The 72,089-nt window shown below is 46.3% G+C and overlaps 2 long non-coding RNA genes across 2 annotated transcripts; both read left to right on the top strand.

Moving 5' to 3' along the window:
- The first annotated feature begins 41,696 nt into the window (after positions 1-41,696).
- LOC125942180 (uncharacterized) lies at positions 41,697-49,577 on the top strand. The gene is made up of 5 exons (XR_007464879.1): positions 41,697-41,833; positions 42,916-42,963; positions 43,599-43,792; positions 46,071-46,230; positions 49,297-49,577. It is a non-coding gene; the product is annotated as an uncharacterized LOC125942180 (long non-coding RNA).
- An 18,696-nt stretch (positions 49,578-68,273) lies between these two features.
- Positions 68,274-68,827, top strand: LOC125942179 (uncharacterized). Its single transcript, XR_007464878.1, has 2 exons — positions 68,274-68,648; positions 68,736-68,827. It is a non-coding gene; the product is annotated as an uncharacterized LOC125942179 (long non-coding RNA).
- Positions 68,828-72,089: the final 3,262 nt, after the last annotated feature.

Genomic DNA, 72,089 nt, shown 5'->3' with positions numbered 1-72,089 from the left:
ATAAGCGCGGGAGGGTCCGACCCTCGTGTGCTCGGGTCCGTGGTGTCGCAACACACCAAACGCCTGCTGACGCAGACGCCCCTGCGGGGTAGTGGGGGGAATGAACTTGCCATAAGTATATAAGGATTTTTCGGCAGCAACGCCAGCCACCCACCATGGAGCCCAACAAGGGGGAGGCTGCAGGGCCTGGTAACACAAGACCTGCAGACGCCAGCCGTACGTCACCACTATAACCAAATATGGAATATCCAAGGTTGGCTACCCACACAAGGTTAACCCTAGCTGCCTGGGAAATGGGAAGTAAAAGGAAGTGAAAAGAGAAAGGATAGATTAAAAGTGCGAGTGAAAGACGAAGGTTTAAGAGGAGGACAGGAAAAGGCAACTGCCGATAGAATCTGGCAGTACACTCGTTGCAAAGGTGATTATCAAGTGCTTTGTTGGGATTTCTTTGTTTTCACGCTTGATGGTTATTCGCTGCACTTTGATTGCATTCTTCACTCAAGCTTAAGAGATCCTCGTCTGAAAGAGACTCCTGTGGATGTATTCATTGATCGATGTGCTGTCACTGTATGTCACAAAATGTCACGAGCTTTGAGGTGTTTCCATACTGAAGCTTGTGGTGAACCTCTAGCAAGAGAGGTCACCGATAGCCATTTTTGTGACTTTGTTGTCGGGGCCTAGTGAGTAAGTGACACACCTAGCAACGACAAATGGGGAAACGGTTCGGACAGTCTATTCGGGGTTTTCGCTATGTATTACATGGTAGCGGGGAAAGATTTATTTACTTTGGAGAAAAAAGTTCATTGTTTCCTCGGTGCGTCTTCTTTTCAAAAGAGGACGATCAGGTAGTTTGGGGAATGCAGCTAATGCCATAAATCCTTAATTTCGGCCGCGATGCCAGCCGCCCACCACCGAGCCGAACAAGGGGACGTGACAGGAGCTTCTGGAAGGTAAGTCCTGTCGACGCCAGCTGTACACCGCTGCTATAACCAAATATGACATAACCAAGACAGGTTAGCCACACAAGGTTAACCCTTGCCACCGAGAAAGATATGAAGTAAATAGAAGATAAGATAGGACAGTAATGAAAGAGAGGTATAAAGAAAGTGTGTGCAGATGAAGACAGGAAAAGGTGACTGCCGATTTCCTCCAGGAGGGTCAGTCTAGAGGTGCCGTCTATGTGAAGCAGAGGCCAAAGAGGTGTGTTGCCTCCGCCGGGGGGCCTTAAAGGTCCGAACACCCGGCATCAGCTCAACTCCCAGGATCCCCCTTTCTCCAGACACGGCTAAGCTGCGCACGGTACACGCGGGAGGTTCCAAGCCTGATGTGCTCGGGTCTGTGGTGTCGCAAAGCACCAAACGTCTGCTGACGCAAACTTCTTTGTGAACTTAGCTACTGACAAGAACTGCATTACTATGTACAAATTCACATCTCTTGATGCTTCACTGTACTGAGTGAACTGATTTGCTGGCAAACTGACTCCCATCCTTGACAAAGTGCATGTTGATTAATGTTCCATAATTCTGGCACATTTCCTGAATGAGAAGGGAGCTAGTGAATGTAGTATCAAGAAGGAAAGGCTTGTTTGTGTTGGTCATTTTTATGGCTGTGGGGTGTTTGTTTTTCTGAAGAGGGGATGCAGCATGACGAAGCTCACTGCAGTTTGAACATATAGGTTATGAATGTCTGAAACTTATTTTGAAAAAACTGGCGACATTAAGTTTGTTGTGGATGCTAAAATGCATGTAGAAAAAAGCCACGGATTGTAATTCTACAACTTCCAAGCTACCACAATGTGAACAGTCAACTTGTTGTGATGGCTTTGTCTAATGATCATTGTTGTGCATTGGTGAGCACATCATGGGTAAATTATCATGCACTGTCATCTCCACTTGCAAAGGTTTTTCGTGAGAATGCCATTCAACGTGTGAAGCAAGCTGCATTAAAACTGATCCGATCAAGTACATGTAAAAATGTACAATTTTAGCAATTTTCCTAATTTCATGCTTTATTGCATTTTACATTTTCTCTGCACTAATTGTAAGAAAATTTCAAGGGCTGAGCTTGGGAAAAAATTGCTTATTGAACTTGCCAAGTAACGGTTCAAAGTCCTGGTTAGGTAGTCCTCTCAGCTGTCTATACACAACTACCATCGTTTCTGGAGGCTATGGAAATATGGACAGGAAAAGCTTTACTCGGCACATTTCTCAGCATATTTGTGACAGCCATTTGGAGTTCAGCAATATCCCATTCGGGAGTTGTGTGCAAAATTGTGTACACAAAAACACTGCATCAACAGTACAGTACTGATGATAATATTGATATTCAATACAGCTAGGTCACATACATCTTAAAGCAATGCTGATTCGACCGTGTGCTGTCAGCTTAGATATATGTAAAGTACTTTACTAAAACGAGTTGGAAGGTAGACACTATGTGTGCACATGATGTCAGTATGTCATGTAATGGGTTCTGTGTTTGTGATGTTTTACACTGTAGCGGCAGCAGCATCGGCGTCGCATGAGAATTACGTTGACGCTCGCGTCTGCACAAGGCACAACGCCATGTCAGAAGCGGACGGCGGAACACTGCCCTGGTTCCGCAGCAGAGGCGAGTGAGCAGAACCTGACAAAAATTATGGTGAGACATTAAAAAGAAAATAAAAGAAAAGCAGAACCTGACAGTCGTCATCATCGCTTCACGGAGACGTTTGCTGCCAAGCCAATCAAGGTCCAGATGCCCGCATAATGCTCGAGGCCACAGTCATCGCCGCTATGGACTGTGCTCGCGGCTTTCGAACGACCGCCCCGCTCCCAGTACTGATGTCCTCCCCTGCGGCAGGCGGAATTAACCTCAGAAGCCAGAAAAAAGCCTAGCCTGGGAAGGGAAGCATAGATCTGGCGGACGTGGGGCCTCCATACACGAACGTAATTCTTAGCGAATTGCTCAACACATTCGGCAGACCTGGTGAGTGCAGCGCAGACAGCGAAGTCGCTGCCGACAACGATGCTTCTTCGTTTCTCCCGCTCTTGAATGAAGTTTTGGAACGGCGCGAGAACTACCTCTCTCGGGACCCGCCTGAGGCGCCTCGACTTTCCACTTCGGTCAATATCGGGCAAGACGCGCGACCTAAACGCTGTCGTTCGATTTATGGCCTCTACCTAGAGGGTGACGAAGAAATAAGCCTCGCTTATTTCGGTCATAACTTCCGAAGTGGCTACGATTCAGAGTCGAGCAGCGTCGAGCCTACGGACGACCCTCAGGAGGAGAGCCAAGCTGAACGGAGCATCTAGCAGGACGGCGAAGAAGTGTACGTACAGACACGTCACCTTGAACACGGCCCAGAGAATGACCAAACGACTGAGACTAATCCGTTCCCCGAAAATGTAGAGATCTACAGTAGGCCGAGCACTACAGTAAGGAATGAAGAGAGCAGCGACGGCGCGCCGTCACGTGTTCTTCACGCTTCGCTTGTCGCAGGCGCCCGTGAGCACATTACTGTTCAAGAGAAATGTGCAGACGCGTGCTCACAGTTTTATTCTTGAGGTAAACGGGCAAGCTTGACGTTCCACGGGTGCGCAGCGCAATCGCCTCTTTATTTCCGAAAGCTCGCAACACTTCAGCCGAGGCCACAGGCGCAGAGTAACCGAAAGTATTGGTATACGAATTGGAGAACAAGGTAGTGAGTGCGGATGAACGTGAGGCCGCTTCCGCTACGGAAAAGAAATCACAGGACGACGAAACACGACACAGCAAGCTTGGACACGAGAAATTCATCGATGGATCGCTAACACACGCTCGTGAATACGTGCTTATGGCAGGCTGCCGTGCGTATTACAACGGTGAAGAGTACAGGGACGCATGTTCGACCGAGGCGCTCTTTCCACCATCTGCAAAGGCTGTCCATCGTTCGACTGGCGCTGTAGACAACGAAAATAGCTATCTCGACGGTAGTGCTTCCCGGGTGCCCCATCGCCAGAAGTCTGACAGTTCCCCTGAATCCTCTCGGAGCTATTTCGACGATGAGTGCATCACGACTGCCTCGTCACCAGACGTCCGCGACAGTTCCCCTGAGCTCCCTCGAGAAGCTGATTTGAACTTTTCGGCCTATGAACTTGAAAAATGAACAACTGGTTGAGAACGCAACCGAATGCATTCAGATTCTGGATAACAAACCCGAAGAAGGCGAAACCCTAAACATTGTCATTGCAGCTGAAGACTGCAGTCAGGCATCGTTATCACGTACTTCTTAACTTATAATCGCAAGAGACCATATGGAAGAAGGGCACACAGGCACGTAATGTTCCCAACACCAGTAAGTGATAGCCATTGTTCGGTAGAATTGTTCGGTAGAACGGGGAAGCTATGCTAAGATCAATAGAAGAAAAGGTTCTATTTGCGATACAGTAAAATGTAGGTTTCTTCTTATTCAGGAGACACGCACCAGAGGAAAAAAGAAATTGTTCAACAAGACGGCCTCGCGCATCGATACGAGAGTCGCCCCACAGACTGCTGTGTGCATTGAAATCGCCAAGAACAAGATAAGGTTCTGGCAATTCGTCTATAAAGGACTGAAATTCATGTTTGTGTAAGTGGTAATGTGGGGGAATGTAAAGCGAGCAAATGGTGATGAGTTTGTTCAGAAGAACAAGTCGAACTGCCACTGCTTCGAGGGGCGTTTGTAGCTGCAAATGTTGACATGCTATGCTTTTGTGAATTATAATGGCAACACCGCCTGATGATGCGATAGCATCGTCACGGTCTTTACGAAACGTAACATAGTGTCGGAGAAAGTTTGTATGTGTTGATTTTAAGTGCGTTTCCTGTACACACAGCACTTTTGGATTGTGTTGGTAAAGAAGTTCTTGGATATCATCGAGGTTCCTAAGAAGGCCTCTGACGTTCCATTGTATAATTTGTGTATCCATAATGAAATTAAATTGGTGCTGTGTGTACTAAAAACGGAAGTATTGCCTTAGATTACAGAGCCCTTTCCAGGCCCTGTAACGCGGGATTTGTCCTTTCTGAAGCGGTCGAGGGAGCCTCGCCGCTCCTTAGGCGCTTGGTGCGCCGTCGGGATGGGTGTAGTGTCCATTGCCTCTTGAGAGGCGCCGGACACGCGCTCTTGCGAGCGAGAAGTTTCGCGAGAGAGTCTCGCCGCGAAGGACGAGACATTTGTGCCCACCAGCCCGGAGGTCGATGGGGCTGCCTTTGGGCCTGAGCTGCGCCGGGTGTTACCACAGCCAGCAATGGCCGGAGAGGGTGAGGCAGCCTTGACTGCACCCACCGTGGGAGCTGCTGGTGGCCCTGCGGGTTCGCTTCGCGTAGCGCAGGCTGCCACCGAGGGCTGTTGTGGTGCCGGCAACCCTAGGGTAACCGGGCCTGTTTGCTGGTTAGGTGGAGTAGACTTAGCTACTTCCACCCTGGGGGCAGGAGCCACAAGCGACAGCTCGCTGCGCGCGGGCTGGGCTGGTGGCAGTAGCCGCTGCGACGCTGCCCCTTGACGCGCCGCATCAGCGTAAGTGGTCGTGTGGAATGGTGAGCACCTTTTGCGTGCTTCCCTGAACGATATGTTTTCACGGACTTTCAGTGTTAGAATTTCTTTCTCTTTTTTCCAGCTTGGGCAAGACCGGGAGTACGCTGGATGGTCACCATCGCAATTTACGCAGTGAGGTGTAGCCTCGCAATTGTCTGAGGCATGGCCTTGTACTCCACACTTGGCACAGGTGAGTCGACCACGGCAGCTCTGCGAGCCATGGCCGAATCTTTGGCATTGGTAGCATCGTCTAGGATTTGGGATATATGGTCTTACTGCTATTTTTGTGTAGCCTGTTTCGATGCTTTCTGGCAAGACGCTTAATTCAAAGGTAAGTATCAGGTGTTTCGTGGGAATTTCTTTGTTGTCCCGTCTCATAACGATGCGCTGCACATTTATGACGTGTTGCTCCTTCCAACCTTCCAACAACTCGGTTTCAGATAGGTCGATGAGGTCTGCTTCGGATACTACCCCGCGTACTGTGTTCATGGAGCGATGCGGTGAAACAGTAACTGGGACATCACCAAAAGTCACAAGCTTGCCGAGTCTGTTGTGTTGTTCCTTATCACGTAGCTCAAGCAGAAGGTCCCCACTTGGCATTTTGGTGACTTTATAGCCAGGGCCTAGCGTGTTCGTCAAGGTTTTCGCAACTACAAATGGGGATATGGTTCTTGCTAGTCTTTCCGTTCTCTCACTATGTACTACTTGATATCGGGGAAGATGTCTTTAGGCCGGGTGAACAAATTGAGAAACTCATCGGTGCGTCCCCTCTTCTGAGGGAGACGATCAAGAAGTCGAGGAAAAGCGGGCGTTCCCATAACAATTTTGTGTTGTTCGGCAGCAATGGCAGCCACCCACCACGGAGTCCAACAAGGGGACGCTACAGCACTTCACGTGTAAGGCTGCAGGCGCCAGCCGTACATTGCTGCTATAACCTTATATAAAAACCCAAGAGAGGGCACCTACACAAGGTTAACCCAAGCCGCCTATGAAAAATGTGGAAGTAACAGAAGAGAAGAGGTGACAGGACAGGGAGGACAGAAAAATAGAGAAGAAAAAGATCGGAGAGGGGGACAGGAAAAGGCGACCACCGATTTCCCCCGGGTGGGTCAGTCCGGGGGTGCCGTCTATGTGAAGCAGAGGCCAAAGAGGTGTGTTGCCTCAGCCGGGGGGCCTTAAAGGTCCGAACACCCGGCATCGGCTCAACCCCCAGGATCCCCTTTTCCCCAGACACGGCTAAGCCGCGCACGGCTACACGCGGGAGGGTCCAACCCCCATGTGCTCGGGTACGTGGTGTCGCAACTCACCAAACGCCTGTTCACGCAGACGCCCCTGCGGGGCTGAAGCCCTCTAGGAGTTCAGCTTCGCTCAGCTGCAACAGGTCATCATCTGATACAACGCCACGGGTGGTATTCATGGTACGGTGCGGGGTTACTGTTACTTGAGCTTCTCCAAATGCCACTAGGTTGGGTAGTTTCTCATATTGTTTCAGATCACGGAGCTCCAAGAGGAGATCCCCGCTTGCCATCCTGGATGCTTTATAGCCTGGTCCAAAATATCAATCAGAGTCTTTGCCACAAGGAAAGGTGAGATTGTTCGTACTGATTTGTCTGTTTTTTCTGAGTGGATCACGTGAAATCGGGGGAAATTCTGTGTTTGGCGTCCAAAAAACTGGAAAACATCTTCGGTGCGCCCTCGTTTCAGACGGCGATCAGTGAGTGGGGGGAAAGAACTTTCCATAAGTATAGGTGAGTGTTCGGCAGCCGCGCCAGCCACCCACCATGGAGCCCAACTAGGGGACGCTGCAATACCTGGAAGAGATAGGCACTGCAAACGCCAGCTGTACGCCACTACTATAACCAAATATGGAATACCCAAGGTTGGCTACCCACACAAGGTTAACCCTTGCCGCCCAGAAAATCAGAAGTAAAGGAAGCGAGTAGGAGACAGGAAAGATTGAAAGTCAGAGAGAAAGACGAAGATAGAGGAGGAGGACAGGAAAGGGCGACTGCCGATTTCCCCCAGGTGGGTCAGTCCGAGGGAGCCGTCTATGTGAAGCAGAGGCCGAAGAGGTGTGTTGCCTCCGCCAGGGGGCCTTAAAGGTCCGAACACCCAGCATCGGCTCAACCCCCAGGATCCCCCTTTCCCCAGACACGGCTAAGCCGCGCACGGCTACACGCGGGAGGGTCCAACCCCCATGTGCTCGGGTCCGTGGTGTCGCAACACACCAAACGTGTCTGATGTGTTACACTGTCAAATGCTTTCTTTAAGTATAAGCCGAGGATGGCTCTAGTGGATCTGCCTGGGTTGCCTATGATTTGGTGTTTAAGCTTGGGCATCGCATCCTGCGTGGAAAGATTCCTTCTGAAAGCCAGCATCGTGGAGGGAAACAGGTCCCTGTCCTCGAGATGGTTGGTCTCTCTAGGACTGCATGCTCCATGAGCTTTCCAACGCAAGATGTGAGAGATAGGGGTCTCAGATTCTCCAGCTGTAAGCGCCTGCCTGGCTTAGGTATTAAGATGACGGGTGCCGTCTTCCATTGTTGTGGTATTTTGCCGGTTTTCCAGCATTCATTGGTATATTCTGTGAATTTTGTTATAGACTCATCATCTAGGTTCCTGAGTATCTTATTTGTGATTACGTCTGGTCCGGGTGCTGATTTAGTATTAAGTTTTTGCGAGGCCGCCCTTACTTCTACTTCACTAATTTCCCTGTCAAGTTCGTTGTTGACTACTCCTGTGTAGTCTGGGTGTATAATCGGTCTAGCCTGGGAGGTATATTTCTCTGTAACCTCCCGTAGAAAGTCTCGTTCTGAACCTTCATAGGCATGCCAAGTTGTGTTGCTCCCTATAAATAATCTGTATGATATTTCAGGTATATTGGACAGCAAAGCACAAAGATTTACTTTGGTTCAGACTCCTGGAAGTTATATATATATATATATATATATATATTATAAATATATTTTAAAAATCTTGCTGGAAGTAGCATTAAACAGCGTGAGAAAAAACACAAGTGAAGAGACTGACTATTTAGAAAACACATTCAATATTTTACAAAGATGTGTGAAAATAGTTGTGCACAGCTTTTCAATGGTATGTGTAATGATGATTCAGCAACAACCTGTTCTGAAAGTATTCATGTCATATGTATGTCATTTGCTTGCATATCTTCTGCTACTACTTTTTGCCTCAGGATAACTGGTCAGCCAAGTGTAAGCTCACGTTACAATTTTTATTTTTATACACTTCTTGTAGTGCGAAAGATCAGGTAGTAAACAGTTTCACTTTTTTGTTTTTGTTTTTTTTAATACACACTTTCTTTTGCTTAAATGCAACGTGCCCAGAGTCCACACCACCACGCAGGAGCCGGCCACCATCAGGTACTAAAGAATTTTTCAAACTTCTCGGTCACGTGTTCCCAATCTCGGTAACTAATACATCATGTACAGCAAAGGTGTATAAGTGAGCTCTCACACCCTTAGGAAGCACTAGAGGTCTATTTCTGGCCTATTTCTTCAGGGCTGCTTCAGGGCTCTTACAAACTGTGTTGCTAGCTGCTCTTTACTACCGCAGCTGTACAAACTCCCAGTTGACCTCCAGCATAGAACTGGTGAAGCACAATGCGGCAAAAGAAAATTACAGATTGCTGGTTCAAAAAAATGTGCAATGGGTTATCTACTGTCTGATGCAAACTGAAAATAAATTTCATGTCATAATCTTTGATAATTATGTTTCAAGGGATAAGTTTGAGACAATAGCGCAGATTGTGTTGCTGATTGATATTGGACATGCTGCCGAATGCCGGTCTTTGCTTTCTTCAACAGCTTTGCTGTTAAAGATGCAGTAGTTTTTGAAAGCTATCTCCACGCTCTTTTCCTTTTGCAACAGCAACACATCTTTGCTTGGGCACATGAAAAACTGTTTATGCAGGCTAATTTTGGTGGCTGCACAATGATGCATGCATTATATTTTTCATGCCAAACTGCAGTGCGGCCAGAGTCAACACCATCACGCAGGAGTAGGGAAGCTACTTCATTTCTGGTACCAGGTAAATTATTGTTTGTATCATCTTGAGTTTCTCTCCACGAAACTTCAGAATGCAATTGAAAAACTTTTACATTGTAGCATAAACAAACCACAGTAAGACAAGTATTATGTTAGTTTTGTTGATGCAAAGCTTTTGTGTCAAATGCTCATTTATCACTTGTAAGAGTAGGAGCATGTTCTAATACCCACTATTTTTGTTTTCCGCCAATGCCCTGCACGCAGAATCCCCACCATGCAGCATTCGGCAGGTAGCTTCGTTGCCTAACCCAGGTAAATAAATCGTCTGCAATGATTCTCTTTACAACAGCACAAGCTATTGCAGTATCTCAGGGGAACCTACATCAAATATACTGATTCTGTGATATCGGGTAAACAACTGGGTGGAGTACATTTTAAATGGGGAATATACACAATGTATCGTGAACACAAGAGGGAAAAGCTCTTGCATTATTGCATAAAATAAAGCCTGGATGGAATGATAGAAATAGTTCTGCAAACATCAGGAAAAAACGTGCATGACATCTTTATTTATTTATAATATATTTATTTATTTTGCTAAAATGCTGCGCATTCAGTGTCAGCTCCATTGCCTAAGCATCGGGCAGTTGCTTGATTAAAAGTGTCTGCTAAATAACTGGCTTGAGTACTTTTCACAGTTAATGTCCACAATGTTTCTGAATACAAGTAACAAGGTTCTTACATTGCACATAAGAAAGCCTGAATGGCAGGAAAACAGGAGTTCTGCTAACGCAAAGCTTCTGAATTTACTTCTTAGTTAGTTAGTTAGTTAGTGGTAGATTTTTATGGCGCAAGGGCAACTGAGGCCAAAGAGCGCCAAACACAAGGTTGATGGTCGACACAGGTTAGTAAGCAGTAAAAGAGAAGGATAAAAAACAGTGGTGTATAGGGCCTAAAATAATTGAGTAATGATTGCATTTGATGATTATGGGCAAAGCGCATGACATTTACAAGGTCAGGCAGCCTCAGCAACAGTCCTTGTCAGGGCAAGGAGTGCAGAGCGCCTGACATGTAAGATAAGAAATCTCAGCCATTTCCTCGGGAATGAGACAAGGCTGAGTTTAATGGTAATATGAAATGGCGCGTAGGAAGCCTACACTCGCTAAAAACTTAAAAACTCTTTTTAGTGAAAACATTTGGTAGTCGCCGAGAAAGAAGGACGGGTGCGGAGGTATCTGATTTCTGTATAGTTCTGGGAAGTAACGTCTCCTGTCTGGTTCTAGCCTCTTGCACATGATTAGAACATGAATGACGGACAGTCGATCACCACATTTTGGACAGTGCGGAGCTGGAGAATTGTTTAACAGGTGTGAATGTGTTGCATATGTGTGTCCTATTCTAAGCCTGCATAGTGCAACCTCTTTATATCTGTCGCATTTCTCGGTAGCATATCTTCCTATTATGGGCTTTATTCTGTGTAGTTTGTTTTCGATTGCTGCATCCCATTCTTCTTGCCATTGCCTACGAATTCTGTTTCTAATGTGTGGCCTAAGGTCCTCGTAGGGTACATTGTCTATGTCAATAGAAATACGGAGGGCAGCTGACTGCGCAAGTCTGTCAGCTACCTCATTGCCAGCTATGTTGCAGTGCCCCGGTACCCAGCATAGTGTGATTTTAAGTTTGGATTTATGAGCCGACATGAGACATTTTATAAGGAAATTAGTCACTGGATTTTTATGCTTTTTACCGGATGACAACGCAGTCACCGCACTGAGGGAGTCAGTGTATATGATGGAGGCTGGTTGTTTCTTCTGTAGGATGTGCCTTACGGCAAGGAGGATGCCACAGCATTCTGCAGTAATTATGCTTGTATTTTCGTTCATTGTTTTTGATTCGGAGAATTGAGGGCCATGTGCGGCACATGCGACAGCTGAGGACTTGGATGCATCAGTGTAATACTCGGCACACCTGTATTTTGCCTGCAAGTACATAAAGTGCTGATTTATTGCGAGCGGGTGCCCATGTTTGCCCACCTCAAGAAATGAGATATCACAGTTAACAGCGTGTATTTCCCACGGCGCAATGGCGTCTTTATGGGACACCACCTGGAGGTTGGAGACCGGTATGTGCAGGCTTTCAATGTGTGACGCGACCCTAATGGGATATGGTGGCGTTGCTGATGATCGCCTCAAGAACAGCTGGGTGTTATTTGTGTCCCGCAGGAGTTCACCAGATGGATGTTCTGCGTGAGAGAGCACCTTAGTGGCATACACTAAGCTTGTGCACTGCCTTCGCCGTTCCAGTGACCATCTGTTAGCCTCAACATACAGGCTGACTATTGGGCTAGTTCTGAAAGCACCAGTGGCCAGACGGAGCCCAAGGTGGTACACTGGGTCAAGCATCTTTAGCACAGACTTTGACGCTGATTCGTACACTACCGAGCCATAGTCAATACGTGACAGTACAACGCTATTCAGAAGGTTCAGTAAACAGTCACGGTCTGTGCCCCATGACTGATGGGAAAGGATCTTTAGTAAGTTCATTGCTTTCAAGCATTTCAATCGCAACTGCTTGATATGTGCAACAAAGGTGAGCTTTTTATCGACCACAACACCTAGGAATTTGTGATCTTGTTTAACGGCTATGGTCTGCCCGTTCAGTGTGATGTTGGGGTCAGGCCTAATGCCACGCTGTTGAGAAAAAGGTAAACAGACGGTTTTCCCACAGTTGAATTTAAACCCATTTTTATCTGCCCAGCTTGAGAGTTTATTTACCCCCAACTGAATTTGCCGTTCACAGATGGCCAAGTTGCAGGATTTGAAACTGATCTGGACATCGTCTACGTAAACAGAGTAAGAGATTGTTTTGGGCAACACACTGCTTAGGGAGTTCATTTTAACTATGAAAAGCGTGCAGCTGAGTACGCCACCTTGAGGAACGCCATTCTCCTGTATGAACCGCTTCGATAGAGCATTTCCAAGACGAACCACGAAGGTGCGTTCGGAGAGGTAGCTTTCTATAGTATTAAGCATGTTTCCCGAGACTCCAAGAGAATCCAGATCACGGAGAATGCCATAACGCCAGGTCGTGTCATAAGCTTTTTCCAGGTCAAAGAATACAGAAAGACAGTGTTGTTTGTGGATAAAGGCATCCCTGACATAAGATTCAAATGCTACAAGCTGGTCAGTTGTCGACCGGCCGGACCTGAATCCAGCTTGACGTTGGTCAAGAAGGCCGTTGTATTCAAGGAAATACACAAGGCGGCGATTTATCATTTTCTCAAACACCTTGCACAAGCAACTAGTCAAGGCAATGGGCCTGTAGCTAGCTGCAAGTGTGGCTTCCTTTCCTTGTTTAAGAATGGGTATGATAACAGCCTCTTTCCAGGCTTTGGGTAGGCGCCCAAAGGACCATATCTTGTTAAACAGAAAGAGGATGGTTATAAGGGTGTGTTCATGTATGTGCTTAAGCATGCCATATGTAATCCTGTCTGGGCCTGCTGCTGAGTTGCCACATGTTCCCAGAGCCGCCTTCAGTTCCTCCATAGTGAAAGGGCTATTGTACCCTCCTGTGGATGGCCTTTTATCACGGATAGGTTTCCGTTCCTCCGCTAGCTTGTGTCGCATGAAGGAGTCTGTATAATGTGCTGAGCTGAAGATATATTCAAAATGTGCTCCTATTGCATCTGCTTGGTGTTCCAGTGTATCACCAGCAGTGCTGACCAGAGGCACTGGGTGAGCACTGCGCCCTTGAAGTGCTCTAAGTCTGTTGTACACTTTATGTGTATCTGTGTAGGAGTTTACAGAGGAAAGAAATGAGCGCCAGCTTTCCCGTTTGGATGCACGTCGGATACGCCTGCCATTTGCTTTAGCACGCTTGAAGTCTATTAAATTGTTAACTGTAGGATTGATTGATGTATGGTGTTTAATGGCGCAAGGGCCAGGTATGGCCAAAGAGCGCCAGGCCTCTGTTAATAAGTTGACAATGGAGCAATGAATTGCGAAAGGTAGATGTGTCGTGGCTGTAAAAGGGCCTAAAAACAATCGCTGTAAAATGCGTAAAATATATATGTAATAAAATTATGGCAATGGCTAATGAGGTGCACTATGAAACGAAAGAGCAAATTGCAAGATAATGATGATAAATGAGAATTTATCACTTATAAGTCTTTCAAAAAGCACTACTGCCTTGACAGGCCCTTTGAAATGCAAGGGCCTGGAGACGCGTGCTATACAAAACTACTATCGCAGCGGCATCCTCTGGAGAGAGGATGTGCTATGAAACAATTGGGCAAATAACATGCAATGTAACATCGCTAAGAAAACCCAGGACAGCTTTGGTGTTAAAGAGGGGTTTGTCACCCAGAAACATAGCGGGATGGAGAGGGAGACAGTACCGGTACGCTAGAGGAAAGTGCCTTTTTCTCTCTGTTTCGGCTTCCCTGCACTCCACGAGGGCGTGGAGCACGGTAAGCCTCTCTCCACATCTACCACAGGTTGGTGGGTCATTTCCAGTTAAAAGAAAATTGTGGGTGCCGTATGTATGTCCTATTCTCAAACGAGAAAATAGGACATTAGTTCTTCGTATTTTCGTAACGGGATGCCAGGGACCTATCTGTGGCTTAACTAAATGGAGCTTATTGTTCGTTTCGGCATCCCACAAGCGCTGCCAGTGGCTTCGAAGATTATTTCTTAAGTAGGGCTTCAGGTCTGCGGCAGGGATAGAAGCTGTAGGGTTAAGGGCTCGCGATGTAGTTGATGAGGCCATTTGATCAGCCAGAACATTGCCCTCGATGCCTCTATGGCCAGGCACCCAGCACAAAATAATATGCTGGTTAGACATATATGCTTTGCACAGAGCAGAATACAGTTCAATGAGTACAGGGTTTTTGTGTCTGTGTAGAGTCATGATAGCTTTTACAACGCTAAGGGAGTCTGTAAATATTATTGATCGTTTGAGTTTTGACTTACCTATATTCTTCACGGCTGATAAAAGTGCATAGGCTTCAGCCGTAAAAATGCTTGTTTCCGGGTGCAGTACATCGGACTCGGAGAACGATGGGCCGACTACTGCATAAGAAACCCCTGCATGTGACTTGGAAGCGTCAGTGTAAAACTGAGTGCAGGACGAGTACTTGAACTGGATTTCTAGAAAATACATCTGGATTTGTGCCTCTGGAGCGTCTTTTGTGACCTCTACAAACGAAGTATCACACTCTATGAGTTGCCACTGCCACGGTGGCACTGGATTTGCTGGGGCCATCAAATTGTTTTCAAGTAGTGGGATATCCATTTCTGCGCTTATTTTTCTTATACGTAGTGAGAAAGGTTCTCTTACTGTCGGCCGGTTATTAAAGAGTGTGGCACTGGTCATATCATTTATGATTGAGCAGGACGGATGTTCCGAGTTCGAATTTACTTTCAGGAAATAGGTAAGGCTTAAGTATGAACGTTGCATGTCAAGCGACCACACGTCCGCTTCTACATACAAGCTTGACACAGGACTTGTCCTGAAGGCACCAGTGGCTAGGCGGATGCCTAGATGGTGTACAGGATCCAGCATCTTTAGGGCGCTTGGCGTAGCGGAATGGTACACTATGGCGCCGTAATCTAGTCGTGTGAGTACGAGGCTCTTATACAGATTTAAAAGGCACTTTGTGTCACTACCCCAAACGGTGCGTGACAACACTTTTAGAATATTCATTGTTTTCATACACTTGTTCCTTATATACTGTATGTGTGCCACAAATGTAAGTTTCGTATCTAGAATCACACCTAAAAATTTGTGTTCTGTTTTTACGGCCACACGTTGTCCCTGCAACTCAATGTCAGGATCGGGGTGCAGACCCCTCTTCCTGGAGAACAGGACGCAGGTGGTCTTTTGTGGGTTAAGGCTAAATCCATTCTCGTCTGCCCACTTAGACACCTTGTTCAGACCAAGCTGAATCTGCCGCTCACACACTGCAAGATTGCACGAGGCGAAACCTAACTGTACATCATCGACGTATGCAGAGTAAAACATGTTTCTTGGGATATACAGACGCAAAGAACTCATTTTTACGATAAAGAGAGTGCAACTCAGCACCCCGCCCTGTGGCACTCCAGTTTCCTGCACAAATGGTCTTGATACAGCATTTCCCACACGAACACGGAATGTGCGATTAGATAAATAACTTTCTATGACATTTAACATGTTACCACGTATACCAACGTGTGAGAGGTCTCTAAGTATTCCAAACCGCCACGTGGTGTCGTAGGCTTTTTCCATATCAAGGAATACAGACAGAAAGAACTGCTTATGGACAAAAGCTTCACGAATTTGCGTTTCAATACGTATCAAATGGTCGGCGGTGGATCGACCCTCTCGAAACCCGCATTGGTACGGGTCAAGCAGTTTGTTTGATTCGAGGAAATGTATTAGTCGGCGGTTCATCAATTTTTCGAACAGTTTGCAGAGACAGCTTGTTAGTGCTATAGGCCGGTAACTCGAAACAGACGATGGGTCCTTGCCCTGCTTCAGTATAGGGACGACAATGGCCTCTTTCCAGGCGGCGGGGATCTTGCCGGAGGACCATATAGCATTGTAAAGACAGAGGAGAGTTTTCTTTGTTTCATGGGGAAGGTGTTTTAGCATTTGATAAACTATGCGGTCAGAGCCTGGGGCAGACTTGTTGCAACAACTAAGCGACGCATAGAGCTCAGCGATGCAAAATGGCTGGTTGTATGCCTCGTCTCCGGTGCATTTTCTTTCTATTTTCTGTTTTTCTATGGTAGCCTTGTGTCTTTTAAATGTTGGCGAATAATGGGATGAGCTTGCCACATGTTCAAAATGTGCTCCCAGGCAGTTAGCTTGGTCTTCCAGACTGTCGCCTTGTGTGTTTACCAACGGGAGTGAATAAGTTTGTAGCCCTTTTATCTTATTAACTTTCTTCCAGACTCTGCCCTCGTCTGTATACGAGTTGATGCCTGATAAAAACTTCTCCCAACTCTCTCTCCTGGCCTGTCGACGTGTTCTTCTCCCCTGCGATTTTATCTTCTTAAAATTGACAAGATTCTCCGCAGTTGGGGAGTCGCGTAGCAACCCCCACGCTTTGTTCTGTTTCCTACGAGCCTTCCGACATTCCTCGTTCCACCATGGGACACGGCGTTTGCAGGTCGCACCACTTATTTCAGGTGTACATTCAGAAGCGGCATCAATTATAAAACATGTAAAATACTCGACAGCAGCATCAATTCCCAGCGAAGATATTTCAGACCACGAGATACTACTTGTAAGACTTTGGAATTTCTCCCAATCTGCCATATCCAACTTCCAGCGGGGTGCCTGTGGTGGAGGTTCGTTTTGTAGTGGTGATCTCAGCAGTATCGGGAAGTGGTCACTCCCGTAAGGATTTTTTATAACTTCCCATTTAAGTTCAGCAAATATAGACGGGGAAGCTACACTGAGATCAATGGAAGAAAACGTTTTGTTTGCGAGATTGTAGTAGGTGGGTTCCTTCTTATTCAGGAGACACGCACCAGAGGAGAAAAGAAATTGTTCGACTAGGCGTCCTCGCGCATCGATACGCGTGTCGCCCCACAAGCTGCTGTGTGCATTGAAATCACCAAGAAGGAGGTAAGGTTCTGGTAATTCATCTATAAGTGACTGAAATTCATGCTTGTGTAAAGGATAATGTGGGGGTATGTAGAGCGAGCAAATGGTAACGAGTTTACCCAGAAGTACAGCACGAACGGCTACCGCCTCAAGTGCCGTATTAAGTGGAAGTTGCTGACAGGCTACACTTCTGTCGAGTATGATGGCCACACCACCAAATGATGCGGCAGAATCCTCGCGATCTTTTCGGAAAACAATATTCTGACGTAGGAAGTTGGTGTTTCTGGAATTTAGATGTGTTTCTTGAACACACAGCACCTTTGGATTAAATTTACTGAGAAGTTCTTGGATATCGTCTAGGTTGTGGATTAGTCCCCTAACATTCCACTGCATTATTTTATTCATGTTGGAGGAAAATAAAAGGTGCTGTGTGTTTCAAGGGGTGTGTACAGCCTATTTTACAGAGCCTTTTACAGGCGGTGTAACTGGTGTCTTGTCTTTTTTGGAGCGTTCTTGGGAGAGTCGCCTCTCCCTAGGCATTCCGTGTGCCGTCTGAGAAGTTGTGTCCATTGCCTCTTGCGAGGCGTTGGACACTCGCTCTAACGAGCGATGTGTACGTCGGTTTGGCTTCGCCTCGGAAGACGAAGCCTTTGTCCCCACCAGTGCGGAGGTTGACGGTACCTCCTTAGCCTCCGTGCTATCCTGGCTGCTGCCAGAGCTAGCAGGGGCCACTGGAGTGGCCAAGTTCGGTGATGGCAAGGCAGCCTTGGCTGCTCCCACCATAGGGGCGGCTGCCACAGCCGGCGGCTCGCTGCGCGCGGGCCGGGCAGGTGGCGGAAGCCGGTGCGACATTGCCCCCTGACGCGTCGCCTCGGCATATGTTGTGCTGTGGAATGGCAAGCACCTTTTACGTGCTTCCTTGAAGGAGATGTTCTCACGAACTTTGAGAGTGATAATTTCTTTTTCTTTTTTCCAGTTCGGACAAGACCGGGAGTAAGCTGGATGCTCACCATCACAGTTTACACAGTGAGGTGTCGCTTCACAGTTGTCTGAGGAATGACCTTGCGTTCCACATTTCGCACATGTGAGTCTACCACGGCAGCTCTGCGAGCCGTGGCCAAATCTTTGACATTGGAAGCATCTTCTGGGATTGGGGATGTATGGCCTGACAGCTAACTTTGTGTATCCGGTTTCTATGGTTTCTGGCAGATCGCAAGTGGCAAAAGTCAGGCTCAGGTGATGATGATGATGATGATATATGTTGTTTTGTGGCCCAAGGGCCAGCTATGGCCAAAGAGCGCCAAGACGTGGTGTACTGAGTGAGCAATGGTATGATCAGTGACAGTGGATAGGTGTAGGGTGGCTGTAAAGGGGCCTAAAATCCTGCGCACTAAAGGTGCGTAAAAGACAAAATACTAAGATCATGACAATGACGTGATAGAGGCGCAATGAATATAATATAGTATAAAAAAGTTGCAAGGGATACAAGGCACTACTGCCTCACAGGGACCCTTAGAAGCAAGGGCCTGGAGGAGAGTGCATTTCAAATATGCTGTCGCAGCGGCGTCCTCTGAAAGAGGATGCCACTACGAATCTCTCGGGCGAAAAACTTGCAAAATGTCGAGGTCGTTTAAAAAGGCTAAAACTGAATCGTGCGGAAATATCGGGTCATTATGTAAAAACATAGCTGGGTGAAGGGGTATATTCTCTTTATAGGCTTGAACAAAGTGCTTTTTTCTTTCAGGTTCTATTAATGGACACTGTACTAGGATGTGAAGTACAGTAAGTGCTTCCCCGCATCTAGTACAGGTTGGTGGTTCTCCTCCAGACAGCAGGTAATTATGCGTGCTGTAAGTGTGCCCTATTCTGAGCCTACAGAATAGGACATCATTTCTTCTAGATTTGATTGATTATTGTGGTTTATTGGCGCAAGGGCCAGATGTGGCCAAAGAGCGCCAAGACGATGGTAATGGCTTGTTAGTGGTAGATGAATAGGGAATTATATGATCATTAGATGTGGCATGGCTGTAAAGAGGCCTAAAATCAGTCGCTGTAAAGTGCGTAAAATCTATAAGTAATAAAATTATGGCAATGACTGATTATGTGTACTATGGACATGAACAATGCATTGCGAAGAAATGATAAGACTTACAAAATATTAAAGATACAAGAATTGACCAGAAGCACAAGTGCCTAAACAGAGCCCTTGAAACACAAGGGCCTGGAGGCATGTGCTATAAAAACTATCACGGCAACATCCTCTGGAGAGAGGATGCATTATGAACTTATTGGGCTAATAACATGTAGCACAACATCTTTCAAGAATGCAAGGACTGCGTTGGTGTTAAAAAGTGGTTCTTTGCCAAGAAACATAGCGGGATGCAGAGGGACACAATAACGATATGCGAGAGGAAAATGTTTCTTTCTTTCTCTTTCGGCTTCCCGACACTCCAGGAGGACGTGGAGGACGGTGAGCCTGTTGCCACATCTACCGCATGTTGGAGGATCATTTCCATTCAATAGAAAATTGTGAGTACCATATGTGTGTCCTATTCTGAGACGACAGAATAGGACATCAGTTCGTCGTGTTTTAGTTGTACAGGGCCAGAACCCTAACTGTGGCTTAATCAAGTGGAGCTTATTATTTGTTTCAGCGTCCCACAGGCGCTGCCAGTGGCCTCGCAATTTCCTTCGCAAAAAAGGCTTCAGATCTGTGGAGGGAATAGCAGCGGCAGGATTATTAGCTTGCGATGTAGTTGATGTGGCCAACTGGTCTGCTAGCACATTGCCCTCAATGCCTCTGTGGCCAGGCACCCAGCATATTATTACTCGTCTATGAGCTTGGTAAATGTTACACAAGAGTGAGTAGAGCTCAATAAAAACAGGATTTTTATGCTTTTGTAAAGATGTTAGCGCTTTTACAAGACTCAACGAGTCTGTGAATATTATTGCCTTTTGTAATTTTAATTTCTCTATATATTTCACCGCAGACAGTACTGCGTAGGCTTCTGCGGTGAAGATGCTTGTTAGGGGGTTCAATACGTCAGATTTAGAAAAGGAGGGGCCAACAGCGGCGTAAGATACGCCAGCATGGGACTTGGATGCGTCGGTATAGAATTCCGAGCACGAGTACTTCGATTGAAGTTCGCGGAAATGCATTGCAATTTCGAGCTCGGGAGCGTGCTTTGTGACCTCTACAAAGGATAGATCACATTCTATCACCTGCCACTCCCAGGGCGGTGAAAGCTTAGCTGGAGGCATTAGGCGATGTTCTAGAAGTGGGATATCCATCTCTTCGCTAAGTTCTCTTACACGCAATGAGAAAGGCCGCCTCATAGAGGGTCGATTATAGAAAAGCGTTGCACACTTCAAATCATTAAGGGTTGTAGAACAAGGATGTTCACGGTCAGAGTGTACTTTGAGAAAATAGGTGAAGCTGATGTATGTTCTCTGGAAATGGAGTGACCACTCATTGGATTCTGCGTATAAACTTTCGACGGGGCTTGTTCGGAATGCGCCAGTGGCCAGGCGGATACCTAGATGGTGGACAGGGTCTAACATTTTTAGCGCGCTCGGGGCGGCAGAGTGATATACTACGGCACCATAGTCCAAACGTGACCGAATGAGGCTCTTGTGAAGGTTCATTAAACACTTCCTGTCGGTGCCCCAGGATGTGTGAGATAAAATTTTCAGTAAGTTCATTGTTTTTAGGCATTTCGCCTTTAGATGTTTTATGTGGTTAATGAAAGTAAGCTTAGAGTCAAGTATGATGCCTAAAAATTTGTGTTCTTTGTTCATAGGTATTTGTTGTCCATACATTTCGATAGTTGCATCTGCAACAAGACCTTTCTTCCTGGTGAAAAGAACACAAGAACTTTTGTGGAGGTTTACTTTGAACCCGTTTTCCTCTGCCCACTTAGACACTTTGTTGAGCCCCTGCTGTACTTGCCTCTCGCACACTGTGAGGTTACAGGACTTGAAGCCTATCTGTACGTCGTCCACGTAGATGGAATAAAATATAGCTGGTGGTAAAGAAGCACGAAGCGTGTTCATTTTAACGATAAAGAGTGTGCAACTGAGCACGCCTCCTTGGGGTACACCAGTTTCCTGCACAAAAGGTCGTGATAAAACATTGCCAACTCGAACACGGAATATGCGATTCAGCAGATAACTCTCAATCACATTTAACATATTACCACGTATACCAAAGTGGGAGAGGTCTCTCAGTATGCCAAACCGCCATGTGGTGTCGTAGGCCTTTTCTATGTCTAAAAATACAGACAAAAAGAACTGTTTGTGAACAAAAGCTTCGCGTATCTGCGCCTCAATACGTATCAAGTGGTCAGTGGTGGATCGACGCTCGCGAAAACCACACTGGTATGGATCAAGCAGTCTGTTTGATTCTAGGAAATGTAATAGGCGACGGTTTATAATTTTTTCGAAGACTTTGCAGAGACAGCTTGTTAGCGCTATGGGCCGATAACTCGATACAGAGGATGGATCCTTCCCCTGCTTCAGGATAGGGATCACTATGGCCTCTTTCCAGGCAGAGGGGATCTCGCCGGAGGTCCATATAGAGTTATACAGACAGACAAGGGTTTTCTTCGTTTGAGAGGGTAGGTTCTTCAACATTTCATATAATATGCGGTCAGAGCCTGGGGCAGATTGGTTACAACAGGCGAGTGATGCATGAAGCTCTGCCAAAGAGAAAGGTAAGTTATATGGCTCGTTCCCGGTGCTCTTTCGGTCTAGTTTTTGTTTTTCTATTGCTGCTTTGTATTTTGTGAATTCTGGAGAATAGTGCGATGAACTCGACACATGTTCAAAATGTGCACCCAGGTGGTTTGCTTGGTCTTCCAAGCTGTCGCCCTGTGTATTTACCAAAGGGAGTGAATATGTTTGTCGTCCTCTCACCTTGTTAACCCTGTTCCATACTTTGGCCTCATCTGTATACGAGTGTATACCTGATAAAAACTTCTGCCAACTCTCTCTTCTGGCCTGTCGGCGCGTTCTCCTTCCTTGTGACTTTATCTTCTTAAAGTTGATAAGATTCTCCGCAGTAGGTGAATCACGTAGCAAACCCCACGCTTTGTTCTGTTTCCTACGAGCGTTTCTGCATTCGTCGTTCCACCATGGGACACGGCGTTTGCATGCCACACCACTTATTTCGGATATGGATTTAGAAGCGGCATCAATTATGAAGGCAGTGAAATACTCTACAGCAGCATCAATTCCTAACGAAGACATGTCAGCCCAGGAGATATTGCTAGTAAGAGTTCGAAATTTCTCCCAATCTGCTGTATCAACCTTCCATCGAGGGGCTTGTGGTGGAGACTTATTTTCTGTGGTTGTCCTCAGTAGTATGGGGAAGTGATCGCTCCCGTAAGGATTTTTGGTAACTTCCCATTCAAGTTCAGGAAATAGACACGGGGAAGCTATGCTAAGGTCAATAGAAGAAAAGGTTCTGTTTGCAATACAGTAAAATGTAGGTTCCTTCTTATTCAGGAGGCACGCACCAGACGAGAAAAGAAATTCTTCAACAAGACGACCTCGCGCATCGATACGAGAGTCGCCCCACAGACTGCTGTGCGCATTGAAATCGCCAAGAACAAGATAAGGTTCTGGCAATTCGTCTATAAAGGACTGAAATTCATGTTTGTGTAAGTGGTAATGTGGGGGTATGTAAAGCGAGCAAATGGTGATGAGTTTGTTTAGAAGAACAAGTCGAACTGCCACTGCTTCAAGGGGCGTTTGTAGCTGCAAACGTTGGCATGCTATGCTTTTGTGTATTATGATGGCAACACCGCCTGATGATGCGAGAGCATCATCGCGATCTTTACGAAACGTAACATACTGTCGGAGAAAGTTTGTATGTTTTGATTTTAAGTGTGTTTCCTGTACACACAGCACTTTTGGATTGTGTTGGTAAAGGAGTTCTTGGATATCGTCGAGGTTCCTAAGAAGGCCTCTGACGTTCCACTGCATAATTTGCGTGTCCATAGTGAAGGTAAGTTGGTGCTGTGTGTACGAAGAAGAACGTGTTTTAGCCTACAGAGCCGTTTGCGGCCCTGTAATTTTGGTTCTGTCTTTTCTAGAGCGGTCCAAAGAATTTGGCCGCTCTTTAGGTGCTGACTGCACCACCTTGCTTGGAGTAGTGTCCATAGCCTCTTCCGAAGCGCTGGACACTCGCTCTAACGAGCGATGTGTACGTCGTGTAGCCTTCGCCTCGAGGGACGAAGGCTGTGGCCTCACCAGCCCGGAGGCCGATGGGTCCTCCTTAGCCTCTGAGCTGCGATGGCTGCTGCCAGCGCTAGTGGAGGCCTCTGGTGTGGCCGATTTCGAGAAGGGCAGGGCAGCCTTAGCTGCTCCCACCATGGGGGCGGGTGGCAGTCGCTTCAGTACGCTGCGCGTACCTTGGGCGACCGCCGGGGTCCGTCGTGATGCTGCCCCCTGTTGCACCACTTCGGCAAAAGAAGTTTTCATAGAAAATGAAGGCGAAAGACGCTGTCGTGCTTCCCGGAAAGTGATATTCTCTTTGACTTTGATCGTAATTATCTCTTTTTCTTTCTTCCAGGCTGCGCAAGATCTGGAATATGCAGGGTGGCTGCCATCGCAGTTTGCGCAATGGGCCTCAGCAGTACATTCATCAGCAGAGTGATCTTTTGCAGCGCATTTCGCACAAGTTAGTTGTCCTCGGCAGCGTTGAGAGGCATGGCCAAACCTCTGACACTTGTAGCAACGTCGTGGATTTGGAATGTAAGGTCTTACACGCAGTTTAAGGTAGCCTGTTTCTATTGCATCTGGGAGTGTGCTAGAGCCAAAAGTAAGTACTATGTGTTTGGTTGGTAGTTCTTTGTTGTCGCGCCTGATTTTTATGCGTTGTACATTTATAACGTTCTCTTCTTTCCATCCATTCAGGAGTTCTTCGTCAGTCAAATCCATGAGGTCGCTGTCTGAAACCACACCCTTGACGGTGTTCATTGTTCGGTGTGCGCTGACAGATATGGTTTTATCGCCAAATGCCACCAGGTTTGTGAGTTTCTCGTACTGCATTTTGTCTTTTACCTCAATCAGAAGGTCACCACTTGCCATCTTGGTGGCTTTGTAGCCACTTCCAATGACCTCCGTGAGACATTTTGACACTAAGAAGGGTGAAATGTTTGTCGCTTTTTTGTCGGCGTTTTCACAGTGAATCACGTGGAAACGTGGAAAAATTTCGGTGGCCTTTGTGAAGAAGTTGAATGATTCATCGGTGCGCCCTCTTTTTATGAGAGGGCGATCAGGGAGTTTGGGGTATGAGGAAGCCATACAAATTAGTGACTTCGGCAGCGGTGCCAGCCGCCCACCGCGGAGCCCAACAAGGGGACGCGACAGGGTTGTTATGAACAAGACCTGCCAACGCCAGCTGTACACAACCACTATAACCAAATATGATATAACCAAGGTTGGCTATCTCACACAAGGTTAACCCTAGCTGCCTGGAAAATCAGAATATAAGAAGTAAGAAGGAGACAGGAAAGATTGAAAGTGAGCGAAAAAGACGAAGATTGAAGAGGAGGATAGGAAAAGGCAACTGCCGATTTCCCCCGGGTGGGTCAGTCCGGGGGTGCCGTCTATGTGAAGCCGAGGCCGAAGAGGTGTGTTGCCTCCGCCAGGGGGCCTTAAAGGTCCGAACACCCGGCATCGGCTCAACCTCCAGGATCCCCCTTTCCCCAGACACGGCTAAGCCACGCACGGCTACACGTGGGAGGGTCCAACCCCCGTGTGCTCGGGTCCGTGGTGTCGCAACCCACCAAACGCCTGCTTGCGCAGACGCCCCTGCGGGGGTCTTCTAGATTTCGTGGTTGATGGCCAGTTTCCTAAATGGGGCTTAATTAAATGGAGCTTGTTATGAGTCTGGCCGTCCCACAAACTCTGCCAATGGACCCGAAGTCTCTTGCGTAGATATGGCTTCATATCATGAACAGTGACGGGCATAGATGTGTTGCCAGCTTTTGCCTCGATGGATGTGGCAAGCTGGTCTGCCAGTACATTTCCCTCGATGTCTCGGTGTCCTGGCACCCAGCACACCACAACATGCTGCCCAGACGCATAAATACTACATATGAATGAGTAAAGCGATACTATTACGGGATTTTTGTGCCTTTTAAGAGATTTTAAAGCTTTTACTACGCTCAGCGAGTCTGTGTAAATGATTGCTTTGGGTATTTTAGAGTCCTTGATATGTTTAAGAGCCGACAGTATTGCATAAGCCTCTGCTGTAAAAATGCTCGTTTGTGGGTGCAGGGCGTCGGCATCTGAAAATGATGGGCCAACCGCTGCATAAGAGACGCCAGCATGAGACTTTGATGCATCGGTGTAAAATTCCGGACAGGAGTATTTATGCTGCAGTTCGAGGAAATGCATTCGAATGTGTGCAACCGGGGCGTGCTTCGTAACATGTAAAAATGACAAATCACAGTCGACAATCTGCCACTGCCACGGTGAGACCTGTATAGTGGGTGTCATTAGACGATGTTCAAAGAGTGGGACATCCATTTCCTCAGCCAGACTTCTCACACGCAACGAGAAGGGCTTTCTTACTGCAGGTCGGTTATGAAAGAGGTGGGAGCTGGACAAATCATTTACGGTGGAATATGAGGGATGTTCACTGTTTGCATTCACTCTAAGAAAATACATGAAAGCTGTGTAGGTCCTCTGCAAGTGGAGGGACCACTCATTGGATTCCACGTAAAGGCTTTCCACAGGGCTTGTCCTAAAGGCACCTGTAGACAATCGAATACCTAGATGGTGGATGGGGTCCAGCATCTTCAACGCGGTTGGGGTGGCTGACTGATAAATTATGGCCCCGTAGTCTAGGCGTGTTCGTATGAGGCTTTTATACAAATTTAACAGACACTTTCTGTCACTACCCCAAGTAGTGCGTGACAACACTTTTAAAATATTCATTGTTTTCATGCATTTGTTTTTTAGATGTTTTAGGTGTGGTATGAATGTTAGCTTTGTGTCAAGAATTATGCCTAAGAATTTGTGTTCCGTTTTTACAGGTAGACTCTGTCCTTGCAGGTCAATGTCGGGGTCAGGGTACAGTCCTCTCTTTCGAGAAAAAAGGACGCAGGTGCTCTTTTGTGGATTTAGGCAGAACCCATTCTCGTCTGCCCATTTAGCCACCCTGTTGAGACCAAGCTGAACCTGCCGCTCACAGATTGCAAGGTTGCATGATTTAAATCCAATCTGTACATCATCGACGTACGTTGAATAAAACATGTTGCGTGGGATGTATAGGCGCAAGGAATTCATTTTTATAATGAAGAGAGTGCAACTGAGCACCCCACCCTGTGGGACTCCAGTTTCCTGCACAAAAGGTCGTGATAAAGCGCTGCCAACCCGAACACGGAATGTGCGATTCAGCAGGTAACTTTCAATGACATTTAACATATTACCACGTATACCAAAGTGGGAAAGGTCTCTCAATATACCAAACCGCCATGTGGTGTCGTAGGCCTTTTCCATGTCTAGGAACACAGATAAAAAGAATTGTTTGTGAACAAAAGCTTCACGTATCTGTGCCTCAATACGTATCAGATGGTCAGTGGTGGATCGACCTTCGCGAAAACCGCACTGGTATGGGTCAAGGAGCTTGTTTGATTCTAGGAAATGTATCAGACGGCGGTTTATCATCTTCTCGAAGACCTTGCAGAGGCAGCTTGTTAGAGCTATGGGCCTGTAACTCGATACGGACGATGGATCCTTGCCCTGCTTCAGGATGGGGATCACTATGGCCTCTTTCCAGGCAGAGGGGATCTCGCCGGAGGTCCATATAGAATTATAGAGACAGAGAAGGGTTTTCTTCGTTTCAGAGGGTAGGTTTTTCAACATGTCATATAGTATACGGTCAGGGCCTGGGGCAGATTGCTTGCAACAGGTGAGTGATGCATGCAGCTCTGCTAGGGAGAAAGGTAGGTTATATGGCTCGTTCCCAGTGCTCTTTCGGTCTATTTTTTGTTTTTCTATAGCTGTTTTATATTTTATAAATGCTGGTGAATAGTGTGAGGAACTGGACACATGTTGAAAATGTGCACCCAGATGGTTCGCTTGGTCCTCAAGGCTGTCTCCCTGCGTGTGTACCAGGGGAGGTGGATGTGTTTGTCGTCCTCTTACTCTATTGACCCTGCTCCAAACCTTGGCCTCATCCGTGTACGAGTTGATACTTGATAAAAATGTTTTCCAGCTGTCTCTCCTGGCTTGTCTGCGTGTTCTCCTACCTTGGGACTTGATTTTCTTGAAATTTACAAGGTTTTCAGCAGTAGGATAATCGCGAAGCTGCCTCCATGCTTTGTTCTGCTGCCTACTTGCATTCCGGCATTGTTCATTCCACCACGGAACACGACGTTTGCTAGAAAGTCCACTTGTTTGGGGAATACACTTAGAGGCTGCATCAATTATGAATTTAGTAAAATACTCGACGGCACCATCAATTCCGAGCGATGAAATGTCAGCCCACGAGAGTTTACTGGTAAGAGTTTGGAATTTATCCCAGACCGCTGCATCAACCTTCCACCGGGGGGCATGTGGTGGTGACTCATATTGTCTTGTTGCTCTCAGCAGTACTGGGAAATGGTCGCTCCCGTAAGGGTTTTTTATAACTTCCCATTCAAGTTCTGAAAATAGAGACGGGGAAGCTATGCTAAGATCAATAGAAGAAAAGGTTCTATTTGCGATACAGTAAAATGTAGGTTCCTTCTTATTCAGGGGACACGCACCAGAAAAAAGAAATTGTTCAACAAGACGGCCTCGCGCATCGATACGAGAGTCGCCCCACAGACTGCTGTGTGCATTGAAATCGCCAAGAACAAGATAAGGTTCTGGCAATTCGTCTATAAAGGACTGAAATTCATGTTTGTGTAAGTGGTAATGTGGGGGTATGTAAAGCGAGCCAATGGTGATGAGTTTGTTCAGAAGGACAAGTCGAACTGCCACTGCTTCAAGGGGCGTTTGTAGCTGCAAACGTTGACATGCTATGCTTTTGTGAATTACAATGGCAACACCGCCTGATGATGCGAGAGCATCATCGCGATCTTTACGAAACGTAACATACTGTCGGAGAAAATTTGTATGTTTCGATTTTAAGTGCGTTTCCTGTACACACAGCACTTTTGGATTGTGTTGGTAAAGAAGTTCTTGGACATCGTCGAGGTTCCTAATAAGGCCTCTGACGTTCCATTGAATGATTTGTGTATCCATAATGAAAGTAAATTGGTGCTGTGTGGACAAAAAGGAAGTGTTGCCTTAGATTACAGAGCCGTTTGCGGCCCTGTAATTTTGGTTTTGTCTTTTCTAGAGCGGTCCAAAGAATTTGGCCGCTCTTTAGGTGCTGGTTGCACCACCTTGCTTGGGGTAGTGTCCATAGCCTCTTGTGAAGCGCTGGACACTCGCTCTAACGAGCGATGTGTACGTCGTGTAGCCTTCGCCTCGAGGGACGAAGGCTGTGGCCTCACCAGCCCGGAGGCCGATGGAACCTCCTTAGCCTCTGAGCTGCGATGGCTGCTGCCAGCGCTAGTAGAGGCCTCTGGTGTGGCCGATTTCGAGGGAGGCAGGGCAGCCTCAGCTGCTCCCACCATGGGGGCGGGTGGAAGTCGCCTCAATACGCTGCGCGTGCCTTGGGCGACCGCCGGGGTCCGTCGTGGTGCTGCCCCCTGTTGCACCACTTCGGCAAAAGAAGTTTTCATCGAAAATGCAGGTGAAAGACGCTGTCGTGCTTCCCGGAAACTGATATTTTCTTTGACTTTGATAGTAATGATCTCCTTTTCTTTCTTCCAGGCTACGCAAGATCTGGAATATGCAGGGTGGCTGCCATCGCAGTTCGCGCAATGGGCCTCAGCAGTACAGTCATCAGCAGAGTGATCTTTTGTAGCACATTTCGCACAAGTTAGTCGTCCTCGGCAGCTTTGAGAGGCATGACCAAACCTCTGACACTTGTAGCAGCGTCGTGGATTTGGGATGTAGGGTCTAACACGCAGTTTGAGGTAGCCTGTTTCGATTGCATCCGGGAGTGTGCTAGAGCCAAAAGTAAGTACTATGTGTTTGGTTGGTAGTTCTTTGTTATCGCGCCTGATTTTTATGCGTTGTACATTTATAACATTTTCTTCTTTCCATCCATTCAGGAGTTCTTCATCAGTCAAATCCATGAGGTCGTCGTCTGAAACCACACCCTTGACGGTGTTCATTGTTCGGTGTGGACTAACAGATATGGTTTTATCGCCAAATGCCACCAGGTTTGTTAGTTTCTCGCACTGCATCTTGTCTTTTACTTCAATGAGAAGGTCCCCAGTTGCCATCTTGGTGGCTTTGTAGCCACTTCCAATTACCTCCGTGAGACATTTTGACACCAAGAAGGGTGAAATGTTTGTTGCTTTTTTATCAGTGCTTTCACAGTGAATCACATGATACTTTGGGAATGTGTCTCGTTTCTTCAAAAAGAATTCAAAGGTTGCATCGGTGCGCCCCCTTTTTGGGGGACGATCAGGTGAGAAGGGTTTCGAGGGTCCCATGGAATGAGTTGTTTGTTCGGTATCAATGCCAGTCACCCACCACCGAGCCCAACGAGGGGACACGGCAGAGATTGTTATGAAGCAAGCACTGCCATGCCAACTGTACATTGTTACTATAACCGCATATGTTATAGTCAAGGTAGATCATAACACACAAGGTTAACCCTTGCTGCCAGGAATGTTGGAAGTAAATGGAAGAGAGAAGAAGACAGGAAAGATTGAAGGTGAGAGGGATAGGCGAAGATTGGAGAGAGAGAGACAGGAAAAGGCAACTACCGTTTTCCCCCGGGTGGGTCAGTCCGGGGGTGCCGTCTACGTGAAGCGGAGGCCAAAGAGGTGTGTTGCCTCCACCGAGGGGCCATAAAGGTCCAAGCACTCAGCATTGGCTCAACCCCCAGGATCCCCTTTTCCCCGGACACGGCTAAGCCACGCACGGTTAAGCGTGGGAGGGTCCGACCCCCATGTGCTCGGGTCCGTGGTGTCGCAACCCACCAAACGCCTGCTTACGCAGGCGCCCCTGCGGGGTCAGGCTCAGGTGTTTAGTGGGAATTTCCTTATTTTCTCTTCTGATAATGATGCGCTGTACGTTTGTTACGTTTTGTTCTTTCCAGCCTTCCAATAGTTCGGTTTCAGACAAGTCGATTAGATCTGCATCAGACACTACTCCACGTGCTGTGTTCATAGACCGATGAGGTGAGACGGTAACAGGTATGTCTCCAAATGCCACAAGCTTGTTCAATTTATTGTGCTGCGCTTTGTCACGGATCTCAAGCAGGAGGTCCCCGCTCGCCATTTTGGTGACCTTGTAACCTGGGCCAAGGGCGTCAGTCAAGCCTTTCGCAACAAGAAAAGGGGATACGGTTCGAGCTGGTTTTTCAGTTTTCTCACTGTGCACAACTTGGAATCGGGGAAAAATTTCTTTCGGTCTGAATAGGTTTAATATTTCATCGGTGCGCCCCCTCTTGTGAGGGTGACGATCAAGTAGACGGGGAAATGCAGGTGTTCCCATATTAGTTCGGTTTATTTCGGCGGCAATGGCGGCCACCCACCACGGAGCCCAACTAGGGGACGCTGCAGCACTTAAGGTGTAAGGCTGCAGACGCCAGCCGTGCATTGCTGCTATAACCCAATATAAGATACCCAAGAGAGGGCACATACACAAGGTTAACCCGAGCCGCCTATGAAAACGTGGAAGTAACAGAAGAGAGTAGGAGACAGGACAGTAAAGAAAAGAGATAGGAAAGAAAAAGGGCAGAGAGGGGGATAGGAAAAGGCGACCAGCCGGTTTCCCCTGGGTGGGTCAGCCCAGGGGGGCCGTCTACGTGAAGCAGAGGCCGAAGAGGTGTGTTGCCTCTGCCGAGGGGCCGTAAAGGTCCAAACGCCCGGCTTCGGCTCAACCCCCAGGATCCCCTTTTCCCCGGACACGGCTAAGCCACGCACGGCGACACGCGGGAGGGTCCAACCCTCATGTGCTCGGGTACGTGGTGTCGCAACACACCAAACGCCTGCTCACGCAGACGCCCCTGCGGGGTGTTAACTGTAGGATACCTTCGGAATTTTGACCATGCTTTGTTTTGGTTCTCACGGGCATTCTTGCACTCCGCATTCCACCATGGCCTACGTTTGTTTTGTGTCTTATTTGATGTCTGTGGGATTGATTTCTGTGCGGCTTCTATAATATGCAGGGTGATCATGGATTGTAATTCGTCTATACCTAGGTCTACGATTGAAGAAATCGGCAGTTTAGAGAGTTCTCGGAACTTCTTCCAATCAGCAGCCTGCTCTTTAAATTTCCTGTGATAATTTAAACCCATATTTATGTTTCCTGTGTGTTTTAAGCAAACAGGAAAGTGGTCGCTTCCATACAGATTATCGATAACAGCCCACTCAGTGGTTGCCAAGAGCACTGGAGAGCCAATAGCAAGGTCTATTGCTGTGTATGAGCTGTGTGCTGTATTAGTTAGTTAGTTAGTTAGTGGTAGATTTTTATGGCGCAAGGGCAACTGAGGCCAAAGAGCGCCAAACAAAAGGTTGATGGTCGACTCAGGTTAGTAAGCAGTAAAAGATAAGGATAAAAAACAGTGGTGTATAGGGCCTAAAATAATTGAGTAATGATTACATTTGATGATTATGGGCAAAGCGCATGACATTTACAAGGTCAGGCAGCCTCAGCAACAGTCCTTGTCAGGGCAAGGAGTGCGGAGCGCCTGACATGTGAGATAAAAAATCTCAGCCATTTCCTCAGGAATGAGACAAGGCTGAGTTCAATGGAAATATGAAATCGCACGTAGGAAGCCTACACTCGCTAAAAACTTAAAAACTCTTTTTAATGAAAACATTTGGTAGTCGCCGAGAAAGAAGGACGGGTGCGGAGGTATTTGGTTTCTGTACAGTTCTGGGAAGTGACGTCTCCTATCTGGTTCTAGCCTCTTGCACATGATTAGAACATGGATGACGGACAGTCGATCACCACATTTTGGACAGTGCGGTGCTGGAGAACTGTTTAGCAGATGTGAATGTGTTGCATGTGTGTGTCCTATTCTAAGCCTGCATAGTGCAACCTCTTTATGTCTGTCGCGTTTCTCGGTAGCATATCTTCCTATTAATGGCTTTATTGTGTGCAGTTTGTTTTCAGTTGCTCCATCCCATTCTTCTTGCCATTGCCTACGGATTCTGTTTCTAATCTGTGGCCTCAGGTCCTCGTAGGGTATATTATCTATGTCAATAGAATTACGGAGAGCAGCTGACTGCGCAAGTCTGTCAGCTACCTCATTTCCAGTTATGTTGCAGTGCCCCGGTACCCAGCACAGTGTGATTTTAAGTTTAGATTTGTGAGCCGACATGAGACATTTTAGAAGGAAATTAGTTATTGGATTTTTATGCTTTTTACCGGATGACAACGCAGTCACTGCACTGAGGGAGTCTGTATATATGATGGAGGCTGGTTGTTTATTCTGTAGGATGTGCTTTAGGGCTAGGAGGATGCCACAGCATTCTGCAGTAAATATGCTTGTATGTTCGTTCATTGTTTTCGATTCGGAGAATTGTGGGCCATGTGCGGCACATGCGACAGCTGAAGACTTAGAGGCGTCAGTGTAATACTCTGCACAGCTGTATTTTGCCTGCAAGTACATAAAGTGCTGATTTATTGCGAGCGGATTCCCATGTTTGCCCACCTCAAGAAATGACATATCACAGTGAACAGCGTGTATTTCCCAGGGCGCAATGGCGTCTTTGTGGGACACCACCTGGAGGTTGGAGGCCGGTATCTGCAGGCTTTCAATGTGTGACGCGACTCTAACGGGATATGGTGGCGTTGCTGATGGTCGTCTCAAGAACAACTGGGTGTTGCTTGTGTCCTGCAAGAGTTCACCAGATGGATGCTCTGCATGAGAGAGCACCTTAGTGGCATACACTATGCTTGTGTACTGCCTTCGTCGTTCTAGTGACCATCTGTTCGCCTCAACATACAGGCTGGCTATTGGGCTAGTTCTGAAAGCACCAGTGGCCAGACGGAGCCCAAGGTGGTACACGGGGTCAAGCATCTTTAGCGCAGACTTTGATGCTGATTCGTACACTACCGAGCCATAGTCAATACGTGATAGGACAACGCTATTCAGAAGGTTTAGCAGACAGTCACGGTCTGTACCCCATGACTGATGGGAAAGGATCTTTAGTAAGTTCAATGCTTTCAAGCATTTCAATCGCAACTGCTTGATATGTGGAACAAAGGTGAGCTTTTTATCTACCACAACGCCTAGGAATTTGTGATCTTGTTTAACGGCTATGGTCTGCCCGTTCAGTGTGATGTTGGGGTCTGGCCTAATGCCACGCTGCTGAGAAAAAGGTAAACAGACGGTTTTGCCACAGTTGAATTTAAACCCATTTTCGTCTGCCCAGCTTGAGAGTTTATTTACCCCCAACTGAATTTGCCGTTCACAGATGGCCAAGTTGCAGGATTTGAAACTGATCTGGACATCGTCAACGTAAACAGAGTAAGAGATAGTTTTGGGCAACACACTTCTTAGAGAGTTCATTTTAACTATGAAAAGCGTGCAGCTGAGAACGCCACCTTGGGGAACGCCATTCTCCTGTATGAACCGCTTCGATAGAGCATTTCCAAGACGAACCACGAAGGTGCGTTCGGAGAGGTAGCTTTCTATAGTATTGAGCATGTTTCCCGAGACTCCAAGAGAATGCAGATCACGGAGAATGCCATAACGCCAGGTCGTGTCATAAGCTTTTTCCAGGTCAAAGAATACAGAAAGACAATGTTGTTTGTGGATAAAGGCATCCCTGACATAAGATTCAAATGCTACAAGCTGGTCAGTTGTCGACCGACCAGGCCTGAATCCAGCTTGACGTTGGTCAAGAAGGCCGTTATATTCAAGGAAATAAACGAGGCGGCGGTTTATCATTTTTTCAAACACCTTGCACAAGCAACTAGTCAAGGCAATGGGCCTGTAACTTGCTGCAAGCGTGGCTTCCTTTCCTTGTTTGAGGATTGGTATGATAACAGCCTCTTTCCAGGCTTTGGGTAGGCGCCCAAAGGACCATATCTTATTAAACAGAAAGAGGATGCTTATAAGGGTGTGTTCATGTATGTGCTTGAGCATGCCATAAGTAATCCTGTCTGGGCCTGCTGCTGAGTTGCCACATGTTCCCAGAGCCGCCTTCAATTCCTCCATAGTGAAAGGGCTATTGTACCCTCCTGTGGATGGCCTTTTATCACGGATAGGTTTCCGCTCCTCCGCTAGCTTGTGTCGCATGAAGGAGTCTGTATAATGTGCTGAGCTGAAAATATATTCAAAATGTTGACCTATTGCATCTGCTTGGTGTTCCGGTGTATCACCAGCAGTGCTGACCAGGGGCACTGGGTGAGCACTGCGCCCTTGAAGTGCTCTAAGTCTGTTGTACACTTTATGTGTATCTGTGTAGGAGTTTACAGATGAGAGGAATGACTGCCAGCTTTCCCGTTTGGATGCACGTCGGATACGCCTGCCATTTGCTTTAGCACGCTTGAAGTCTATTAAATTGTTAACTGTAGGATACCTGCGGAATTTCGACCATGCTTTGTTTTGGTTCTCACGGGCATTCTTGCACTCCGCATTCCACCATGGCCTACGTTTGTTTTGTGTCTTATTTGATGTCTGTGGGATTGACTTCTGTGCGGCTTCTATAATATGCAGAGTGATCATGGATTGTAATTCGTCTATCCCTAGGTCTACGATTAGAGAACTGGGCAGTTTTGAGAGTTCTCGGAACTTCTTCCAATCAGCAGCCTGTTCTTTAAATTTCCTATGATTATTTACAACCATATTTATGTTTCCTGTGTGTTTTAAGCAAACAGGAAAATGGTCGCTTCCGTACAGATTATCGATAACAGCCCACTCAGTGGTTGCCAAGAGCACCGGAGAGCCAATAGCAAGGTCTATTGCTGTGTATGAGTTGTGTGCTAAATTAAAATATGTTGGGTCTTTTTTATTAAATATACAGGAACCGGAGGACAATAGAAATTTTTCGATTAGTGCACCTCGGGAATCAACTCTTGAACATCCCCATAGTGGGTGGTGTGCATTGAAATCTCCAACCAACATGAATGGATCCGGGAGCTGGTCAATAAGTTTTTCAAATTCTTGGACGGATAGGTGATGGTCCGGAGGAATATATAGGGAGCATACAGTTATTATTCTACCAGAAGTTAGAGCCCGTATTGCCACTGCCTCTAAATCAGTAATTAGTGTGATACTCTGACAGGGAATTGTGTTCTGCACAACAATAGCGACGCCACCCGATGAGTGGGCAGTGCCTTGCCTGTCTTTCCGGTATACTGCATATTCTTTGAGAAAGTTTGTGCGTGTTGGGTTTAAGTGTGTTTCCTGGAGGCAAAGTATGTTTGGTTGGTATTGTGCAAGTATTTCATATATGTCATCCAGATTCCTGAGTAGCCCTCGGCAGTTCCAGTGTATAATGCTCTCAGCAGCCATTTTGCGAGTGATAAGGGGACGAGTTATTCAAGTGTCACCGCCTTTGTTAGGCGGCTTGACTGGTGGATGTTTTTTTCTGTTTGAGGCGGTCTAGAAAACTCCGCCTCTCTTTGGGGGACTCTCTCAGCGTCGGAGACACCGAGGATCCCGGGGTCACTTCCATTGCTTCCGGCGGAGACTCGGAAGCGGATGAAGGTTTATCAGGAGGGGTTGACTCCCTCTCTGTTGTCTGGATTGTTCCAGAGGTCTGTGCGAAGTTGACCTCTGGGACTTGAAAGGTTGGTGCAGCCGATGGCTGCTTGCTGGGGGGCCGAGAAAGGCGCGCATCAGCAAAGCTGTATTGCGTGCCCACCGTAACTAGACGCCGCCCGGCCCCCCGGCGCGCTGCGTCAACATAGGATCTTCCGGAGAGAAGCGAGAGCTTCTTCCGGGCTTCAGGGAATGTGATGTTTTCCGTTACTTTGATTTGAATGATCTTTTTCTCGTTCTGGAACATTTCACAAGTTCGCGAGTACGCAGCGTGCGGCCCATGACTGTTGGGGCATTCTGTTTGGGTGGCACTGCAGCTTTCAGTAGGATGCTCGTGAGCACCACACTTTGCACAGGTGAGTTTTCCGCGACATGTGTTTGATCCGTGTCCGTACTTTTGGCACTTAAAACATCTTCTCGGGTTTGGAACATAGGGGCGTACTTTGCAGTGAATCAACTCTGCTTTCACAGCATCTGGTAGACGGGAACGACTAAAGGTCAAGACGATATGGGGTGTCAATACATCTTCGCCGTTTCGCCTTATGGTGATGCGGCGTAGGGCAATGACACCTTGATCTCTGAAGCCATCAAGGAGGTCTGAGTCTGTTTCACGGATCAGATCACGGTCTGATATTACGCCTTGAACTGTGTTCAGACTGCAGTGGGGGGTAACGGACACCTGTAAATGAGCAAACTGCTTTTGCTTGAGTAGGATGTCAGAATGATCTTTCTGTGACACTTCAACAAGAAGATCGCCGGATGACAGTTTCTTTGCTTCATAGTTTCTTCCTATCATTTTCTGAAGGGTCCTAGCGATAACAAAAACAGACATTGCAGCGACTGAGTCGTTGTCTACAAGAGAGTGAATAATCAGGAAACGGGGAAAGTGATCGCAATCAGTTCGAGTTCTGTCAAAGCTTTCTTCGGTGCGGCCCCTTTTCAGGGACCGATCGGGTTTTTTGGAAGAAGAAATACTCATGCGATATGGGCATGCTGACGGTTCCTAGAATGTCACCTGTGTTTCACCGTCTTATTCACAGGAAGGTCCCGGAGCTCGCCGCCTGGTAAACAGACGAAGAGCCCGTCGGCCAGAGCTTGACCATGGCCCCGACCGCCACCGTTCATGGTTTCTACCCTTCACCTCAAAACCTTTCGCCACGGTGCGGATGACAGCTTCGGTATGGGGGCTAAGGGTCCGTGGTGGCGCCAAGCACCATCACCTTGATACTCAAGGCGCCCTTGCGGGGAATTTACTTCTTGCGACAGTTCAAGCGCAGTCTAGGAAAAAAAATATCTTATTGGGAATACATGTTCTGTCTTGCTGTGAAATGCTTAAGACTGTTGCACTGGAAATAATTTGTTAGGTATTTTTTTTAAATGAATGCATGGTGGCACCTTTTTGTCCCACAGAGCATGCGAAAGTTTTTATACCAACAGTCATTTTTACAATTTGTACACTTGAAAACAGTGCACAAAAAATATGGATGTTTGCTTACTTATTAGCCTACTGTGACGTTTTGAATGTGAATGACTTCGGGTAGTTCTGTGAGGCAGCGTTAATTGTATGATACATGACACCGCATACAGTTATGGCTTGTTTCAGGGAGGACATCAGACTTGTTATCTGACAAAAGAATAAGTTTGGTGGCAAAACATTTTTCCATGTGCTCTACTGTTTCTCGGCATCATTATTGATGATTAATTGATCAAAAAATGAAAATGATAGTGTTTGAAATTGTGATAGTGTGTGGCCAGCCATATTCAAAGAGCAGCAGCAGCAACAAATATCTATCAGACGAGGCAGAAGGTTTTCTTTTAGAATGTGTCAAGATCCTTTATACCATGCAAAGAAAAAAATTGGTTTAAAATAGCTATCAGACGAGGCAGAAGGTTTTCTTTTGGCATGTGTCAAGATCCTTTGTACCATGCAAAGAAAAAAATTGGTTTAAAAGTTTCATCAGTAGCTTTAAAGCATTCAGCCTAGATACTGAAGCTGACAATTGTCAATCAAGGATGAAGTCATCAAATATTTTAAGAAACTTATATTGGCAGTAGCTGCACGAAATAGCATTCGAGGGATAACATGGCCTTGTACAAAACTTTAGAACGAACCCATTTTTGTAAAACATTCTATGTTAAAGGCAAACCAAGTGTATTACAAGTTGATGCAATACATTAAACAAAACAAACCGCAGTGTATCCTCAGTGTACCCACCAATCTGCACTATAGCCTTCGACAACATAGTATGAGAACCACCAAAATAAGAACCAATTACAGAAAACAACTATTCAGTTACCAGGCACCTTCACTACTAAATCGCCCACGCAATTTTTAAGATGAAATTATGGACAGTTCGAATAAATCACACAGAACTTTTCTCGTTCTGAACAATATTAGTTTGTCTGATTAGAACCACAGTATAACTTGTCAGTCTTTTGTTTCTTTTGTTTTCTGGTTGTAGTTGGTCTGAAACAAAATGTCCTTTGGGTATTCTGATGGATTCTCATATTTCTTGTTGACATGTACTGCTTTACGAAAATGATAGATTATGGGGTTTTACGTGCCAAAACCAGTTCTGATTATGAGGCACGCCGTAGTGGGGGACTCCGGAAATTTAGACCACCTGGGGTTCTTTAACGTGCACCTAAATCTAAGTACACGGGTGTTTTCGCATTTCGCCCCCATCGAAATGCGGCCGCCGTGGCCGGGATTCGATCCCGCGACCTCGTGCTCAGCAGCCCAACACCATAGCCACTGAGCAACCACGGCGGGTTGCTTTACGGTACCTGGTAACTGACTAGTTGTTTTCTGTAATTGGTTCTTATTTTGGTGGTTCTCATATCATGTTGTCGAAGGCTGTAGTGCAGATTGGTGGGTACATTAAAGATACACTGCGGTTTGTTTTGTTTAATGTATTGCATCAACTTGTAATACACCTGCTTTACGAAAATAAGCAACACTCCAGTTGATTTCAGTATGTCTGTATGATACATGTTGCTGCGTACAGCCTGCGTGCCGAATTGTTGTAGGAGCAGAAGCATTTGTCAGGCCACATGTCCTTTAGCTTCTGCTTCCTTTCTATTGTAAACAGGAGAAATAAACTCATTTGTTCATTCAAAGTAGCACTCAAACCATTCATTTACAAGGTGCTGTGAATGAAGCTATTGTCTGATGGCTATGGGGTGGATGGAGTTGACTCCAAATGCATTGCATTTTAGAATAAAAAGTACTTAATGCACATTTACCCCTAACTGAAAAGAAATTTTGTTGTCTTGCAAAGAATATAAAGAAGCCTTTTAGTCCAGATATACCTAAACAAACGTAATTCCTGTGAGAAAATTCAAGGTTGCAACTTTTACCAGACTTTATTTTAATAATAGACTTTATTTTTAAAGCAGTTTCAAGTTTTTCTTATTGGTTATATTTCTTGCAGGTTTTCTGCTGTCAAAGTCTTTGAAACTACAGGGTGTATCATACATACAATACGTGACAACATTTGGGCTGGTAAAAGTTGCAACCTTGAATTTTCTCACAGGAATTGTGGTTGTTTAGGTATATCTGGACTAAAAGGCTTTTTTATATTCTTTGCAAGAGAACAATATTTTTTTTCAGTTAGGGGTAAATGTGCATTAAGTACTTTCTTTTTTCTAAAATGCAATGCATTTGGAGTCAACTCCATCCACCCCATAACCGTCAGACAATAGCTTCATTCACAGCACCTTGTAAATGAATGATTTGAGTACTACTTTGAATGAACGAATGAGTTTATTTCTCCTGTTTACAATAGAAAGGAAGCAGAAGCTAAAGGCCATGTGGCCTGACAAATGCTTCTGCTCCTACAACAATTCGGCACGCAGGCTGTATGCAGCAACATGTATCATACAGACATACTGAAATCAACTGGAGTGTTGCTTATTTTCGTAAAGCAGAACATGTCTACAAGAAATATGAGAATCCATCAGAATACCCAAAGGACATTTTGTTTCAGACCAACTACAACCATAAAACAAAAGAAACAAAAGACTGACAATTTATACTGTGGTTCTAATCAGACAAACTAATATTGTTCAGAATGAGAAAAGTTTTGTGTGATTTATTCGAACCTTCCATAATTTCATCTTAAATATTGCGTAGACGATTTAGTAGTGAAGGTGCCTGGTAACTGACTAGTTGTTTTCTGTAATTGGTTCTTATTTTGGTGGTTCTCATATCATGTTGTCGAAGGCTGTAGTGCAGATTGGTGGGTACATTAAAGATACACTGCGGTTTGTTTTGTTTAATGTATTGCATCAACTTGTAATACACCTGGTTTGCCTTTAACATAGAATGTTTTACAAAAATGGGTTCGTTCTAAAGTTTTGTGCAAGGCCATGCTTCCCTCGAATGCACGTAAGACTTTTTTTTACCGTATTATCAATTTATTATTTTTTTGCGATGTAGTGCCCCAAATTAATATGCAGTAGGTTAATCAAGAATAAAAGAGTGCGTAGTACAATGAGCTTTTCAACCATGGAGGAACCAGAGTACCCAGTCTGTATAAGCAACCAACAGTTCTGGTTAGTTCCATACCAAGTTTCTCAATGTGCATGTTCCACGATGTGCATGTTGATATTGTATATCCACAGTGTTTGTAAATAGAAGTGGGAAGGCTTTGGTAATGTTGCATAAAGAAGCCTAGATGCCAGGAAACCAATGGTCCTGCTAATGGCAAAGCTTCAGTACTTGTACAATACTGTTGTTTTTTTTGCAAAAATGCAGTGCATTCACAGTCAACCCCATCACGCAGACATCGGGCAGTTGCTTCATTGACAGAACCAGGTAAGTAACATAAAATGTTTTTAATAGTTTACATCCATAAAGTTTCCAAATACAGTTAAGAAAACTTTCATATTGTCACAGTAAAGCTGCATTGTAGAAAAGCAGTCGTTTTTCAAGTAAAACTTCTGCATTATATGCACATTGTGTACTCTTTGTTTGGGCTACAATGTAATTCTCCCAGAGTAGCACCACCATGCAGAACTTGGCCAGAGACATCAGTGCTGATATCAGGCACTACTTGGTGTTTTTTCTTTGAGGGCGAGTTAATCTGGGCATGCAAAACAGCCATATATTTTTAGTTGCTGCTAAATGTAAAGTTGCTTAAGCAGCTGTTTGAACAGTTTTCATGCTCTCATTTGTATGGAAGTAGCTAAATAAATCTTTACCTCTGATTTTATGCAATATGTCGGGTCTTTATATGTGCTTCTGTTTTGTGTTAGTATGCTTATTTAGCTTCTTGCTTTATAAAGTTGGTGATGTAGATTTTTTTTAATTAGATGGGGATTGCAGCACCCAGCTTTTTTAAAGGACCGTGTGTAGTGGATTTTGGAGACAATGATAGCTATATTGAAATATATATATTGATGTATTTTCATGTGTGAATTATGTACATTGTGGCATACAATTGGAGGGGTACTCTGAAATGAATTACTTTGATGCAAAAAAAAAACTTTTTGGGGTGTACTATATTTAAATTCTGGATAAGGCTTGGTCGGGATAGAAATTTTGTTGTGGATGGGAGATGTGTTGGGAAATAGGGATTCTTGGCAGGTACACTTCCAGCAAGCACTAAAAGAAGCTGTTTCACCTATTGTGTACATATTGACAGAAGTTGAGTTTTTGAGGAAGTTGTGCAGGAGCTGTATATTGTCCCAGCAATATTTTTTGGGAGGCATAGTGAGAGGCTACTTAAATCACCTTGGTTCCCCCGGTGGTAGCGGCCCAGTTTTTCTGGTTTTGCTGAATCCCGATTCATTGCAAGAAGTTTATTTAGCTTTTGTTGAATACTTTGCACTCTCTTCACCATTACCTAGATGATCTTGAATCTACGTTTCCAGGCCTCAGTCATGTGCATCCAGCTGCTGCACCGGGTGAGTATGTTGTTAACTAGTGCAATTATGATATGCTCTTTTTGTTTTTCATAAAAAGCATTTTAAGCAAATATAGAATGCCTCTGCTTGGAGGAACAATGGGACTGTAATAGTACTATATATTTAAAACAGCAAAAGTTATCTGCCGAGTTCTCACATGATCTCGCAGCGTTTGAGGTCATCACTCATAAATTTGTTGAAATTCTGGAACAGAAATCCAAACTTAGTTTTAAAGAGAAATAGGGTCTACTTGTGAATAAGTTCACTTTTTAAAGATAATTATCTGGGCTGGAAGAACTTTGAATGCTGCCAGCAAACCTGTTCAACAAAGGACCAATCACTAATTCTTTTCTTTAGCTCTGGGACCTCTGTCACAACCACTGTAAGAAGATTCATAATTGTGCAGACAAGCACAAAAATTTTCTTGAACTGTTGTTCTTGTCAGTGAAAATTAGTGAATGAAAATTGTTGTCTGCATAAAGAAAAAGTGCTTGAACTTACATTTATTTATTATTCACACAATTATTATATTCCACTCGAATGTATGAAGTATTTAAGGTATTATTTAAAACCTTGGTTTCACAGGACCCTACACAGCTTCAGAAACAAAAAGAAGCGCCTTTTTAAAACTGCTAAATGTTTGACGACGCCAACATCATGGGCAAAGCAAAATACCGTTGAAAAAGTGTATTGTAGTGCTGTTGCAAAACAAACAAAAATTATTTTCACGTGAATTAGTGGCAAATGGAATTTTTTTAGAGAATAAAAATCACAATAATTTGTTACCCTCATTCTGTGTTTTGAAGGCAAATATTTGTCATGCAAGTATGCAGATTTTAAGACTAATCAGATGTGAAACTAATCTTGCAATCAGCAGAAAACAATTGTTAGTTTGGTAGAGCCACAGTATTTACTTGGAAGTATTTTTGAAAGCCCAGAGCAAAAATGTGTCCCGCAGTTTAAAATCTGTAAGAAGTAAATTTTACAACACAAATAAAATGATTGTTCAGTTATGCCCAAGCTGATCTTACTTAAAAACATTCTGTTCAACTTTCCTACTCTTCCTTTTACAAAAAATGCAGTGGGCCTTGATCCTGCACCTGCGAGCACCACTCAAGCGTCATCTTCAGGTAGCAAAACAGTTGCAATTGCTGCTTGTAACTGTCATCTGTAAAACTTAACTATTAATACAGAGAACGTTCTTGCAATTGCAATCTGCACATGTGCAGTGCTTCAGTAAAGGATTCACTATTATAAAATTTATTTAGTTGACTGCTCCGTGTTGTTACTAAAAAGAAGTTCATATTTCATAACAGTGCTTGAACAAGAATTATCAGTGGAGTGAATGCTTCTACTATGGGACATGTCTTCGTCAAAGCAAATGATGCCCTGACGAAGACCAGTCTCCTCATCAAAACGTTCACTCCAGCGACATATGCCGTTTGACCACGGTTTCTCAGTTCAAGCCTCCATGTTCTTTTTAATGACTTGTTTACACTTCATATTTTGTTGCAATTTCAGCATGTTTGTATATAAATAATTCATTAAAAACTTGCAAAGGATTTGCTTGAATATTTGGATAGATACATGTTTAGACATAAGAAAATATTGCAACTCCTTGAAAAATTCAGCAAGCGAAAAAAAATTTTAACTATAATTCTGAACATGTCTACAATATTGAACATCTCAATTGTGGCGAAGTAATATTGATACAATGTTTTGGCAGTGCAGTAACTGTTGGTTTTCATGTGACAATGTTTTTCAGACACCTCCCTTATTCTTCGAGAATTGTGTATTATAAAACGGCAGCTCCGGACTGTCACAAGATTGATTGCACAATGCCAAAAGCCAACTTCAATTGAGGAGGAATTGAATGCGTTGCTGCCACTGAAAACTGAGGAGGATGTTGATGAACTTGAAAGAAAGCTGCGGTCAAGCCAACAATTTTACACGCAAATGGTAGGAATAAATAGGGGATATGTGAAATTCTGCTCGCGTGCTTCCTCACAAACCAAAACAGTGGACCTCATGCTAGAATCGTAAATAAAGTGTCAACACGCTTACCAGTTGCATCATTCCTGCCACCTTGCGTCCACATACCATCCAAGCCCTAAAAACATGTCTCACCTTAAACTGGGCTACTAGAGGGAATGCGTCTATCTTAATTGGCAAGGGCAACTTAGACGTGTGAAAGCCTGCTTATGCAATTTGGCATATCCCCTCTTATTTTATAATACTTTAAACAAGCAGTGCGTAACATTAAGGTTGAGTTGAGAGAGCTATGTGCCTACGTACAGAGCCTACATCACACACTAAGTGCAATTAAACTAATTTCACAACATGCACTCTAGAGATTTGTTACTAGGTGATAGCCAAATAGAGAGGCAAGCTAGTCATCCAAAGAGAGCTATGCATGTGCACTGACAAAATAAATGACTTGTCAAATCTATTGTATATTTTTGTAGGATAATTTACCTTCGTTGAACTATAGCACTGGTTTTTAGCAAATCAAGGCACACATTCATGCTGCCAGCAAAATACACTTAAATAACATATGTGATTCTCTTATTTTGTCCACGTCCTGTTCAGCCTGGTTCTTGGAATTAAGTTAGTTCATTTCACTGCGTAATATTTTAATGTAATCTAGTCTTTGCATCTTACCAGACACCTAAATAGGTTCCCGTCTAGGCTAGTTTGGGCTTCAGTACATATAAGTGTCCGATGGTGGCATTGGAACCAGCGTTCTCCATTACAGCAGCTGGTTTCTTTACCCATAAGGTCATAGCCACTTACGTAGGCCAAGTGAATAAAAGCCTAGTTACCCAACTTGTGTGAACTTGTGCCGGCTCGCACATTGAGATGGTTGGATTACGAGGCAGGTCACGTTGCATAAGTTTGCTTATAAAAGCATGAGCGTGCCATTTTCCTCGATCCTTCCCTGCGACAGCTATATAGTGCTTTGAAATGCTGTGTTACAATGCACAACCGACAGAATTGGCCCAGTTTGCTTATTACGCTGCCTTCAGGACAGGCCCAGGTTATACTGTTTCTTCACTTGAGTGCAATATATTGGTCATAGCACCATCGCATCAATTTTATAGTATCATCACCCCCCCCCTTCCCCCAAGCTGGGCCATTCATTGTCAAGTTATTTTTGTCCTTATTACCGCATGGCCACTTTGCTGTTGTCGTCGCATACAAGCTCACGTAGCACAATTTGTTACCTTACATGGACATGTTGGGCTGTCTGGTGGCACTTAGCTGAAATCTAAATGAGGCTGGATAGCCAGCTAAACTACCCGTGAAAAGCTTTGCACACAACACCGATTCCCATACTATGTGGGATGTGCATAATATTTTCTGCTCTGCAGAATCGTGTCTATTTTTCAGCCAGTGTTGGCGTTAGCGGTTCACAGCAAAGTTGTTTATGTGCTGGTGAATCAGCACAAGTCTACTTCCTAACTTCTTTTGGGTTATGGTACAGTTGGTGGTAAATCATCATAGACCTCTTAATTGCTGCCTCTATTCAGCTAAGTTTTGTTACATCAGCGCCATTCTATTTGTCTACTTTCCACCAATGACATCATGCTTTGGTTGCAGAGGAAATTCTAGTTGCAAACAATTGTTTTCAATTTTTCTCGCTCAAGAAAACGGCAGAAAGCTTATTGATCAAAGCTACGAAATTACTTTAATAGTGCTGTGGTTGCAGAGAAAATTCTAGTTGAAAACAATTTATTGCCCAAAAAATGTGGAGAAACCTCCTTCAATCCTACAATCTTGCGTGTCATGCTATGCCACTCTGCTCTCATGAACCAAAGGGCTGTACAGTGAAGGCTTCATCGGCTAAGAAATAGTTCTGCCAAAATGGTAACAAGAGCCATTATCAGTAGTTTATCTGCATAAGGGCCAGTGCCAGTTGCTAAGCTGCATTTATTTTCTAGTACAGCGCAATTATAAAACACTTCCTTGTATACCTTTTTCTGATACTGTAAAACCCCTGCATTTAAGGCATGGTGTACTTCGGATGTAAATTGCTATGACCATGCAATTGACAGGACACTCAGCAGTGCACAGCGATTGTTCTGAACTTACAAAGATATCCCAGGTTGGCTGGCTGGACACCTGGAAGACATCATACGCAGAGAATACAAAACCAGTCCTTGACATGTTGCAAACAGATGCTTATGAAATGTATAAAGACAATGTTTACCATAAGAATATTTTTTATTTTTCACAGGTCAATCTGCTCACTGGCGTTGGAGGCAGTAACGTTAATTCTGCAGCATCCCGTGTGATGGCCAGGCTGTTCGAGGATCAGCTTGGACAAAAGTACAGCCTGTACGGACAGAAGGGGAAGCTAGCGTTTTCCAACTTGCAGCTTTTCACTGTACTCCAGAGTAAGTACCCAAAGTTTTTCATTAAACTAGATGGTATATCGGGTTGAAACACCATTGTGTACGAGTACACTGACAGTGAAAACATTTTTCTCTCTGCCTCTCATGTTTAACAAAGTTTCAATGACTGAATGCTTACATTTTCTTTATTTACATTTTACATTTACATTTACTTTCTTTACATTTACGTAACACGTAAATTGCATGCAAAATCAGGTATATAGAAATAGTCAATAGGCTGAAGCCTTTCGTATCTTTATTTAAACAGCTGTAAAGCTGTCATGCCAAATGTGATCGGTAGATCAATATTCACCAGTTTCCTATGCATCACGAGTTTCAAGACTTTGACAACAAGAAATGTACACTCACAGTACAGAACTAAGAACTGAGAGTTTATTTTTGTTTTGGTAACTCTAAATGTGTTGGGCTCTTGTGTACAACAATCTGAAAGCACATGGTGCAGTCTGCAGGTGTCACTATTGCACAGTAGGATTTTGCACTCTTTACTTGCAAGAGCAAGAAAGTCACACTGATGCATTTTCCATGCAGTTTCAGAATTTCTTGTGCCTTGATGATTGCTCTAGTGTTCCTCTATCTTTTCCTTTCATGATTACAGGTGCTTGATTGAAAAAAAAATGCCAGCAACCACAATCATGATACACATATTATACAAGAGTTTCAGTTCTCCTATATTTGCATTAGATTAGCCACAGCAAAAAAAGGGCATAGCCTAGCAAGCTGGTGTCAGTGTCGCATTTTCTCCAGTTAACTAACTTTCCAGAATGTGCCATCTGGTCAACACTAGCTCGTTCCAGGCAACGGTCAATGTTTAGCATGATGACACATTCATATTGTGCGGTGAAGGCATGATTTGCAGTATACGTACCGTCATCATGCGAGAGGGATGCTCTAGGCCAAGTAGACTAAACTGGTAAATTCCTGGATGAATGTCTTTGACAACGTAGGTATAATGTGAAAAGGGTTGTTAGTGGGCATCTTTGTGTTCTTTGTCGCAATTATTACCAGCCTCCTTTCGATCAAACATGTCCCAGTTTAAAGGAAAGACTTGCTCGAATAATGATCAAAGCACAAGAAATTTTGATAAAACATGATGGCAAGCGTGTCACTGTGACTGTGGTCAAGTACAGAGTTAGAATTCCTATCATATAACAAGTGAAGTGTGCATGGGATGCTTCCGCAGATTGCATTATGTGCTTGACTTCTGTAGTCTGTATTTTATCTCTATCCGGGTGTGCACCCAGCCAAAAAAAGAAAAAACAGTTTACTCCAATTAGCTTTTCCAATAAAAATCAACTGACACCAATGGAACCAATTGGAAAATCCTTACCTCTTACCGTTTACGATTGGGTCACAGGAGAAACCAATTGGTGTTGCCAATTGAAATGAACTGGACCCAATTGGAACCGATTGGAAAATCCCTAGTTCCAACTGGTTACGATTGAGTCAAAGTGAAACCAATTGAGTCTGATTGGATTTGCCAATTGGAAGCAACTGGGCCCATTGGGAAATATTTACCTCCATTTGGTTACAATTGAATCAGGGATGCAACCAATTGAGTCCAATTGGACTTGTCGGTTTGAACCAGCTAGGCCCACCTTACATTCCCAACTGAGTCTAATTGGACTACCAATAGGAATAAACTAGCTAGAACGTAACCAACTGGGAAATCATACTTTCAGTTTATGAACCCATTCAAGGAAACTGGAATGAGTTATAGCTATGCATGCAGTAGTACTAAGGCTATAGCAAGCCTGTTTCTGACAGCTGGAATCCTATTTAGGTTTGCATTGTGGGGTATATATGTGTATTGGTATTGCCCATTGGTGTAATTGGTCATTCCAACCAATTGGTTTCAAACCAATTGGCACTCATTGGGTACAATTGGTCACTCCAACAAAAACCAATTGATCACGTTCCAGTTGATTCAATTGGTCCAGTTATGTACTAATTTACGATTGGAAATTTTCCAGTTGGTACCAGTTGGAAATTTCCCAATTGGTGTCAATTGCTTTTTTTGACAGGGAAGCATATCTATAGCTGCTCTAAGAAAAATGAACCAACTTCAATGCTAGATGCAAGCCCAGTTCCTGGGGGCGAGCTGGTACACTTTGGTAATGCACTACCAACCAGCCCAATGCTTAAATTTGTCCAATTAAACTAGTTTCAAAATAAAGTATGTATACATGTCCAGCTTATAAGGTGGCAAGAGTGTAGTTAGACTCTACATAGGTCACAGGTAAACATGGTTTCTACTACAGTGTAGACTGCTTATAACGTAAGTCGCCGGAGTTGCGAATATCTGCACTATAAGCGGTACCGCACTATAACCAAAACAACAATTTTCAAGCCCTGCACGTATGCAAAACATGTAGACCAAGCATGTATACACGCTTTGTACTATCATAGCTCACTGGCGAAAACGTAATCGCGATGTGCACGCGATAGTACAAAGCGTGTATACATGCTTGGTCTACATGTTCGACAGCTTTGCACCGAGTCAAAACGAAACAACAGTTTGCCGCAACCGCTGCGGAAAAAACCGTGACCGCTATCGACGCGATTATGAACGGCGACTTTGCGGTGCTGAAGGCACGTGCCCAACGCACGCACCAAGTCTGGCAAATTAACTACCATTCGCTGCAACAACTGGCGGTCGAAATCGTGGTCGCTATCTATGCGATCATCGATGGCGACTACGCAGTTCTTTAGGCACGCGGCCGACGTGCGTATAGAGTAAAAACGAAACTACTGTTCACCGCAACCACTGCAGAGAAAACCGCGGCCGCTATCGCCGTGATCGTGGATGACAACTACGCAGTTACTAAAGCCCGAAAGAACTTTTTGGTGTCCTGCAGTTCATTTAGCACTTGTTTTCATTTTTCTAGTTAAGTTTTGATGAAAATTCCACCGGCAGCACCATCTAATATTTTAATGTGTGCAAAACAATGCTAGTAAATTTTTTCATTGTGTTTGGTGGATTGATGTGTTTTAGAACTTGGAGCATACACTTTTGTATTTTAGTCATATGGGTTTTTTGTGTTTGGCCAGAGGCTGTCCGGCAGATGCCAGGGATGTCAATGGCCTCACTCCGAAACATTCAAGATGGTGTAAAGACATGGCTGAAGAATTGCCCGGCACGTGTCAAGACTGCTGCGAAGAAGTAAGACAGTAGCCTCTTACACACACATTACCAAAATATTTATTCCTTTCTCCATAAATGTGGTTTTGCAAGATGAGGTCCCAAGCATGATGCAAGAAATGCATTTATATTTTCGCTTGTCAGCTGAAAATTGGCACATATTTTCCTATAGTGACAACGTAACATTGCACATAAATGTTTCTTTGGTGTTAGGACAGCAGCGCCAATGAACTGTGTGCTTTGCTTAGTCAAACTTAAGCAATATTTCGAAATCATGTTACAATTTTTTGCAATTGTAAAACAGTGCGACGCAATGTTAAGCTAGGACATTTTCTATGCATAATGGTGGAAATGAAGTTATGAAGAGTTTGCTGAAGTTTTACAATAAGAATTTGTCGCTAAAATAAAAAGATTTATGCAGTGGTGTAGTGCAATTTGAACACGCATTACAGGCAGTAGCCTAGATTTGAAACTTAGTTTCAAACTGTCATGTGCACGTTTTTTCGTAAGCCCATGCTTATTTCTACAATCCTGGATTTCTACTGCATTGAAGACAACTTTAAAATAGAAGCAGTTCTTGCAGGAACGTTCACCTAAGTGTACATTTCGACCAGTTTAGATTTGAGGCTGTTCAGAGTGCAAAACAAATTTAGTGTCCAAGGTATAGTTCATATTGTTGCCAGTTTCTTCATCGTATAAGACCATCGAAATGCGCAAAGAAAACGAGACCGTGTTTGTTTTGCCACTTCACCTTTGCACATGTATTCCGCAGCTATTTCGTCACCACTTCCTTCAGTTCACTGACAAGGGATATATAAGAAAACATTTATTACACAATGTGTTGGCAGTAGCATACGAGCAAGTCGCTGGTTCTGTTATACAGGTTGGTGTGCCTACCTCTGACGTCATACACACGAAATCAGCCACACCTTAGTACCCGGATTACAATATGCAGTGCATTTCCATATCAATTGCTTTTTCCAGTTCTTTCCTGTACAATATGCAGAGAAGCCATGTAGTATAGAATCCATATTTCATGCTATAGAATTGCTGCATGCTTCTTTGTAATCTGTACCGATATGCCTGTGTTTTCAAGGGCTAGAGTAAAGTAAAAATGTATGTCAACCTAAATGGTAAAACCACCATATATAGGCATTTATTTTCAACAGTAATTATATTAACACATCTCACATTTTCTTTGTGGCAGGAACCGCTCCATGCCTGGTGCCACTGATCCAGCGCAGTGATTGCACACATGCAAATTTTTCAAGTTACAGAGATGACTCAAGATGGCGGTGCTGCCATAGACACGCTTTACTATGGACCCACCTTTTTTTTACTCAATTTTCATTGTCTGTATCTTTTTCTTGTTTGTTTTTGTTTCTTTCATGTGTTTCTATTTAATCAATAATCCATTTTTTGTGTAATGGGGCCTTAGAAAGTGAACTGGGGTGGAAAAGAAAGTGAACCGGGCCGCCTGCAAATTGTGCCATATGCCACAAGTATTTCTTGCCTTTCTGGCCTCTGCCTGTTTATTCACGTGAGCACAAATGCCGCCTAGGTTCTTCGATACAAAAAAAGTAACTTTTACACCTTGGCGACCAGCTGCGTTCTCTATACCATAGGAAAGTGCAAGTGCATATGGGACAACTGAGAGTTCATTTGTTCGTCCTTCCAGTAAAGAGGCAAGTCTGAGTTCTTGTTTCTTCTCGAATTTACGCAACACTAACCTCAGATGTCTAGTCCTATGTAGAGTACATACATTTTCACTGCCACCATCTTTCTTCTTTTTTTTTTCTTCCCAAGTTATTCTGTTGTCACAGTAAGAGCTTTGCCAGGTTCTCCACTAGAGTTATAGAAGTCAGTTTGTTGTACTTTATAGTATATTGATTGTAACCATGTTTCTTGTTTGTTTCTTTGAATTTTTTTTCCTTAAAGACTATAAGACTATATGAAACACATTCTGCATTCAGATAACCTATGTTGTGTTCAGATTTCATGTCCTCTGCATGTAAAACTACATATATTATCACTGTTACTATATTTTGTAGTCATGTTGTGTAAGGACTCTGCTGTTTTTTTTTCTTGGGCTATATGTACCATAGTCGTTAATTGTTTCTAACCTATGCAGCACATTTGTATATTTCACTAAACTCATGCTTAGGATGTTCAAGTGCCTTGTACTTTAGACTGTATTGTCACTGGCACAATCTTTTTTTTTCTTTGCTTTGCTGTACCAGTAGGGACTCTACTGTTTTTCCTTGTTTCTATTTGGTGTACTGTAATACGTCCTAGATTGTTCCTTGTTAACTTGTGTAGAACTGTTGATGTTAAACTAACCTTCCATCTTCGAAGACTCTGGAAAGGTACCGAAACAGTGATAAAACTCAATAATATAGATGATGTCATTTCGGTACTTCTTTCCTCGATATGTGCATTATGCTTTTTTTCCATTTCTTGTTTATGTAACTGCTTGTCACAATGACCTGTTGCGTCATGTTTATGTAACTGTTTGTCACAATGACCTGTGAATGTTGTGTCATGTTTACTTTTTTACTTTTTGCTTTTTTAATAACTTGTGTAGAACTGTTGATGTTAAACTAACCTTCCATTTCAAGACTCTGGAAGGCACCGAAACAGTGATAAAATTAAATAAATATAGCTGATGTCATTTTGGCACTTTTTTCCTTGATATGTGCATTATGCTTCTTTTTCATTTTCTTGTTTATGTAACTGTTTGTCACAATGACCTGCTGTGTCGTGTTTACTTTTACTTTTTGCTTGTTTTGTGCATTATACTTTTCGTAGTGTTCTTTAGTAAATTTTTGCTTGTGTAGTGGCTCACTTTATTTGTAATTTGGCTTATTAAAAATTGATGGAAGCCCTTCATTTTTGTAATTAAGCATTAAGTTAAATGTGGACCTAGAATCCATATTTTTACTTCAATGGTTTTGTAGAATCAACGCTGGAGTGAGGTGTAAAAATTGGACCATGGATGTTGGAATGGCCACATCTTATCAGAATGCAAGAACTGATAGCATTCCCATTGCTTTCTGTGTTCATTTTGCAACGTCGGCAGGCTCCCAATTATTGTGTTTCTCATCTTTGTGTGCATGCCAAAATGAAAATGGAATAGAAAAAAATACAGCAATAGTGTGGTGAACTGCTCTAATTTCATATGAAATATGGGAATCTATTAAAAAGGTAAGTAAATGGATCATGGGGGATTCCATCGTACAGAGTATGCCAGTGCCTACAGCTTGGGCTCTCCTCAACCATGAATTGACATGCCTGGGAGGTGTTTTTCCTATGGTAAGTTTTAAAAAATTCTGCAGCAGTTGAATGGGTGTCAAAACATTCAAATGAGACATTGCACTGCCGCTTTGGAGCTTTAAAGTGGCTTGTGCAAACACCACTATAAAACAATATTTAGGGCTTAACTACCTAAATAAGAGGGACTTAAAAAAAGGTCACGCCTTAGCTTACCGGAAGATCTTTAAAGCATTTAAAAACGTTTTAAGACATCCTCAAACGTCTAGCAGAACGTTTTGTAGCCGTTTTAAAAACGTTCCCAAGATGTCCCAAGACGTCTTCCAGCCGTCTTTAAGACGTCTACAAGACGTCTTGCAAGACGTCTGATATCCCAAATTTGGCGGTGCGTTAGACGGTCTTAGAGACGGCTACAAAACGTTTTAAGACGTCCGACAATATCTTGGCAAGATGTCTTGAAGAAGTTTCTAAAATCCTGCCAAGACGTCTTCAAGGACGTCTTGTAAACGTTTAAAAAGGCTTTCAAGACGTCTTGCTTGTCTGTCAAGACGTCTTGAAGACGGCTTCTAGACCAATGTGTGTTCAGTGGGGGTGATTTTGTCAGCCCCGGGAGCAGTGTTGTGCTGTGAGGCTCGTGCCGCGGCATACCCCTCTTCCTCCGTGGTCGGAGCGTCCAGTTTCTGGTCTTGGTTCCCCTTCGTATTTTAGGAGGCAGGGTCATAGGGGGTCGCTACACAGGTATCTGGTTTTTAGGGTGTCAATCAGATCCTGGTCATTTCCGGGGAATTTGTGAGCTGTACTGAAGGCACTGGGCCACGGGTGCTGGTGAAGAAAGAAGAAGACAAGCAACGCTTGCTCGCACCGCTTCGCCATAACTCCCTTTGACTTGTTTCGGTCTACCGTTACAACGCTAGATCGAGTGCCGCTAGACAAACATCCCCATTGCATCTGGTGGAGGCGCTGGGTTTCTCGTCCACATCCTGGAACTCCGCAGCGGGACGCTACCACCAGCTTCTGCGATGAATGGTCCCGGACCGTCCCAGGCTGCCTGCTCCGTAACCCCCGACCATTGTCTGCCCTGGCGTCATCCAGCAGCGCGATCCTGCTATTTTAGCGGAGCAGAGGACCTCGACGTCGAGGGACTGGCTCGCCGAATATGACTGTGTAAGCGCATATAATAAGTGGGCCGACCGCGACAAGCTCATTAATGTAGGTTTTTGTTTGACGGGCGTGGCGAACCTATGGTTCAGAAATCATGAATCCAGTTTTAACACCTGGTCCGTTTCACGAGCACTTTGACTGAGGTCTTCGGCCGTCCCGCCGTTCGCCACCTTCGTGCTGAGCAGCGATTGCGTGGTCGCGCTCAACGCAATGACGAGAGCTTTACCAGCTACATTGAAGACGTGCTCTTGCTCTGCAGGCGCGTCAACTCATCCATGGACGAAGCTGACAAGATCAAGCACGTCATGAAAGGCATCGTGACCACGCCTTCCAGATGCTTGTCGCCAAGAGTCCCCAGGCGGTTGCCGAGGTAATTCAGCTCTGTCAGCAGTACGACGAGCTGCGCAAGCAGCGTGCCTCAACACGTTGTGCTGCTCATCAGGATACTGCGGATCTCGCTCCCTTGGATTTCAGCCGCGACGCTACCGACATTTCTGCTTTAAGCCGCAAATAAAGCAGTTCATCCGCCAAGAAGTCGCGCGGCAACTGTCTCTGGCGACTAGCCCTCCTGAGCCGGTGACATCCTTGGCTCCTTCGCTTCGGCACGTGCTTCAAAGTTCAAACGCAAGTTGCTGAGGCGCTACCACCTGCCCTCATCCGCAACCCCGTTGTTGGACCACTGACGTACGCTAACGTTGTCGCCCGGCCTTATGTTCCTCCGGCTCCTGACACCTACCGGACCATCGGAACTTTCCATGTACCGCCACCACCTTCACGTACGGTTCCGGTTCCTTACTCGACCGCTGGAGCCCCTGTCGTCAACCCGTGGCGCACACCTGATAACCGGTCAATATGCTATTCCTGTGGTTTCCCGGGCCACGTAGCCACGTTTCTGCCGCCGTCGCAACTACCGTTTCCCTGATAGTGGAGCGCCTCCAGCTACATGCCTGCTCGACTTCCGCGTCATGATGTGTCCTAATCTTCCTCCGGACTCGTCTTCTAGTCGCCGCCCCTTCGATTCACGCCGGTCGCCCTCCCTACGTCGCCGAACCCTTTCCCCCATGGTTCGTCGACTGAGTCCAGCCCGCGAGGAAAACTAACAGTCGCAGTTCCCGAGGCCAGAACTGCATTTACGTCGAACATTTCAAGGCCTCATTTTTCTCCTGCGAACGAAATTGAACTGTCCGTAGATGGCGTCACCGTACACGCACTTATTAACACCGGAGCCGCCTTTTCTGTTATTAGTGAAAAGTTTTGCCGCAATTTGAACAAAGTGACCACTCCACTTACCTATCTATCGCTGCATACGCAACCTCGCATCGCATTCAGCCTTCAGCATCATGAACAGCTCGGGTCATCATTCAAGGCGTTTGTATGTTGTCGAATTTGTTGTCCTATCCCGTTCCTCGCACGACGTCATTCTTCGATGGAATTTCCTATCTGTAAATCAAGCTGTTGTCGACTGCGCTCGTGCCGAACTTACGTTGTCAGTGCCGTGCTTTGACCCTGACGACCGCCATTCTACTAAAGTTGTGCTGCCTCGGACATCGACATCGCACCTTTCTCAGCCGCTCTGGTCCCTGTGTCGTGTGACTTTGTCGCGAACTCATCTGTTTTGTTTACGCCGTCAGCCTCTTCTGCAAGCCGTCGGAACCTTCTGCTTCCTTTTGCTATCGTCACTTTTTGCGGCGGTTCTGCTGCCCTTTACGTGTGCAATCCCTCCGCGTGCACTTCATCCTACTCCGCGGCGAGTGCCTGGGGAGCTCTGAATATTTCGACTGCGTCCTCCCGGCTACCATGTTTGACGATGCGGCATCACTTCCGCTTTGCGCCGTCACTCCTCCTGGCGCGACCGATGCCCCTGTGGACGTCTTCGCTCATGCCGTTGACTCGGCACTCACACCTGTCCAGCACGTGGAAATTATCAAGCTCCTCCAGCGTTTTAGGGCCTCATTCGACATTGGCCAACCGTCCTTGGATCGAGCGTGAACAGTCGTTCACCATATCGACACCGGTCAACAAACCCCTTTGCGCCAGCGTCCGTATCGTGTGTCGGCCGCTGAACGCCAGATCATCGACCAGCAGGTTGACGACATGCTGCAGCGTGGCATCATCCAGCCCTCTAACAGTCCCTGGACATCTCCGGTGTCCTCGTTAAAAAGAAAGACGGCTATATAAGGTTCTGCGTCCACTATCGCCACCTTAACCGCATAACGCGCAAAGATGTCTATCCTCTGCCGCGCATCGACGATGCCTTGGACAGCCTACAGGGCGCGGAATTCTTTTCCTCACTGGATCTGCGCTCCGGGTACTGGCAAGTGCCGATGGCAAAGGCCGATCGCCAAAAGACAGCCTTTGTAACACCTGATGGCCTATATGAATTCACCGTCATGCCCTTCGGCCTCTGCAACGCGCCTGCCACTTTTGAACGAATGATGGACACCATTCTCCGACGCCTGAAGTGGAACACGTGCCTTTATTACTTAGATGACATTGTAGTTTTTTCTACCGACTTTGCGTCACACCTCAGCCGCCTCGAGCAGTCCTTGCGTGCCTCACCGCTGCAGGACTGCAGCTAAAGTTGAAGAAATGCCACTTCGGCGCTCTTAAGCTTACTATTCTCGGTCATGTGGTCTCAAAAGACGGTATCCTTCCGGACCCTACGAACCTTAGTGCCGTGTCTGCGTTCCCCAAACCAACTACCCTGAAAGAGCTTCCCAGCTTCTTCGGCTTATGCTCGTATTTTCGACGCTTCGTCCGCAACTTTGCCTCCATAATCGCCCCCTTGACCGCGCTTCTTACCGGCCGTTCTGAGCTAGCGGACTGGTCCCCGGCATGTGACGATGCATTTCAAGAAGTGCGCCGCCTTCTCACTTCACCGCCAGTACTGCGCCACTTCGATCCCTCTGCTCCAACTGAGATTCCCACGGACGCTAGTGGTGTCGGGCTTGGCGCTGTTCTTGCACAGCGCAAGAATGGCTTCTATGAGTACGTCGTAGCGTATGCCAGCCGCACCCTTACCAAACTGAGGCGAACTACTCAGTTACTGAAAAGGAATGTCTGGCCATTATTTGGGCTATCGCAAAATTTAGACCTTACGTGTATGGGCGCCCTTTTGACATCGTGACCGACCATCATGCCCTATGCTGGTTGTCTCACTCGTTGGGCATTACGCCTACAAGAATACGACATCCTTGTTGTTTATCGCTCACGCCGAAAGCATTCCGACGCAGACGCTCTTTCCCGGTCACCCCTGTCACCTGATCCTATCTGCTCGTCTATTTCCGCCTGCGGTGCCTTCGCCGTCAACATTTCCGACATGCCATCAGAGCAGCGCAAGGACCCATTGATCTCTTCGCTTCTAGACTTTCTGTCTAGCCGGTCACCAGCGCCGATCTCTCGGACGCTCTGTCGCCAAGCCATGCACTTTATTATTCGGGATAACCTGCTTTACCGTCGCAACTACAACTCCAGCGGCCGCAAGTGGTTGCTTGTTATTCCCCGACACCTCAGCTCCGACATCTGCGCCACTTTCCACGATGACCCACAATGCGGCCACGCTGGGGTATTGAAGACATACTCTCGCCTCCAGGTTCGGTACTACTGGCGCGGTATGTACTGTTTCGTTCACCAGTATGTACGCTCATGCCCCCTGTGCCAGCGCCGCAAGACGCCACCTGAACATGCTGCCGGCCCCTTGCAGCCTTTACCATGCCTCGCTCGAGCGTTCGACCGCGTCGGCGTTGACCTATACGGTCCGCTTCCCAGCACTACAAGCCGCAACCGATGGGTTCGACCACCTTACACAGTACGCAGAAACTTCAGCCCTGTCATCTGCCATAGCAGAAGACGTTGCTAGTTTTATCCTTCAGAACCTGATATTACGGCATGGAGCACCTCGAGAATTACTGAGCGACCGCGGTCGCGTTTTCTCTCTGACGTCATTACAGCGTTGCTAAAGGAGTGTCGCATCATTCACCGCACTACCACGGCATACCATCCCCAAACTAATGGCATGACAGAGCGTTTTAATCGCACCCTTGGCGACATGTTGGCCATGTATGTTTCAACTGACCACTCGAATTGGCATCGGATTCTGCCTTTCGTAACATACGCATACAATACTGCAACGCAAAGCACCACTGGATTTTCACCTTTCTTTCTTCTTTACGGACACGAACCTTCATGCACAATGGACACAATTCTACCCTACCGGCCGGATGCTTCGGAGTCGACGACTGTTTCCCGAGCGGCTGCATACGCCAAAGAATGTCGCCAGCTCGCTCGCTCGTTCACATCCCAGGACCAGTGGCGCCAAAAGCATCACCACGATGTGTCCACTACGGCTACATCCTTTGCTCCCGGCTCACTGGTCTGGTTGTGGCTGCCGTCTACTCCACCGGGCCTTTCCTCCAAGCTGCATTCCAAATACTATGGTCCCTATCGGGTACTGCGACAAACATCCGCAGTCAACTACCTCATCGAGCCGATGGACGCGTCTTACGACCAGCGTCGTCACGGCCAGGAAATTGCCCACGTCTCCCGCCTCAAGCAGTGCCACGACCTGCTTCTCCTGCCCCCAGGTCGCCAGGATGGCTCCTCTTTCGGTGGGGAGTGATTGTACTGAAGGAACTGGGCCACGGTGCTGGTGAAGGAAGAAGAAGACAAGCAACGCTTGCTCGCCCGCTTCGCCATAGCTCCCTTTGACTTGTTTTGATCTACCGTTACAACGCTAGATCGAGTGCTGCTAGGCAAACATCCCCATTGCAGAGCGATTTCTTGAAGCATCCGACTGGTTGTCGATTTGGCATTGTCGGGCTCGATCAGGCAACGCAGGAGAGCCCACGTCTTCGCCGTACTCAGGGCACCCTTGAGCGAGGTACAAAACTGTACCCTGTTTTTATGCGTTAGCTTGATCGCGTAATATCTAGCTTCTTCTGTTATATGCGCGATTCGTAGACGGAGTCTCCGGTTAACCGCTGTCGCTTCCACCGTTTGAGGAGGCCCTCACGGCTTCCAAGTTCCCACAGTTGTAAGAGCCGGCGGTCGACTTCGGGCGTCTCGACCGTGCGGTGGATGGCTTTGGTGGTTTGGATGTGGGCGTCTCGGAGGTGCTGCATCCATTCCGCTATGTCCGTTATACCACTTTCGGGCGGGGGGTACTGCCTGTACGCCTCCCAGACCGTGAGCCTAATTTCTCCAATTGTTCTCTTGAGTTTCGGGGTGGACACCGTGATGCTGAGGATTTAGTGATCGCTGCCCAGTGTTTCGCCCAGGTGCGTCCATGAGTATTCCCTTACGTTTTTGACAAATGACAGGTCCGGAAACGTGTCTCTACTAACACTGTTGCCTACTCGGGTTGGTTGGAGGAGGTTGGTTATCAATTCGAGGCCCGTTTGGTCAACCGCATCGATGAGCGACCTCCCCTTCTGCGTGTCTTGTTGGTAGCCCCAAGCCGTGTGTCTAGCGTTCATATCTTGTCACAGACCCCGTGAACGAGATGCAAACGCCGGACCAAATTCCAAAGCCGACTTATCAGCTTCCGAAAATAATCCCACGAAAGCAAGGACAATTAAGAATGGGCCCTCTGGTGCGCCAGCGAACGCCGGTTGTTGTCCAAAGACAGAGTCAGAGCCCAGAGTTGTCGAACACAACAAAATATATTCTTCACACAAGGCAGTTACACACACACTTGCTCACTTAGGCTAGACACAACACAATACAAATCAGATGGGTACTCACAAAACACAGGAAATAATTAACGACAAGCACTAAGGGTCCATCACGTAAAGTGCAAAATGAATAGGAACACTAAGTGTCCAATCGTATTCACCGTGCTGGCCAGACGATCTCGGCGTAGCTCGGGGCAAATCTCGACGAAGGAACTTCTTCCGGAAATGCAGACGCTCGATGAACTCGTCGACTAGCTTGTCGAGGAATCCCCTTCTTCCGCAGACGCTCAGTCTTCACGTTACATCTCTTTACCGGAGCGGTCTGGTATCAACTGACCTCTTCTGATTCTCGCACGCCGTTTTTATAGCCTCCGACGGGGTTCTCGAACCTTCCTATCGGAGTCGTGATCCCATAGCATGGCCAAAGCCTGGGAATCTTGTAGTCTTTTCTCGTACGTTCGACCGCCGCCGTCGGAGTGTCGTCGAGGGGGTGGTGAGTCATCCTGTTGGCACGCGCTCACGCTGTAGCAATCTCTTTCTCGACTCGCCGGGTGAGAAGGTGTCTCGGCGCGTGCGTGTGCTCTCTCCCTCTCTCCAGTTACCGTCGCTTCGTCATGGTTTTAGACGTCTAGACTCCGTTTGTCACGTCGGCTGTTTGAGGCATATTCGCTCTCCACCTCTGTTGAAGTTGCCGTGGGGCCGGCGTGTTCTTTCGCTGGCTTGCTTGACACGCGGCGCGCGCTTTAATTAGGCGCTCTTTTGTGACACTGTCCCCCAATTTAAGAATATTATGCAATAATATTCAAGAAAAAACAAAAGAAGCGCGCACAAGAGTCCACTACGCACGAGTCCGTAAGTCCATAAATCAGTCCACCACAATTCACACGTCACTTCACCACATCGAGTACAAAAACAAGCCACACAAGTACACTTGAACTACACATTAACACATCTATCGGGTAACAAGTACACTTGTGCTATACAATAACACATCCATCGCATAACAATTACACTTGCACTACACGATAGCACATATCTCGCGTAACAAGGCAAACATACGAAATATAACATGTGCAGCAAGTATACAAAACTATGACAGGGTAGTTTACAGAACACAAGCAAACACTATGCTCATGATGCATAAATAAACACTCGGTGCACTCAATCAAAACGCTTGGTACCACACATAATCGTCAACAGTTCTTAAATTTAAATTTCCTGTCCTTGGTTTTTCGGTGGTAGTGTTTCGCGTGGTTATGAGTCCCGGTCGGTTTATTTTCGGAATTGGGAGTGGAAAGGACCTGGAAAGGCCTTGCCTGTGCCGTCGCTCGAGTTCGGAAGACAGCTGCCGCATTGTTCTCGTCAGCAGTTGATGTTTTTCCGCGACCTTCTTCGATGGTCGAGGGTTCGATCTTCGGTGATTCCTTCAAAGGTTAGGGTCGTCTGGGCCTCGAACTCCCTCGATGTTCCCTATGATTAAGTCATACAGTGGACTCTCCATACAAAAAGCAGTGACATTCCCACTGTAGTATGGGGTCTCGACCTCAATGTTGGCTTCGGCAAGCTTCCTAGCCGTACCATCGACCAGGTAAACTAAACTTGTTTCGTCTGTGAGGTCTTCGTCTTTGACTAAGTCCCTTCGAACGATCACTGTGCTGGTGCCGGTATCTCGTAACACCGTAATTTGTTTTTCTGCCATTTTTCCGACACGCACAGGCATTTCCTTAACGGGAAATTCTGGGCGTTGTGTCATCACCGCATTAACGACTGGAATTCTTTTTCCGTCTCGGAGTTCTACAAAGTGGTCGTTTACGTCTTTTTGTTGTTTTAGCGGGGCATACACACACGATGCCTGGGAAGCTTCTTTCCCTCCGTTGCGACATGTATCGGCTTTGTGCCCAGTTCGCCCACATTTAAAACATTTGACCTCGTTGGGGCACGTAAAATTGGTCCGACGATTGTTAGCATGGTGGCCCAGTCGGTTACAGAGATAACACCTCGGAACAGGCTTCTGAGAGTTTCTCCTTTCATCGAACGTCGGTTTCTTGCGTCCCCTGGTTCCTCTTTTTTGATCTTGGAGAGATTGGTGCCTCCCTGTGCTTCCAAAAATTGGTCTGCCAATTCCGACATATCTTGAAGCGATTTAGCTTTCCGTTCTTTCAGATAGAGTGACAGGCTCGGGTGGCAACTGATGAGGAACTTCTCCTTGATCAGAAGCTCTCTAAGCGCACCATACTCCTGTGCAGTCTCTGAAAGTTCGGTCCACCTATCAAAATAGTGGCTGAGCCGCGCGGAAAATTGCGTTCCAGTCTCGCCATCACCAGGCTTTCCAGTCCTAAACTTATCTCGGAAGCCTTCTAGGGTGAACCCAAATCTCTTTAGCAGAGCAGCTTTCACCCTTCCATAATTAGAGGCATCGGTTGGCGTCAGCCTACCGTACACGCCAAGTGCTTCGCCACTCAAACACCTGCTCAACGCAGTGGCCCATTCATCCTCTGACCAATTCTGGCTTTTAGCAACTGTCTCAAATCTGTGCAAGTGAGCACCCAAGTCATCTTTTCTTTCATCGAATGCCACAAGCAGTTTGCTTGGGTTCAGACGGAAGCTAGTTTCTTCCCTTTCAGTGCTATCGACTCTTGCCTGGGCGGAAGCGTCTGCGCACTGCTGTAAACGAAGTCGTTCGAGTTCTAACTCGCGTTGTCTTTCTCTTTCTCTCTCGGCTATTTCAGCTTCTCTCTGTTGCTCCGTCGCCTCTCTTTCTTCTTGGGCCTGTTCAGCTGCTAGCTTCTCTCTTTCTACAGCTTATTTTTCCTTCTAACTAACCCACTTCCGTAGTTCAGCTCCGGAAAGACCCATCTTCTCACCAAAGCCAACTAATTACTCGAGATCCTTGATGCCCTTCAAAAACTAGCCATGTGCAAAATATATCTGCCTAGATTTCAACTATCGAACTCCTCTCTGCACACAAGCTAGCGAAACGTGGTGCAACACTCAAAATCGTTTACAATAACAATGTAAATGACCCTAGGCTCTTTCTCCCTACTATGGACACACAATTTGCACCAGAAAGGTCCTGCCGTGGACGTCAGAAATATTGTCACATAACCGTGAACGAGGCGCAAACGCCGGACCAAATTCCAAAGCCGACTTATCAGCTTCCGAAAATAATCCCACGAAAGCAAGGACAATTAAGAATGGGCCCTCTGGTGCGCCAGCGAACGCCGGTTGTTGTCCAAAGACCGAGTCAGAGCCCAGAGTTGTCGAACACAAAAATATATATTCTTCACACAAGGCAGTTACACACACACTTGCTCACTTAAGCTAGACACAGCACAATACAAATCAGAAGGGCACTCACAAAACACAGGAAATAATTAACGACAAGCACTAAGGGTCCATCACGTAAAGTGAAAAATGAATAGGAACACTAAGCGTCCAATCGTATTCACCGTGCTGGTCTTTAGAGTCAGACGATCTCGGCGTAGCTCGGGGTTAATCTCGAAGAAGGAATTTCTTCCGGAAATGCAGACGCTCGATGAACTCGTCGACTAGCTTGTCGAGGAATCCCCTTCTTCCGCAGACGCTCAGTCTTCACGTTACATCTCTTTACCGGAGCGGTCTGGTATCAACTGACCTCTTCTGATTCTCGCACGCCGTTTTTATAGCGAATGCCACAAGCAGTTTGCTTGGGTTCAGACGGAAGCTAGTTTCTTCCCTTTCAGTGCTATCGACTCTTGCCTGGGCGGAAGCGTCTGCGCACTGCTGTAAACGAAGTCGTTCGAGTTCTAACTCGCGTTGTCTTTCTCTTTCTCTCTCGGCTATTTCAGCTTCTCTCTGTTGCTCCGTCGCCTCTCTTTCTTCTTGGGCCTGTTCAGCTGCTAGCTTCTCTCTTTCTACAGCTTATTTTTCCTTCTAACTAACCCACTTCCGTAGTTCAGCTCCGGAAAGACCCATCTTCTCACTAAAGCCAACTAATTACTCGAGATCCTTGATGCCCTTCAAAAACTAGCCATGTGCAAAATATATCTGCCTAGATTTCAACTATCGAACTCCTCTCTGCACACAAGCTAGCGAAACGTGGTGCAACACTCAAAATCGTTTACAATAACAATGTAAATGACCCTAGGCTCTTTCTCCCTACTATGGACACACAATTTGCACCAGAAAGGTCCTGCCGTGGACGTCAGAAATATTGTCACATAACCGTGAACGAGGCGCAAACGCCGGACCAAATTCCAAAGCCGACTTATCAGCTTCCGAAAATAATCCCACGAAAGCAAGGACAATTAAGAATGGGCCCTCTGGTGCGCCAGCGAACGCCGGTTGTTGTCCAAAGACCGAGTCAGAGCCCAGAGTTGTCGAACACAAAAATATATATTCTTCACACAAGGCAGTTACACACACACTTGCTCACTTAAGCTAGAGACAGCACAATACAAATCAGAAGGGCACTCACAAAACACAGGAAATAATTAACGACAAGCACTAAGGGTCCATCACGTAAAGTGAAAAATGAATAGGAACACTAAGCGTCCAATCGTATTCACCGTGCTGGTCTTTAGAGTCAGACGATCTCGGCGTAGCTCGGGGTTAATCTCGAAGAAGGAATTTCTTCCGGAAATGCAGACGCTCGATGAACTCGTCGACTAGCTTGTCGAGGAATCCCCTTCTTCCGCAGACGCTCAGTCTTCACGTTACATCTCTTTACCGGAGCGGTCTGGTATCAACTGACCTCTTCTGATTCTCGCACGCCGTTTTTATAGCCTCCGACGGGGTTCTCGAACCTTCCTATCGGAGTCGTGATCCCATAGCATGGCCAAAGCCTGGGAATCTTGTAGTCTTTTCTCGTACGTTCGACCGCCGCCGTCGGAGTGTCGTCGAGGGGGTGGTGAGTCATCCTGTTGGCACGCGCTCACGCTGTAGCAATCTCTTTCTCGACTCGCCGGGTGAGAAGGTGTCTCGGCGCGTGCGTGTGCTCTCTCCCTCTCTCCAGTTACCGTCGCTTCGTCATGGTTTTAGACGTCTAGACTCCGTTTGTCACGTCGGCTGTTTGAGGCATATTCGCTCTCCACCTCTGTTGAAGTTGCCGTGGGGCCGGCGTGTTCTTTCGCTGGCTTGCTTGACACGCGGCGCGCGCTTTAATTAGGCGCTCTTTTGTGACACTGTCCCCCAATTTAAGAATATTATGCAATAATATTCAAGAAAAAACAAAAGAAGCGCGCACAAGAGTCCACTACGCACGAGTCCGTAAGTCCATAAATCAGTCCACCACAATTCACACGTCACTTCACCACATCGAGTACAAAAACAAGCCACACAAGTACACTTGAACTACACATTAACACATCTATCGGGTAACAAGTACACTTGTGCTATACAATAACACATCCATCGCATAACAATTACACTTGCACTACACGATAGCACATATCTCGCGTAACAAGGCAAACATACGAAATATAACATGTGCAGCAAGTATACAAAACTATGACAGGGTAGTTTACAGAACACAAGCAAACACTATGCCCATGATGCATAAATAAACACTCGGTGCACTCAATCAAAACGCTTGGTACCACACATAATCGTCAACAGTTCTTAAATTTAAATTTCCTGTCCTTGGTTTTTCGGTGGTAGTGTTTCGCGTGGTTATGAGTCCCGGTCGGTTTATTTTCGGAATTGGGAGTGGAAAGGACCTGGAAAGGCCTTGCCTGTGCCGTCGCTCGAGTTCGGAAGACAGCTGCCGCATTGTTCTCGTCAGCAGTTGATGTTTTTCCGCGACCTTCTTCGATGGTCGAGGGTTCGATCTTCGGTGATTCCTTCAAAGGTTTAGGGTCGTCTGGGCCTCGAACTCCCTCGATGTTCCCTATGATTAAGTCATACAGTGGACTCTCCATACAAAAAGCAGTGACATTCCCACTGTAGTATGGGGTCTCGACCTCAATGTTGGCTTCGGCAAGCTTCCTAGCCGTACCATCGACCAGGTAAACTAAACTTGTTTCGTCTGTGAGGTCTTCGTCTTTGACTAAGTCCCTTCGAACGATCACTGTGCTGGTGCCGGTATCTCGTAACACCGTAATTTGTTTTTCTGCCATTTTTCCGACACGCACAGGCATTTCCTTAACGGGAAATTCTGGGCGTTGTGTCATCACCGCATTAACGACTGGAATTCTTTTTCCGTCTCGGAGTTCTACAAAGTGGTCGTTTACGTCTTTTTGTTGTTTTAGCGGGGCATACACACACGATGCCTGGGAAGCTTCTTTCCCTCCGTTGCGACATGTATCGGCTTTGTGCCCAGTTCGCCCACATTTAAAACATTTGACCTCGTTGGGGCACGTAAAATTGGTCCGACGATTGTTAGCATGGTGGCCCAGTCGGTTACAGAGATAACACCTCGGAACAGGCTTCTGAGAGTTTCTCCTTTCATCGAACGTCGGTTTCTTTGCGTCCCCTGGTTCCTCTTTTTTGATCTTGGAGAGATTGGTGCCTCCCTGTGCTTCCAAAAATTGGTCTGCCAATTCCGACATATCTTGAAGCGATTTAGCTTTCCGTTCTTTCAGATAGAGTGACAGGCTCGGGTGGCAACTGATGAGGAACTTCTCCTTGATCAGAAGCTCTCTAAGCGCACCATACTCCTGTGCAGTCTCTGAAAGTTCGGTCCACCTATCAAAATAGTGGCTGAGCCGCGCGGAAAATTGCGTTCCAGTCTCGCCATCACCAGGCTTTCCAGTCCTAAACTTATCTCGGAAGCCTTCTAGGGTGAACCCAAATCTCTTTAGCAGAGCAGCTTTCACCCTTCCATAATTAGAGGCATCGGTTGGCGTCAGCCTACCGTACACGCCAAGTGCTTCGCCACTCAAACACCTGCTCAACGCAGTGGCCCATTCATCCTCTGACCAATTCTGGCTTTTAGCAACTGTCTCAAATCTGTGCAAGTGAGCACCCAAGTCATCTTTTCTTTCATCGAATGCCACAAGCAGTTTGCTTGGGTTCAGACGGAAGCTAGTTTCTTCCCTTTCAGTGCTATCGACTCTTGCCTGGGCGGAAGCGTCTGCGCACTGCTGTAACGAAGTCGTTCGAGTTCTAACTCGCGTTGTCTTTCTCTTTCTCTCTCGGCTATTTCAGCTTCTCTCTGTTGCTCCGTCGCCTCTCTTTCTTCTTGGGCCTGTTCAGCTGCTAGCTTCTCTCTTTCTACAGCTTATTTTTCCTTCTAACTAACCCACTTCCGTAGTTCAGCTCCGGAAAGACCCATCTTCTCACCAAAGCCAACTAATTACTCGAGATCCTTGATGCCCTTCAAAAACTAGCCATGTGCAAAATATATCTGCCTAGATTTCAACTATCGAACTCCTCTCTGCACACAAGCTAGCGAAACGTGGTGCAACACTCAAAATCGTTTACAATAACAATGTAAATGACCCTAGGCTCTTTCTCCCTACTATGGACACACAATTTGCACCAGAAAGGTCCTGCCGTGGACGTCAGAAATATTGTCACATAACCGTGAACGAGGCGCAAACGCCGGACCAAATTCCAAAGCCGACTTATCAGCTTCCGAAAATAATCCCACGAAAGCAAGGACAATTAAGAATGGGCCCTCTGGTGCGCCAGCGAACGCCGGTTGTTGTCCAAAGACCGAGTCAGAGCCCAGAGTTGTCGAACACAAAAATATATATTCTTCACACAAGGCAGTTACACACACACTTGCTCACTTAAGCTAGACACAGCACAATACAAATCAGAAGGGCACTCACAAAACACAGGAAATAATTAACGACAAGCACTAAGGGTCCATCACGTAAAGTGAAAAATGAATAGGAACACTAAGCGTCCAATCGTATTCACCGTGCTGGTCTTTAGAGTCAGACGATCTCGGCGTAGCTCGGGGTTAATCTCGAAGAAGGAATTTCTTCCGGAAATGCAGACGCTCGATGAACTTGTCGACTATAGCTTGCCGGGGAATCCCCTTCTTCCACAGACGCTCAGTATTCACGTTACATCTCTTTACAGGAGCGGTCTGGTCCCAACTGACCTCTTCTGATTCTCGCACGCCGTTTTTATAGCCTCCGACGGGGTTCTCAAACCTTCCTATCGGAGTCGTGATCCCGCAGCATGGCCTGGGAATCTTCTAGTCTTTTCTCGTACGTTCGACCGCCGCCGTAGGAGCGTCTTTGAGGGGGTGGTGAGTCATCCTGTTGGCGCGCGCTCATGCTGTAGCAATCTCTCGACTCGCCGGGTGAGAAGGTGTCTCGGCGCGCGCGTGTGCTCTCTCCCTCTCTCCAGTTACCGTCGCTTCGTCGTTGTTTTAGACGTCTAGACTCCGTTTGTCATGTCGGCTGTTTGAGGCATATGCGCTCTCCCCCTCTGTTGAAGTTGCCGTGGGGCCGGCGTGTTCTTTCGCTAGCTTGCGTGACACGCGGCGCGCGCTTTGATTACGCCCTCTTTTGTGAGATATCTCCCACCACTACGAGCGGTTACTGGCCGCCACAGCAGCCTGTGCGCCCACCTCACCAATATCTCCATCAGTCTCAGCCCGCTGCTGTCAATCCATGGCGCACCCACGACAACCGCCCTATCTGTTATTCGTGCGGCCTACCTGGGCATGTAGCACGGTTTTGCCGCCGGCGCGGATGGTATCCTTCGGATTCTCCGAGGGCGCAACGCAGCGGTTTCGACTCTCCGTTCCGTTCCGATCCTGCCGCTAGACGTCAGACTCTGGAGTTTTGCAAGACACGTAGCGCCACCTGTCGGTGCGAAGAGGTAATAATTGAGCAGTGCAAAGTCCGACTCCCTTGCTAAGTTGCCTAAGCAGCTAGCGAGTGCGAAACAACGATTTAACTTAATTTTGGTTCATATTGCGAATGTTTTGCGCATTTAACAGCCAGAATGAGAGCTATGAATTTCTCCGCTAGTCGGACGTGCCGCCGAACTGCCGTAAAGTTCTTGTTGGCTCACTCCTTCTATGGCGATGGCGAGAACGACGGCAACCGCGACAGCTCCGCGCGCTACGAAGAAACGCCGCAATCGACGTTACTGTTGCGTTGTAAATTGCCATGAACGTGAAGGACTGAATAACAACGTTCAGTTTTACCGATTTCCATCGCGGTCGTATGAAGGAGAAAGGAGAGAGCGCTGGATACGGGCCGTTCGCGTGTTGGGTAAGCGAATTACTCGCATTCTCCACAACACAGCCGCTCACATGAGAAAGTGTGATAATGTTGTTCTGCTGTAATTGTGTTGCGTAGCCCTGACGGGGGACTATGGCAACCAAGCGAAAACTGAGGAATCTGCAGCCGCCTCTTCGTTGGCAACAGAATAAACAAAGTTGTGAACCATCCTGCGTATGTGCCATCGATGTTTCTACCTGTTTACACACGTCCGCCTCCACTTTACTCAGCAAGTGGAACGGAGAGATGTGGCAGGTCAGTTTAACCAAACATTTTGGTTCATTTATGAATTCAAAATCATGTTCCAGGGCATTGTGGTATCGCAAGCTTATTTCTAGTTCCGGCTTTTTCGATACAACGAGCACGTTTCGCAATGCACTGAGTCCTCTTGACAGCGTTTCTTTTCTTTTTTTGTAATCTGAGCAATAAAGTTGCTGTGGGAGCACTGGATGAGTAATCGCGAAGTAACGCACGTGTTTAGAAAAAAAAATGTCGCGTTTATTTACATTAATTTGTGCGCGTGTGTTGTTTTAAGCGTCTGTTGGTTTGTTTTGCCTTCGGTTGTATCCCGCGAAAGCGGACACGCACGTATCTCCATTTGCAGTAAATACAAACGGAAGACAACCGTGAAGAAAACATTCGAAGATGCGCGATAACACGCTCGAACGCCCAGGAAGCGAGAGCTGAAGCGAGGACGCAACTGAAAAGGCGAAGGTCGCCAGGGCCATTCGCCCCTGATAAAGCGAGCTTTGTTCCACTGACCGTAAGCTACATAGCTAACTGACTTAATCATATATACTTCATCGCTTTCACATTATGTACGTACCCAAATTTAACACATTTAGGCGCTAGAGAACGGACGTCGGAGTGCTTGATGTCGACGTCGTACGATGCTCGCTGTACTTGCGAGTTGCAGCGCGCCGAAATAACACCTGAAACTTCTTTTACATTGTACACGTGCTTCGCTCTGCTCCCTTTCCGAAGCGTGGATGGGCGGAAGAAGCTTTCCAGGTCCTTGATATTTAAGAAACCGCGCCTCAACACAACCGAAAGCGGTGGCTCCATTGTGGCCTATGCAGCTTCGCTTGCGGACAGCTCCCTTTGCACTACTCAGTTTGCGCCAAGGCTGCGATGGGGCGCTGGTGGCGGGTTTTTCCGCAGCGCCGCCTGGGCAGAGTCTGAAGTCTCTCAGCGCTTCGAAGCCTCACTTCCTGCTTCCCGCACCTTCAATACCCGTCGGTCTCCGTCACCCCGTCGGCGTTCTCTGTCGCCGCTTGTCCGTCGCCCTGAAGCTATCCGAGAGGAAAACTAAGGAACGCAGTTCCGGAGGCAAGAACTGCGATCTCAACAAACTCCACAAGCCCTAATTTATTGCCTGCGAACGTCCATGAAGTTTATGCAGAAGACATTGCCGTTCATGCGCTTGTAGACACGGGAGCAGCAATATCAGTGATTTCGAACCAGCTTCGTCTTCAACTAAGAAAAGTCGCGACGCCATATTCTGCCGTTTCATTACGCACCGCAAGCGCTGGGCCGATTGAACCCTTAGGAAAGTGTACCGTGCGTGTTGTTATAAGTGGAACTTTATACCGTGTTGAGTTCGTTATTCTGCCTCGCTGCTCCCATGCCATGATTTTAGGATGGGACTTTCTGTCATCTCATCATGCCCTTATTGATTGTGCCCGTGCTGAACTCGCTCTATCGCCATTCGGCACCAACGTTTTTGAAGATACTGATGGCGCTTCCGGTCGTGTGTTCGTCACCACCGACACCGAGATTCCTCCATACTCTGCCGCACTTGTACCCGTTTCCTGTGTTGGGTTTTCCGACTCTATTGTTCTTTTCACGCCCGTCTAAACTTGTTGCTCGCCGTCACCCCTTCTTACTCCCTTTTGCCCTTCTTGCCGTTCGACAAATTTCCAGCGCACTCTATGTCTCGAACCTGTTTCCTTGCCCTGCTAGCCTGCTACACGATGAGTGTCTTGGTTATGCTGCTGCAATCAAACCAAGCTTCCTTTATGATGTGCCTGACGACCCGGCTTCTCCTCAGGTTGACGCTATGGCCCTTCAAGTTTCTCCTCCGACACTGCCATGTGACCCAACATTTTCTCGATGTATTGACCCCAACCTCACTCCAAGTCAGCACGCCCAGATCGTCGATCTCTTGACCGCTTCCGCACGTCATTCGACCTACAACCATCTCGCTTAGGCCGTACTTCCGCTGTTGTGCATCACATCGACACCGGCAACCATGCGCCTTTACGCCTGAGGCCGTATCGTGTATCCGCCACGGAGCGTTGCTTCATCGCTGAGCACGTTGGAGACATGCTCCAACGCGGTGACATACAACCTTCGCACGGTCCATGGGCTTCTCCTGTAGTGCTTGTCAAAAAGAAAGATGGCACAATTCGCGTTTGCGTGGACTACCGGCGCCTCAGATCACCAGAAAGATCACCCCGCATTGACGACGCGCTAGACTGCCTCCAGGGCGCCGAATTCTTCTCATCTTTAGCCTTACGATCCGGGTACTGGCAAGTGCCAGTGGCTGAGTCAGAATGTCCAAAAACGGCCTTCATCACACCCGACGGTTTATTTGAATTCACCGTGATGCCATTTGGCCTGTGTAACGCACCTGCCACATTTGAAAGAATGATGGACATCTTGCGCGGCCTCAAATGGCAGATATGCCTGTGTTATCTGGACGACATCGTTATCTTTTCACCGGACTTTCCTTCTCACTTACTTCGACTTGAACGCGTCCTCAAATGCGTCGCCGATGCTGGCCTCCAGCTTAACTTGAAGAAGTGTCGCATCGCTGCCCGGCAGCTAGTCATCCTCGGCCATGTCGTGTCGAAAGAAGGTGTACTCCTTGATCCAGCGAAACTACAAGCTGTTGCCCAGTTTTCACGACCAAAGACCTTGAAAGACCTGCGCAGCTTCATTGAGTTAGCGTCATGCCTTCGCCGTTTCATCCGCAATTTTGCCACCATAATAGCACCTTTAACGCAGATTCTTGGTGGTGACCACAACCTTTCGACCTGGTCACCGGATTGCGATGCCGCATTCACGAAGCTGCGTCGTCTCTTGACGTATATCCCCCAATCCTGCGCCATTTCGACCCAAGCGCTCCAACAGAAATCCACACGGATGCCAGTGGCGTCGGCCTTGGTGCCGTTCTCGCTCAGAGAAAGGCTGGCTTCGATGAGTATACGTCGTCGCCTTCGCCAGTCGTGCGCTCACTAAACCTGCATCAAACTATTCTGTAACTGAAAAAGAGTGCCTGGCTATAATTTGGGCCATAAACAAATTCCGCCCGTATCTGTATGGCCACCCATTTGACGTGATTACTAATCACCATTCGCTGTGCTGGCTGTCATCCTTAAAAGAACCATCCGGTCGTCTTGCTCGATCGGCGCTTCGATTGCAGGAGTA

Source organism: Dermacentor silvarum, chromosome 1 (assembly GCF_013339745.2).
Source record: "Dermacentor silvarum isolate Dsil-2018 chromosome 1, BIME_Dsil_1.4, whole genome shotgun sequence".
Taxonomy (NCBI): Eukaryota; Metazoa; Arthropoda; class Arachnida; order Ixodida; family Ixodidae; genus Dermacentor; species Dermacentor silvarum.
Note: the sequence above shows the minus strand (reverse complement) of the source record. Positions and strands in the feature narration are given on the sequence as shown.